The sequence below is a fragment of the Schistocerca nitens genome, chromosome 9 (genome assembly GCF_023898315.1).
Source record: "Schistocerca nitens isolate TAMUIC-IGC-003100 chromosome 9, iqSchNite1.1, whole genome shotgun sequence".
Taxonomy (NCBI): domain Eukaryota; kingdom Metazoa; phylum Arthropoda; class Insecta; order Orthoptera; family Acrididae; genus Schistocerca; species Schistocerca nitens.
In genome coordinates this window covers 150,250,050-150,322,138 of record NC_064622.1, presented here as the reverse complement: position 1 = coordinate 150,322,138, position 72,089 = coordinate 150,250,050, and positions in this window count along the sequence as shown.

The following is a 72,089-nucleotide window of genomic DNA, read 5'->3' as shown; positions in this document are numbered from 1 at the left end:
AATTAGATACATACATTTGCACATTTTTTTAGGTTAAAAACAGCGGTTTGTTTATGCAGGTGATGTGCAAGTTACTTACGGTGTTTCTTTACATACACTGCTCCTTCCCTCCTTAACAGCAGCTGTTGACGTAGAAAGACTTCGATTCACATTTGAATTTGGCAGTTTTTGCAGTTCTTCACTATTTCTCGCCCTGAGTTATTTACATTCCAGTTTTGTAAACTATTTCTCATTACACTCAGTAACAGTGTTTATGTCTGTTCGTTATTTTCCGTTCACATTGTGTTGCCAATCTGTGAACCTAAGTTGTGTGTGTGTGTGGATTAGTTAAAATTTGTTAAATTGTCTTGTATGTTAGGTAGATACGTGAGAGGAATGCAGGTGGGTTGACAGTTTTGTTTTGTGAGGAGCGGGGAGGAGGGGAGTGGGGATGGGCCTAGGCAGTGATTATAGGACAGAATCTGAGAGGAGATAGTAGTGGTAAATGGAGCCTATAACTATACAAGTGTAATTAATGGTGTATTAGGTAATCAATGAGTTTAAAGATTATGTGGTTTGCCAAGTTGGTCTGATCATTTATGAGTTGTTTCTTTTCTGTTATGATTTTTTGGATGTGGTAATTTCCTTGTAACGTGAGGAGGTGTCTTTTGTTGCTGTTTATTCTTACGATTTACTTGTCTGTGTCTGTCTGTAATTTTATGTTGATGCTGGGGTAAGTGATCTGCAAAAGTTGAATGATTTGCCCTATACTTACATGCTCTTACATGGTCTTTGTATCTGGTATCAAATGTCCCCCTGGTCTACATGAAGTTTAGAATAATGCATCTCAACCTTCATAAAACTGTCCAACAAGATTTGCAGATCAAACATCTATGTGTATTAATGTACAGCTTAACTATAGTTCTCCAATGCTCAAAAAAAGGACAAATAGCTTAAAAAATTGGGCTAAACAACGAAATCAAGTCTCTTTAAGCCAAAAATCAAACCATAAATTGGGAGCTATATAAATCACATCTCAATCTTCGGACAATCCTGAATAATACCTCTATTTCCTCCCATATTGTTAGCAAGATTGAAAATCGTACATATGCAGTATGGAAAAAATAAGAAATCTCACAAAAGAAAGACGGCAAATTTAAAAGCTAAACAAACACCCAACTCAGCCACAAATCACACCAAATCTATCGAAAAATATCTCTCCTGTCCAAGACCGGTGAACATAATTGACACTGTTTTGCATACAGAAGAAAGAAAACTGCTCGTAAAACATCTGAAACACAAGGCAAGCAGACAAATAGACGAAAAATACATAGAATACATAGAAAACCTCATAGTTGACTCAGAAAGCATTCTCACACAGGGAAACGGAAGCAAAACAAGAGAGGTAAACGCTGGTCTGATGAGAGAGCTAGTCAGTAATGAAATCAAAAACATAGTAACACAGATGAAAGTAAAGCATATCAATGCAGATTCCATAACACTGACAAAACTTAGAAACTACAGGACCATCATCACAAGGACATGTTAAGGGATCACAGTGCTTCTCATTGCTAAAGAGCAATACATAAGTTATATATGAGAATTAAACAAAAAAAAAATAAAATTATAAGACTGATATCGAATCCAACTAACGGATTCTAAATGAAGTTGAGAAAAGCTCTGAAAGACATTGAACACACAATAGAAAACAATGAAAAAAGAAAACTGCTACAAACAAATCCCAGTGCAAGTTCCCTCCGATGTCAACCAAAGCTTCACAAAATAGATCTCCCCATTAGACCTATTGTGAAATATAGAGACACTTCCATTTACGCACTGCAAGGTATATGCTGCATATCTTAGCAGAAAACTGGAAATTACAAGAAGACAGAAATGTAAGAAAGACCACAAAATTGATTCAGCACATAAAAGATATAAAAGTTCCAACACAGCCACCCTCCTGTCATTTTATGCAGAGAATATGTAATCAATATACCAATAACTGAAATGATAAACATTATAGAACAAAATCTTAAGACACACAGCACACTACCACACGAATACATCAAAGAAACAGTCAGGATTCTAGAGATAATATCATAACAGAACTATTTTTGGTTCAATAATGAATTCTGTTTGCAAAGTGAAGGATTACCAATGGGTTCCCCAGTGGTTGGAACCATAGCAAACGTATTTATGAGCCATGTAGAACAGATTATTTTTAACAAAATAATGCCAAATAGGCACAACATCCAATACTGGATTAGATATATCGATGACATCTTGTGCCTGAGAGATGAACCAAGCAATAAAATTCACCAGTTACACGCAGACATAAATTCTGTTCATAATGAGATACATTTTATAACAGAAAAAGAGCAAAATAGACAGTTAAATTTCTTAGACAGTACCATAACGATTCAAAACAACCAGCACTCAGTTTACGTATTCCGAAAACCGACAACAACAGACACAGATAACATGAGACATCACAGCAAACCAGTGCTCAAAAGCGGGCAGCACTTAGATACATGCTCCACAGACCAAACACACTACCATCAGATACAGGCAATTACAAAAAAGAAATGAATACCATAACACAAATAGTCGCAAGTAATGAATACAAAGTGAACTTAGTAGCAAAGCTGAATGAGAAAATCAAGAAACAGCTGTCATCAACTCAAGGACAAAAACACACAAACAAATACACAAAATATAAGAATAGGAACAACACAAAGTGTAAAAGAAACAGAAAATAAAAATGGTACATACTGACATAGAATAAGAAATAAACACACATAATATCCAATATTTACAAAAATAACAAGACATAAAAATAATCCATCAAAACAACAACTCAATTCAGAAATACTTCCCAAGAACAATAGGAAATATTGATCTATATCAGAAATCAGGAATATACCAACTGAAATGCTATACACGTGATGGAAGAAACATAGGTCAAACCAAGAGGGTGTTTGACACCAGATACAAAGAACAAGTAAGGGCTGGAAGTATAGGACAAACCATTCAACTTTTGCAGAACACTTACACCAGCACCAACATAAAATTACAGCTGGAGACACAGACATTGAAATCATACGGATAAACAACAAAAAACACTTCTTCACCTTACAAGTAAACTACCACATCCAAAAAAACCATAACAAAAATGATGATATCAACTTGACAACCACAAACTCTTTAAAGTGATTGACGATTTAACCAAATATACACATATAACCACAGGCTCCATTTACCACTACCATCTCCCCGCAGATTGTCCTTTAACCCTCACTCTCCTCCCACCCCCCATGCCCCCACAAAAAATTATCAATGCACTCTCATCCCTCTCACGTCTCTACCTAACATAGAAGACATTTTCATAGAGTTTTACTACCTCACACACAAACAAAAAGTAGGTCCATAGGTTGGCAACACTCACAACATGAACAAAAACAAACGAACAGACATAAACACTGTTACATTGTGGAGTGAGAAACAGTTTACAAAAGTTATATCTAAATAATGCAGCGCAATAAATACTGCAATATGGTAAAAACTGCCAAGTGAAAACGTGAATCGAAGTCTTTCGACGTTAACTGCTGCTGGTGAGGAGGGAAGTAGCAGAGTATCCAAAGAAACACCAGAAGTAACTTGCACACCAATTCTATAAACAAAATGCTTTTTTTAACCTAAGACAATCAAAAATGTACAAATGAATGTGTCTGATTTACGGAATAACCAAAAAAGATGCTTTATAAATAAATGCAAAATGCGTCTGGTGTAATTACTTTTAAGTAAATTGCAGCCACCTCAAGAAGGATAACCAATAGTAGCAGATTTACAACATTCTTCATTTTAAGTTAAAATTCAAACTCTTGGAACTTCATTATTTTCATTACACTATAAACAAATAAATGTACAAATAATTAGGGCTATATCACCTCAAGTGAATAAATTAAGTTAAACATACTTGTATAACTATCGCTAAATAAGTTTTAACTAAAGATAAGTTTCTTTTCAGTCCTTTGACTGGTTAATGAGCAATTATCCATGTCACCCTCAGCATTAAGTAACATAGTCTCCACTTAGATCTGAGCAACAAATGACTATTATTTCAATCTTTCCATAAAATATTCACCTCCTTGTAGTAAATAATATATATATACGTAATGTTGCACCCTGACACAACCCAGGGTCTGTCGCCAATAAACGTGCTTCTCTGAAGTCACCAAAATTGATACAACACTTCATGTAAAACCCATCATAGTTTAATGCTCAATTCAAATATAGATTTATGTCCATATACTTATTAAAATACGAGCACTAAACACATTAATGCTCTATTAGTAGCCATACGTCACTGACACACACTACATTCAAAGTTTCAACTGAATATTCATTGTAGTTAAAATAACTTTCAATGTTTACAATCATTATATTATCCAGTATACTCTCTAGAACACAGAAATTCTCTGTTCAATGTTGGTTGAAACTTACTCAATATTTTAAATATGTCTTGGTATTTAAAACCACACCCAGCAGCTTCTCTTCTTAACTGACCAACAATAATTCTAATTCTCTTAATATTTATCGAACATTTAAGAAATATTCCCTCAAATAATTTAAAAGATACCACTGATTACATATCGCATACTGCATCACATGTAACCAACTTAAGTAATTCTAATTCAACATATTTCACCATCACTTTTTTTAGAAATGTGTTTGACAGGTACAAGTACATTAGATTCTGATTTAACATATCAGATGCATTTTCCAAAATAGTGAATTGAATTTTGCACTTCGACTTATTTAGTGTCTCCTGATATCACTTAATCGAAATTGTTAGATAAGGTTTCTATTTCTGCTAACTGATTCTTACATACTAGTTCACATGGACTCTTTAATTCACAAACTTCACTTCTAGCCAAAGAGGAAACTTGATCTTAATCTTGTTGCTTTTCATGGAAGACTTAAATTTATGATTTTTGCCATTTAACTTGAGTGTTTCAATTCATAGTCTATGCTGATAATTTTAACGTAATGTGACCTTATTCCTTTTGAAATGGGTAACCCTAGTGGATCTTAAATCTGGCCAAGTCTTATTGCAGTTAACTTTATCTAACCGACTGTATGTACGCATCATTTATTGAAAGTTGCCGCTGCTTAAAATTGTGAGTTTTTAAACAATGTCGCTTTCAGCAAATTTCAGCAATATATTGTGTCCAGTGACTTTTCTATAACCACTGCATCCTATACCCGTCTTCTTCCATCGGTATCCACAGTTGTGGCGCTGTTTGTTACAATGCAGCTGATGTTCCAAAAAAATCCCGCTTTTTGCTATCTTGAATAGGCAACTTTAACAAATATCACGTGGCTTTGTTGCGGAGTACTCGTCGAGCCATGTTCGGAGCGCATTTTCATCCGGAAAGGAAGTTCCTTGATGGTTGTTCGACAGAGAGCGGAAAACGTAAAAACCTGAGTGCGCTACATCAGGTGAATAAGGTCGGTGTGTAATTACTTGTCAACCCAATTGCCCTATAGTTTTTTTTTTCAGTATATCAGAATGCGGACAGGCGTTATCGTGCGTAACATCACTTCAAGTAGTCTTCCTGGTCGTTATTCTTGCGCTGCGTCTGTAACATGTCTCAGTTATTGTGAGTGAATGTCAGGAGCGATGATTACATGTGTATCAGATGCGTAACAAATATCTTTTGTGGATTCGCGCAGTCCTTCGAACGAGGAATTGCTGCTTTGTTTGGGTTCAACCACTTTTCTCTTTCGCATATGTTATAAATACACCATTTCTCGTCACCATTAGCGATACAGAATAGGAATGGTCGGTGTCTTTCACGAGCCAATTGATGACGAACAAGCATAAATGCGCATGTGGCCACCTGCTGATTTTTGTAATTTTGGCTTAGAGCTTGCGGTACCCATAAACTCGATTTTTGAACCTTCCACTGGATGCAAATGTCGCTCGATGGCGGAAAGATCACAGTTCATCACGCCTGCCAGTTCCCGAGCACAATGACGTGTATCATTGTGAATTAATGCGTTTAAACAATCTTTGTCAAACCTTGAATGTCTTCCTGCATGTGGATAGCTACTAATGTCAAAGCGACCCTCCTTAAAATTAAAAGACCATTTTTTTGCCGTGCTCTGTCCAATTAAATTATCCCGATACGCGGCGCAAATATTTTAGGCTGCTTCTGCTGCTGTCACCCTTCTATTGAACTCAAGCAGAAGGATATGTCGGTATTGTTCCGGTTTCTCCATTTGTCACTCCATTTTCTAGTATCCACAGCTCCACTCACTATCTCCAAACAACAAAATGAGAACAAGTAAACTGAGATAGCAACAGTGAACTAAAATAAAAAAAATGACAGTCAGTAAATAAACCCACAGCAGCCAGAATACCAACATGGAAAAGAAAACACTACTAATTTACGCAACAACGTAACACATCGCCGTTATCACTAGGATAGGAATGTAAACGGAGATAACTACTGCTCCATTAAGTTTCGGGAATGCAGCCGCATGTATTCTGCTTCTTCTTCTAATATTTCGGCTGTATACCTTTCAGCCATCTTCAGAGAGAGCCGTACGACTGACGCTCCAGCGCTCGCTCCATCCTTTTAAACTCGCGGACCGCGCCACTGCGCATGCGGCCACAGATAAACAAGGCGCCAGTGATGTTGATTGGCGGCAAAGACGTACAATATGCATGAGTTACGTCTGTGACTGCGCATTCGATCCATGCTTAGAGGTCGATATATTACTGGGAGCTGAACCGTAGCGACGTCTTTGTAAGTTCAATATTGAAAGTGCCGGATTCCATGATCTATCTAATGTGAAACCGCTGTCTCTATTAATTAAATTCTTCGTCAAGCGGATTTCAATGGCCTCTTTTACTACGGAGTCCCAGAAAGATGAAACAGAAGTCAGAATTTCGACATTTTCATATACCATAGAGTGACCAGAATCAATACAATGCTCTGCCACAGCCGATTTACTGGGTTGTAAGAGCCGAGTGTACCTGCGATGTTCCGTACACCTCTCTTGGACTGTACGATTCGTTTGTCCGATATATGAAAGGCCACATTCACATGGTATCTTGTAAACTCCAGGCTTGCGGAGTAGTAAGTCATCTTTAACGGAACCCAGGAGTGCAGCCGTCTTCGCCGGTGGACGAAAAATCACTTTTACTTTATGTTTAGTGAGGATCCGTCCTATTTTGGATGAAAGGCTTCCCACATACGGCAGGAAAGCCATGGATTTAAATGTTTCCTCGTCATCTTCCGCATTCCTTACGGACACCTTAGGTTTTATTTGTAGTGCCTTACGTATCTGTTGTGGAGAATACCCGTTGTCCTCAAAAACTCTCTTCAGATGTAAAAGTTCTTCTTTTAAACTACTTTCATCAGATATGACGTGTGCTCGGTGTACCAAAGTTCTTAGAACACTACTCGTCTGCGAAGGATGGTGACAGCTATTTGCATGTAAATATAAGTCCGTATGGGTCGGTTACCGATATACTGCATGACCCAAAGTGCCATCTTCTTTGCGCCGAACCAAGACATCCAAAAATGGAAGACATCCCTCCTTTTCCACTTCCACTGTGAACTGAATTTGTCCATGGATGGAATTCAGATGGTTTAAGAAGTCCTGCAATTTGTCCTCGCCATGGGGCCACACTACAAAGGTATCATAAACGTACCTCCAAAAAACTGTAGGCTTCAAACTAGCAGACTCCAGGGCCTTCTCCTCGAAGTCCTCCATAAATAAATTGGCCACCAAGGGTGACAAAGGACTACCAATGGCAACACCGTCAGTCTGTTCAAAAAAGTCGTTATTAAATAAAAAGTATGTGGAGGTCATCACATGGTGAAACAAAGCTAAAATCTCCTTATCAAAACTTTTTCCAATGAGATCTAGAGATTCAGAGAGAGGTACCTTAGTAAATAGCTACACTACATCAAAGCTGACTAATAGATCAGAGGTGTTCGGTTTCAAAGATTTTAATTTGCCAATGAAATCTGCAGAGTTCCTTATATGATGATCACATTTTCCCACAAGCGGCCTCAATAGTGACGCCAGGTGCTTGGCACAATCATAGTTGGGAGAACCAATATTGCTCACGATAGGACGTAGAGGAACGTCTTTCTTATGGATCTTTGGGAGTCCATAAAGCCTTGGAGGCACTGCACCACTTGGTTTCAGTCTTCGTATGACTTCCGGTGGAAATGGGGAGGCATTCAAAAGCGACGCCGTCTTCCTTACCACCGTGTTGGTGGGGTCCTTACTGATCTTCCGGTACATACTATCATTCAATAAGCTGTATATCTTATCATGATAGTCGTCACGTGACATTAAAACGGTGGCATTACCTTTATCAGCAGGGAGAACCACCGTTTCGGTATCTTGGCGGAGCATACGTAGTGCAGTCCTCTCTGCCACAGATATATTGCTTCTTTGTGGCCTTCATAACAGCTCGACACGTTTCGCGTCTTATTTCATCTGCAGAATCCGTAGAAAGTGGTCGAACAGCTTCTTCAACGGCACTTATGAATGCAGGTATAGGCAAAACCTTTGGCGTGGGTGCAAAATTCAGTCCTTTGCTTAAGACCATCATCGTAGCATCGTCCAAATCTCTATCCGTCATATTAATGACGGAGCGTCGAATGATACTTTCTTGCTGTGGAGATGGCTCAAGTCGGCTGAACTTTGCAGTCTGTCTTGATGTCGCTACCTCACGAACCCAGTCTGATTTGGCCCATGTTGTACCATCTATCCAGTTCCAAGAGTTGCTGGGTAACTCCACAGACATCTTCAGGTGCAGACGATAAAGTTCTTGAGAAACAAGATCCAGCTTCCTTCGTGTAAATCGGATCCTCTCCTTAACGACAGCAGAACCAGCTTTAATTAAAATCTTATTCATGGAAGTCGATTTTATAAAATGTACTAACCTGGCAAACTTCGGAATAATGCCATGGTCACGGCACCTCAGTAAAAAACTTAAAGAGCTCAATAATCTCGCTCTACTGTTTAACGAGTCATTTACACTATGATTTCTGTGCGGGTGGGATGGGCACAAAGTTTTTGTTACTGACCGCTGTCATCACCGGCCAGTGCCCCTCACATTTGTGTACTTGATGACAGAGTGAGCGGACGAAACACTCTTCATCGAAGGTTTACACCGAACAGGGCGGTTGGAGCATATAGTCGTTTGCCCCTGATCAAAGGCCAGCGGCAAGATAAGACTTCCCTTTGCGCTGCTTCTCCCAAGGGTCGTCATGAGCGCCAAACCAATGCGGCAGAAGGCAACAGTCACGTGCCACTGTCTCCCGACTCACTGTATGTGAAGTTGTTTGTGACATCATTTTGCTCGAGCCTGTACGACTTTGTCGGTACCAAACACTCTCAACACATTCATATGTACGGATATGAGTGAGCGAGTCAAATACACGTGTCCAGTTCTCAGTCTTTTGGGCACATCAAATCAGCCAAACATTAACTGGAAGATGGGAGGACACACAGTTCATAATTACACAACAGATTTTGGAACGGACTGCTTCGTTTCACTTATGCAGCACATCTGATATGTGATTTCGAATCCACCATGTTCATTAAACCTTACATTCAGGTGACTGGTCCACTGTAGACAATGCAGATATTTGAACTACCCACGACACAGAATACAAATAAAAAGCTATTGTAATTTTAATTATTTAATTAACGTCTCCGCTATGAATCTTTAAGTAGCTTAAACTAATATCTCAGGAAAAATTTAGTGAAAAAAAACAACCATTATAAACAGAAATAAAGTCAATGCATTAGTAATTTGTTTTCATAATTTTATGTGTTATTAGAAAAATGTAAGTTTGAATTTTTAATGTCTTCCACAATGCCACCTTCCTACGTATCGGCTGATGAAGACTATTGAATCAAACTGAGGAGAACAGTAGTTTACTTCGCAACTTGGCTAAAAGAAAGGTTCGATTAATAGGAAGCATCCTGAAACATTAAGGCATTAAGGCAGTGAAGGGAAGTGTAGTTGCAGTTGGGGGCTGGGAGATGAGAGAGCTATTATGAGCAGATACAAGTGCACATTGGTTGCAGTACTTGAAAATCCTGCTCAATTCTATTTTTAATGTGATCCAAAACTAATAACATTGGGAATGTGTGAGGGGCTCCTTTATTAGTTGTACTATATTGAACTATGTTTGAACAATATTTTCAGCCAAACAGAATATTGGTCAGAATGACTTTTAACTCCTGATTGATTTCGGCAGACACTGCTAACTTGAACAGAAACGTTTAAGATTGTAGTGGGAATTGTTGTCGAATTCTTGCAACAACCAGTTGCGTGGTTGTATATCTTTGTTTTTTTTAGGTCGGGAATGCTGGCTTGCACTGATGGGTGACTTTTTTGGTTACGAAATTATAAACGTCTGAAACCAACAATATTTTTAACACTAGCGACACAACATCCAATAAATTTCTAATTCAAAAATCCTGAACTTAAGAGCGTTCAGCGGTCGATCACCCTACTGAGCGAAACATATACACTACTGGCCATTAAAATTGCTACAATACGAAGATGACGTGCTACAGAAGCGAAATTTAACCGACAGGAAGAAGATGTTGTGATATACAAATGATTAGCTTTTCAGAGCATTCACACAAAGTTGGCGCCGGTGGCGACACCTACAACTTACCGACATGAGGAAAGTTTAGAACCGATTTTTCATACACAAACAGCAGTTGACCGGCGTTGCCTGGTGAAACGTTGTTGTGCCTCGTGTAAGGAGGAGAAATGCGTACATCACGTTTCCGACTTTGATAAAGGTCGATTGCGGTTTATCGTGTCGCGACATTGCTGCTCGCGTTGGTCGAGATCCAATGACTGTTAGCAGAATATGGAATCGGTGGGCTCAGGAGGGTAATACGGAACGCCGTGCTGGATCACAACGACCTCCTATCACTAACAGGCGAGATGACAGGCATCTTATCCGCATTGCTGTAACAGATAGTGCAGCCACGTCTCGATCCCTGAGTCAACAGATGGGGACGTTTGCAAGACAACAACCATCTGCACGATCAGTTCGACGACGTTTGCAGCAGCATGGACTATCAGCTCGGAGACCATGGCTGCGGTTATCCTTGACGCTGCATCAGAGACAGGAGCGCCTGCGATGGTGTACTCAACGACGAACCTGGTGCACGAATGGAAGAACGTAATTTTTCGGATGAATCCAGGTTCTGTTTACAGCATCATGATGGTCGCATCCGTGTTTGGCGACATCGCCGTGAACGCACATTGGAAACGTGTATTCGTCATCGCCATACTGGCATATCACTCGGCGTGATGGTGTGGGGTGCCATTGGTTACACGTCTCGGTCACCTCTTGTTGGCATTGACGGCACTTTGAACAGTGGACGTAACATTTCAGATGTGTTATGACCCGTGGCTCCACCCTTCATTCGATACCTGCGAAAGCCTACATTTCAGCAGGATACTGCAACGACTGCATGTTGCAGGTCCTGTACGGGCCTTTCTGTATCCAGAAAATGTTCGACTGCTGCCCTGGCCAGCACATTCTCCAGATCTCTGACCAATTGAATACGTCTGGTCAATGGTGGCCGAGCAACTGGCTCGTCACAATACGCCAGTCACTACTCTTGATGAACTTTGGTATCATGTTGAAGCTGCATGGGCAGTTGTACCTGTACACGCCATCCAAACTCTGTTTGACTCAATGCCCAGGCGAATCAAGGCCGTTATTACGGCCAGAGGTGGTTGTTCTGGGTACTGATTGCTCAGGATCTATGCATCCAATTTGCGTGAAAATGTAATCACATGTCCGTTCTAGTATAATATATTTGTCCAATGAATACCCGTTTATCATATGCATTTCTTCTTGGTGTAGCAATTTTAATGGGGAGTAGTTTACCTCTTTTATTAATGTGCAGATGGCCATTACTGAACGGCCGTCGTTTGCCAGTTGTATTTCGCCATGTCAGAAACGATCAATAGTTTAATACTTTTCAGTATGAACATATACACAATACAAACTTTTACTTTGGGAAAGAATACAAGAGGTACTGACCGACAGAAACAGAATTCATTTTGTTCTGTATTTCAGTACCTGCAACAAAAAGAAGTAAGTCACTACACTTACTGGCTTCGGCCATTCCCCAGCCGCTGAGCAGAGCTGGTCGTCCCACGAAGGAGTCATTGACGTCGAGGAGGGAAGGTAACGCCACAGGTTTGATGTACCCTTGAGGACAAAATATTACATATCACACTTACAATATGACTTAGATGAGTTCTCCAAATGTAGAACGAAGTATTTAAGTCATGACGATGACTGAAATACTACTTCATTCTAAAATGCTTGTTACCTTGGCAAGATGTACTAAACAGCGATACTATGAGGTGGCAATACAGTTCGTTAACACAATAATACTAACACCTTATCTTATGGTATTTGTGTTATATTGTGACTTGTTTCTAGAGGATGACGCTTTGACAACAATTGTGACATTACCTTTGACCCAGAGGCAGGCATTAGGAAATGCTGAAAAATCTGAACCGACAGACGCTTGAAGGTAGAAACCAATTTATCAAACGAAACCCTACTTACACTGTTTCTAAACCATTATTTTTGTGTTAAGAATTGAGAACCATTCTTCAAGTCCCCACGTACGACAACTGCGAACGTATAATTAGACTTCTTACTGCTGGATGAATCATTTAAATATTCGTTTTAACCAGTCATTCTTCCCACGCTCCATAAGTGAATGGATCACGAAGAAGCCAAAGTACGTGGCACAATGAGAAGTAGCCTCTGTTATGAATTTCGCGTGGTTTGCCGAGGACAGATGTAGATACCGCTGCTCTCCTTCTCCTACATTGTCATCAACGTCAGCATCATCAACAATTTCATTCTCATCATCAGCATTTTCATCCTCGTAGTCATTGCCGTCTTCGTCATCGTCGTAGGCATCTTCGTCGTCATCGCAGTCGTCATTGTCACCGTGGACATTGAAAGGTGGCTACACTGAGCCACAGCGCCAGAGATCGCGCCAGAGAGTATTATTCAGCCGCCTCCACTGGCAGTTCCTGTCGAGAAGTCGTAGTGGAGAGTGCTTGTTGAGATGTAGTAGTAGCGAGTCGGTGTTGAGATGTTGTAGTAGGGAGTGCTTGTTCCATGTTTTATGCAGTTGTTTGATGGGCTAGACAGCAGATGTTGTTCGAATGGAGATATTGTAATGATCAGAGTGCTTTTCGTCAATATATATGAAGGTAAAAAAATTCCCTTTTCTTTTTATTATTTCAATGTCTTAAATAATGCGTCATTACAGGTTCAGTCAACAAAGCATCTGGCTTGTGTTCTTGTATTAGAGTGTAATTCTGGTTTTCTTGCGCAATTATAGTATTTCTATTTTTTTAATTACTTCAGTATAAATGATATTTAAAATTTCTTGTCTTATTGAAGAAGAACCGTGCCAGATGTGTACGTTGAATCACACTTCCACACACAGAACAGTTACACTTGTGTTTTGGTTTCGTAGGTTTTATAGTTGCTGGGGACTTAATTAATTAATTTTGTTAACGGAAATTTTCTTTCATTCTTTGTTGTTATTCTATGCAGTTAGATTGCGTACTAAAACTAGTCAGGGCCAACCGTTTACGAGACTTCGTAATCGGACAGACAGCTACTAAAAATTAAAAAAATATTTGCATTCATTAATATTTAATTAAGCCCCCATGCAACATCAACATCGACGTCGTCATCGTTATCATTGTCGTCATCATCATCATCGCTTAAAAATTAGGCTAAATACACTGTAATTCACGTGGTCTTTGTGCGTCTCTAGTAGTGGTATGCTGCTTCTTCGGTCTTTCACTTTGGCTTGCCAACTGATATAGGGGTTCAGTGGTCACTCCGTTTACTGTACTCACCTACTTCATGTACGACGCTGTATATGTCTAATTCTTATCGTATGTCATCTTTGATTCCATGAAACGTCCATTAACAAGGATGCCTCTCGTTTCAGCGGCTCTGAAGCTGGAATGGTCATTCAGAGGAATATTTTACTTGTTCTTGCGGAATTTGTGCATTTTTCACGTCTGTGGCTGAAGAAGGAGGAAGGATGGTTTTTCACAAATAAGAGCAGATGCAGTTTTACTCTGGTAAGAATTTCAGTTTAACTAGTGAACAGGGCCTAAGATCGACATTTCGGTCTATTAGCATTTCCATTGTCACTGAGATTTCATTATCACTGAATTGATTTTCATTTTTTTTGTGTGCAAGTTACATTTGGGTCAGATTGCTATTTCAGATTTTTATCGTTGTCATTAAATTTAATTGTGGGGAGTTTATACTTGGGTCAGATAGCTAATTTTTATTTAATTGTCTTTGTGTTTCAAATTTCTCTGGGAGGTTTCACTTAGCTCTAGGTGTATTACCATTTCAGTAATATCGATGAATAACATAGTTTGCGGGGAGGTTACACTTGGCGACACCCGGTCCAGGATCGTATTTCGTTGAGAATCTTTTGAAAAACAGTCAGATATCTGCTCTTATTTGCTTAAATATAATTAGAATTTGGCGCAACGCTTTTACTAATTTGTGACTTTCTTTCCTCAGATCATCGGCAATTCGTTGCTCTGTTGTATTTTTGTGTTGCTTTTGCATTGTGCTTATTTCTCTTTTGAATAATTGTGACTATAGCAAAAATGCCGCGAAAGACTGTGAATAGTGTATCGCGAGGTATTATGAATGAATTTACTGACTTAAACAACGTGACTGATAGTAATTGTGACACGCAGTGTAATGATGGCAATCGCGCGTTCACCGACAATCAGTGCGTTCCAACCATTAATAATGATGTAGACCTTAATGATGAACAAACGAACTCGATTGTGTCTTCTGTTGATTTGACGACAATCGATGACGCGGGGCGCCCTATTGTAATGAGCGCTTCCCAGCTTAACTCACCCGGTTTGGAAAATTCAAATAATGTACAGACAAATTTGTCTAATTAAAATGGACAGTGTACTGAAAGTGCGACGGATCCATTTAATTCAGAAATAGTGACTGACAGTGTACATCCGACTGATAAACGTTTTTGTAAATTACAGAATGACCAAATGGTCACACAAAGCGAAACAATTCCAGATCCACCATTAAACAGCACAGAGAATAGAAATGCGAATTTTGATTTGGAACAAGTTATGGCAAGATTGCTACAACAACAATTTAGTGAACAGAACAAAAAATTAGATAAAATTGATAAAATTAGTGAAAAATTAGACAACAATGACGAAAATCTCAAACAACTTAGTGAACAGGTCAAACAACAGAACGAAAAACAAGATAAACTTAGTGAAGATTTCAGACAACTTAGTGAGCAGAACAAACAGTTTAATGAAAAATTAGACAACAATTCCAGACAGCTTAGTGAACAAATTAGAGCCGTTGCCGCGCAGTGTCATGACACTAAGGAACAGTTGCGCGAGGAAATTGAGGCTTCTTCAAGAAAAAATAGCGAAGAAATTAGATCTGTTGCTCAAGAATTAAGGGAAATGCAAACAGCTACAACAGAAACACTTAGAGTGGAAATTAGTACAGTCGCTAAACAATGCTCTGAAAAGGCTACACAATTACGCGACGAGTTTAAAACAATGACGGTAGAACTTTCGCGCACAATGGACGCAAAGATAGACGCGAAATTCGAACAACAGAACACTCAAATTAACGAACGTCTTAGTCTTCATATAGAAAACAGTGATACGCGTTTCCGCAAATTTATTGATGATCAAAATAAAGTAAAACGTCAAGTAATGGAAACAATCACTGCTCAGAGACAGGAAGACAAACGTAAAATGTTTGCGAAGGCAAAAACATATGTAGACAATAATATTGCCACAGTGTCCGACGAAATTAATACATTCAAACAGTCGAACACAGAATTACGTGACGAAATTTCGGATCTTAAATCAAAAACAGATACACACACAATAGATATTCAAACAGTGACCGACAGACTCGAACAATTAGAACTAACACAGGATTCCGATGTCGTGAAAGCTGACGTTAGAAAACTGAACGAAACTACACGTAAATTGCAAAAACAGATTAATGCCACTGACACTAAAACCGATGATCAGGTAAAAATACTGACTGAAAAATGTGATGAATTGGCCAGTCGTATTGATGTCATCGAAAGTACTAATGACAATAAATCAGACGATATTTCACCGGTTTCATTTAATCAAACACCGGAATTTCAAAATCTACAGCAGACTATTAATGAGATAGATTCATCTAATAACACATTGCGTCGAAAACTGTCAAGTTTACAGCAAGAAGTAACAGAGATGAAAAGTATTTCAGTTAATAACACATCACAGCAGATGCCACTTTTCGAACATTTGCCAGAGTCGCGCAACGCGTATAATTTGGGTAATCTACAGAGAGTACGGGACTTAGATTCCGAACAACCACAGTTCAATAGATTCTCTTACAATCCTGAACCTGTTCCATCACACAGAGACGATAATTTCGATTACAAACATTTTCTGTCAGTAAGAAAATTTAAAGTGTTTAAGAATGACAGAACACAGATTCACCCGCTAGATTGGATACAACAATTTAGCTTTGCCTTTCCACCGACTTGGCCCGTAACACACAAACTTGAATTTATTTGCAGCTTTTTGGAAGGCGAACCGGCAACTCGTATGAGGCCGATCGCGAGACAATGTTATTCAGTAGAAGAGTTTCAGAATGCCTTTCTATCTGCGTATTGGTCGAAGACGACACAGCGCGGAATTAAAGATCAGTTAATTAGCTTACCAAATTATGAGAACACAAATTTTTCCAGTGTCACGCAATTTTTTGAGCACATGGTCCAGCAGTACCAGTACCTAAGTGAACCGTACAGTGAATCTGCACTTATTCAATTATGTATCTCTAAGTTACCACGATCATTAAGAGTGTCACTTTTAACCGGTCAGCAAAAGGAAAATATTTCAGCATTCAGAGATCTGTTACAGCTCTTGGAAGTACAACAATCTGATTATTCTTTCGTAAACAAAAATTTTTCATATAACAACCAAGGCCAGCAAACCTACAGTAATTACGGTCAAGCACGTAGTTTCAATAGTAAAGGTAACAGACGCTTTAGGAATGACAACCACCAAAATTTTAATAACAGACCAAATTCTAATTATCGGTATCGTCAAAATTATGAGCAACAGGAAGCATATTTTGGTAACAATAGACGTTTTCCGCCACAACAGCATGAAAGTCACCCGGTTAGCATACATAACCAACAATGTAATGCACAAGGTCAGCCTAACTTTAATGTTTCACCGCGTGGACGTATAGTCCCTGATACAACAAATAGTAACGCACGGCAGCAAAGAAACAACTACGTACGGAAAACTCAATACTTCAATTCCTATCGCAATGCACCGTATAGGAATGACTATTACGACAGACGTAAAAATAAATGAGGACAATTCTCAGCGTACGTTTAATAACAGTCGATCTTACCAACAGCAAAATCATCCGCAAGAACATATTCTCATGAATGAACCCGACAGTAGGTATCATCCAGAGCGTAATACGTCTGGAAGAAGTAATAGAACTGTTCAAATAGTAGAAATGCCACATCATCCTCCTGATAATAGTAACACGTCGGATAGAATCTGACTAGATACTCTACAGGACGCATCTTCCAATAACACAAGCACTACTTTAGACATGCAGAATGTTGTTCACGAAAATGTAATTACTTTTGACGATATCAGAGACACTCTTTTACAGGAAAGACCAGTTGTTCAGAAAACTATTTCACATCCTGTCATCGAAATTAAAATTGGTTCATCGAAATTTTCAGCAGTAATCGATTCCGGATCACCTATGTCAGTTATAAATGAGGAGACTTTTAACGAGTGCAACAAAGAGAATACCTATCCCACATTACCATTAGGCAAAACGAAAGTAAAAGGAGCAGTATCGAGTAAAGGAGTAGACGTTAAATTACAGACGCATTTATCATTTTGTATTGGAGGTCATACTTTTCACTCAAATTTTTGGATTGTTCCTTTATTGACAACAGACGTTATTTTAGGCACGAACTTTCTGGTACAACACGATGCAGTGGTTGATTTTAAGAATTCTTATTTAATGTTAAAGGATGAAAATGTACAACTTGCTTTAGAATTTCAGCACGTACTATCTGCGGAAGAACAAACAATTAATCGCACAGAGGTCATTTCCGTATCGCGTAACATAGACTGTAATCCCACATTGTTCACGGACACGTATGTACATAACTATAATACCCCAGACGAAGCTGACTACGACGTAATGCAGATGATTTCTGACAAAGTTAACCAAACAGTGCAAATACAGACGATGAACGAACGCAATTACACAAAATTCTTTTACAGCAAGCTCCAGTTTTCGACAACATTCCTGGTACTATGTCCGGTTTTATGTATGAATTTCAAGTCAAACAGCACGACACATTTAAAGCTAAACATTATCCCATTCCATATATCCACAGAGAACAAGTTAAAAAAGAATTGCAGGATATGCTTGACCAAGGAATTATTGAACCAGCAGTTAGTCCGTACATAAACCCGCTGCATATTGTTAAGAAAAAAGACGGCTCACTTCGCCTCGTACTTGATTCACGTCACATCAATGACATAATTATTAATGAAACTGATCGACCACAGACATTAGAAGAACTACTACAGAAATTTCACGGTACAGCTATTTATTCTACACTAGATTTAAAATCGGGATTTTGGCAAATTCAACTTCATCCAAATTGCAGAAAATATACAGCTTTTCTCTGTTTCGGCGACTGTTATCAATTTTGCAAACTACCATTCGGGTTAACCATTTCTTCTGCTGCTTTTATTCGCGGTTTGAACACAATACTTCCGACAGAACTTAAAGACAGAATTACGACGTACGTAGACGACATTCTTATCGCAGAAGCTAACTGGTCTGAACACAATCTGATTCTTGAACAACTGTTGCAGACTTTTCGTGCACAAGGACTTACAGTTAACCTCAGTAAATCGCATTTTGGCAAAACTTCTATAAAATTTCTTGGACACGTAATTTCAGCAGAAGGCATTGCGCCTGATCCGGAAAAACTTCAAGCTTTACGTGACATTACTGTTCCTACGACAAAGAAACAACTACGCAGTTTTTTGGGCTTAATTAACTTTTTTCGCAAATTTATTCATCACTCTGCTTTAGACACGCCTAGATTATGCCAATTAACAGGTAAAAACACTATTTGGTCATGGGATAAGCAAGCACATTCTGAATTTGTGAACCTGAAACATGCTTTGTTGAATGCTCCACTTTTATCGCACCCAGATCTTACTAGAAATTTTTCCATTGCCACCGACAGTTCTAACACCGCTTTAGGCGTACATATTTTCCAGGAAATTGAAGAAGATGGCTCGACAGTAATTAAAAACATCGCATTTGCAAGCCGCATTTTGTCACCTGCTGAACGAAATTATTCCGTTACAGAACTAGAAACATTATGTGTTGTATGGGCTTTTACGAGATTTAGGTACTTTCTTTATGGCAGACATACGACTGTTTACACAGACCACAGAGCTATACAATTTTTACTTTCGGCTAAATTTACTCATGACAGATTAAGTAGATGGAAACTTTATTTACAGGAATTTAATTTTACGATTGTTCACATTCCCGGCACACAAAATGTTATAGCAGACGCATTATCACGTTCTCTCAGCAACAATCAGCAAGACGTCGCAACCAACTTCTGCAAAGCAAATTTCAGCGTTATGTACATTCAGCAAGTTGCATTTGAAAATTTCATTTCATCGTCATTACAGGACATAGCACGAGAGCAAAACAAAGACAATGTGTGGAAAGAAATTAAACACCTTTGGCAAGATAAGAATAATGTTACGATTAGAAACCACTACACTGTACGCAATGACATTCTGTTTCGCCGCTCTCATCCAGACAGCAACAATTGGTTATTATGCATTCCTGACGAACTTGTTAACAAATTAATCTGGTACACTCATTTAAGTTATGCACATTACGGAGCCAGAAAATGTTTTCTTATACTGAGATAGAACTGTTATTTTACAAACATGGAAAAACGTATACGACGAGTTTTAGCGTCATGTAAAATTTGCCAGAAAGCTAAGTCAGACACCACTTCACATATTCCTCCATTATATCCCATTATACCTGTTAAATTAAGACATATGGCCGCAGTAGACATTTTTGGTCCAATTCCGAGAACTAACAGAGGTTTTTGCTACATCTTTGTCGCTGTTGAACTCACTTCAAAATTTGTTACTTTCACTCCGTTACGCAAAGCTACTGCTAAAACTGTCTCGAAAGCATTTGTAAAACATTTTCTATTTCATGTAGGGCATGTGATGAGAGTAATTTCCGATAATGGATCACAATTTCGTTCTGCATTATGGACACGCATGTTACGAGCTAGAAACATTTCTCCGATCTATATATCCAAGTACCATGCTTCTTCGAACCCCTGTGAACGATTAATGAAAGAAATTGGTAAACTGTGTAGAATATACTGCCACAAAAGACATATTGATTGGGACACACACATATTCTCATTCCAAGATGTAATTAATTCCATTCCAAATGAATCCACTATGCTATCTCCGTCTGTTATACTGAAAAACGTTGAACCACCAAATAAAATTAAAGAATTAGTAACATTTCCTACATCTCGTCGATTACGACACCACGAAATAATTGACATTGCGCTGAACAACATCAAACGTGCCGCAGAGCGCCGGAGAAGACAGCAAAAACAGGTTTGTACGCGCCGAGACTTTCACATTGGACAGAAGATATTAGTACGTACACACTACTTATCCAGCAAATTAAAAGGTAAGTGCAGTAAATTTGAACTTCTATACGCAGGTCCATATCGGATTCGCAGCATTCCTCACCCCAATGTTGTACACGTCGAAACTTTGAGAACCAGAAAATCGAAAGGAAACCACCACTTATCCAATATAAAACCCTTTATTGAGTGAACATACTTTACGATTTATCACACTGTAATGCTATTTACTAATTTTTATGAACATTTCTGCAATTATATTCACGTGACTAATTATTGATGACTAACGTATTTTTCTTGGCAAGTGCCCGGCAAGGTAAGGTTGGCAGGTCGCTCTTCTTGTCGTTACACATCAGACCGTGCACATTTTCCATTTTTTGTATGTATGATTGTTTTTCTGTTTTGTTTGTATGCACTGTGAAATAGTTAAGGTATAACACACCAGTTGACTTTGACATTTTTTGCCCTGTGATATCTCAACATCGTGACTATTTTACATTTTTCTTTTTTTTCTGCTGCATTGTGATATTCTCTGTACATTTTTGCCTTTGAACACTGTCTATGCGTTTGACATATTACGTTTTCTGTCATGTTATGCTGTATGCTTAATTGTGTCACCATTAACCAGTCATTATTTAATGGGTATATGATTTAAATGCAAGACATTAATCTTTGTTCATCAATTTCAGAAAGAAATGATGCGTAAAGGAAATAAATTAAACAGAAATGGGAATTTCACTTACGGAATAAACGAAAGAAGATGCAATAACTTTATGAGGAAGAGTAAATGGATTAGGATTAACAAGCATTAACAAGAATATACTATACTCATCGTAAAATAGCAGTCTTAACTAATTTTTCTTTCAGAATACAAGGCGATTGATGCAAGCTGTCAGACAGAACTACACATCTTAGTTTTAAGTGATGAAATATGCTAGAGATAAGGAATAGTAGTGTAATGAATAATGAAGTGATTTTTGCAGATGATAATTAATGCTGATGCAGAGTAATGATGAAGAATATGCTACTATGAATAATGAAGTTTTTTCTTTACAGGTGATGATAATAATGAAGTTATGATAATATGGATAATGAAGTTTTTTTCTTTACAGATGAGGATAATGTTGAAGTTATGTATTTATGCTATGTAGTTATTTAAGTATTTGTTGCAGTTTGCTTGACAGCAGGTGTTATATTGCATAGTAGGATGACTGAAGATTTTGGAAAGGACAGCTATGGAACACATTTTTTATACACATTTCACTACGTGTTAATTCGAAGTTCACTACTTTTCAGCATAGTCTGCGTTTCTTCTTTCAGCTCAATAATCCATTTTGTATTTTTCTCAGGAGAAGCTTTTCATGATACTAAACTTGTTACTTATTATACCTATTCTAGTACTTGCATTTTTATTTTTACCCATTTGTGTCTATAATCTATAAATGTGATCACATATACTGCCTTGTGTCACAACCTTGTTACAGCTGACTCATGATGAATGACGTTACACATTTTTCATTTACAGGAACAACCTAGAAGCAATTTTTTCTTTTTTTTTCTTCTTGCTTTCCCTTATAATTACCCAAAGCAATGCATTGCTAGCACAAAAATAAAATGTATTAACAGTCCCACATAATGTCACTAGTTTATGATAATTCTGAATAATACTGATCAGCTCTGAATAGTATGTCACTTGGATAATGACTTCTTAATAATACAAAAAAATATATATATACATATATAAAATAATGCTTTGTAACTGGCTAATAATTGCCACTGTTTATTGCAATGAGACTACTTATAATGCCCATGATTATTAATGCTATGATTGTAATTAGCTCATTTTTAATAATAACTTGTTAATGATCTGAATAATACTGAATGAGGAACAATGTTTTATACTATTCTATACTTGATGGCCACTGAGTGCCAATAGTTAGTGTCACTTAATAAATTATGTATTAATTATGTCATTAATTAACTCCTGTTTTCAATTATGACTTTTCATGTTATAATAACTGGCCACTGAGTGCCAATAATTAGTGCACTTAATGAACTACGTTATTAATTATGACTTTTCATGTTTTTAATAACTGGCCACTGAGGGCCGATAATTAATGTAACTAAACGAATTAGCTCTTGTTTTCAATTATGACATTTCATGTTTTGGTCACTGGGCAATGAGTGCCAATAATTTGTATAACTCAATGTATTATGCTAGGCCAATAATTGACTCTCCTTTTCAATGAAGAGTTCTGATGAACATTATTCTGTCATACTAAATATGCTTTGTAACTGGCTAAAGACTGCCGCTGTTTATTGTAATATGATTACCCATGAGGCCAATAATTTAATTTTATGAACATTATTCTGTAATACTAAAATACATGGTACAGAAATGTTCAATAACTAGGCTATGGATGCCGCAACTACTTATGTAATCACTAATCAAGTCTTGTCTGTTAGATAATGTCCTTCACTTTCTGACCTAACTACCTGAAATTACTGTAATATCCATTTGTCTTGTCCATCCTCATTATCATGGAGCACTATATTTGGTTTTTGAACTAATTCTACGTTGGTGTGCCTTTTAAGAGCGTGGCGTTGACACGACATGCTGTCCACCACCATAAGCGATGAAGACGTTATTATGGTCCCACTGTTTGGTGTACCTGATGTACTGCCTAAATGATCACAGGAAATATTACTACGACATTTCAGTGTCTTGGATACGCTGATAAATACTAATGGGAAAAGAACTGCAAATTGTGTCACTTGGTGTTGTACTTTTGTGGAAAGATATGGACTTTCAGAGCAGCTATGTGCAATCTAAAGTGCTACAACCATGATGCAATCCTTCCCTTTCCTATCCTAACAGTGAAAATTATTTTTTGCTAAAATCATTTATGTTCATGGCCTATGAATTTTTTTTCGATTTGCTGAATTCTAATGCAAGAACACTTATGTCTCTTGTCGACATGATTTTTTGCCATTATGTTTATTTGTTGTGTAAATGCTAAAGACATTTTTTTCGATTTGTTCTGAAGTGCAGTATATGTGCACTCTTGTCATCTATATTGTATATACCTTTTGCGATTTAATGATTTTTTTGTTGTAAAAACGTGAAGAATTTTCCAGTGCATATGCACTTATGTCATGTGTTAATATGTTCTATGCTGAACGTCAGTAACTGTGCACTTTTGTCATTTTTCAATATGATCTGTATATACATTTTTCTGATTTGCTGATACGCTCTGTACTCATTGTATACATTTTTTTGTCTTTGTCTGAAATGTTTTGTACTCGGTGCATGTGCACCACATTTAATTCATGTACTATATCTGTATATATGCTGTAACTGTAAAGTTAATTAGTTTAAAAAAAATTTCTTGCGATGGCAAGTCCAAATGACTCACCATCGCTGCCAAATTTTTTGCCCCCCAGTGGAGGGTTATGAAACACGTATGTTGTGTGGCAGCGATGGTGAGGTCTCTGACCAGAGAGCATGTGGGCAGTCCAGTTGCGATACTGTTGCGAGCTAGTGGTTGCGAGTAGCGCGTCGGAGATGACACAGTCGCGGTCTAGATGCGAGAGAGTTTAGTTGTGTGTGAGCAGTCGGCGGGCGTCGACATCGCACTCTGGTCATGATTCAGGACGAGGTATATTATTAAGCAGCATTGCGCTCAGCTAACGATGTAAATTAACTGTAACTAATTTGTGCAATAATCGCCCCAATAATAATTTGATTTCAAAGCAATTTTTAACAAAAAAAATCATTTGATTCCCTTGCATTTCCTTAAAGAAAATTTTCAGTTAAATTAAAAAAAAATTATTATTGCGATGCATTTCCTCCAAGCTATGGTCACAAATAAGAGCAGATGCAGTTTTACTAAGGTAAGAATTTCAGTTTAATTAGTGAACAGGGCATAAGATCGACATTTCGGTCTATTTGCATTTTCATTGTCACTGAGATTTCATTATCACTGAATTGATTTTCATTTTTTTTGTGTGCAAGTTACATTTGGGTCAGATTGCTATTTCAGATTTTTATCGTTGTCATTAAATTTAATTGTGGGGAGTTTATACTTGGGTCAGATAGCTAATTTTTATTTAATTGTCTTTGTGTTTCAAATTTCTCTGGGAGGTTTCACTTAGGTCAAGGTGTATTACCATTTCAGTAATATCGATGAATAACATAGTTTGCGGGGAGGTTACAACCTTCCTCGGTAAATAATAACTTCACAGGGATGTGTCATAGTGATGGAATGACTTTCCTGCCCCTTTTGGAATGTTCACGGTTTTTAGTATTACTTTTAAAAATATGCAATATGTATTTCAAAATAATCTGTGCTTTGGCTAAATCTACTTATATTTGCCTGATTTCTCCCTAAAACGATAAAGCCTACATAATGAAGCTTACAAATATCGCATCAATATACTTGTAGGAACGGACATTCCGATAACAAAGGATAGCTTACGGTACATCTTGTTCTTCGGAGATGGTCAGGTAGTGGTAGCCATTGAAGAGGATTTCTGCCCTAAGCTAAGTAAATTGTTAGAGCAATATTATGAGTGGGGACTGAGAGTAAATTTTCAAAAGGCAAAATATCCATGCAGTAACGAAAATTAGTAGAAGGCCAGCACATCACGTATAAAATTTAAATATTTACCTAGTGTCCTGTCGGAAGACGGAACAACTGATTCGGAAAGCCTTCGGATAGCAGCGGTACAGAAGCTGAACTCTCTGTAACGGTCTTCTAAGACGAGTTGCAAAGTAAAAAAGATGCTCTGTAGGAGTACCGTAGAGACTATAACGATCTATGGATGCGAGTGCTGGGAGCTTACTGGATAAAATTTAAACAAAATAAAAGTTGTAGAAATGGACTATCTCCAAAGATCGTTTAGAATATCTCGGCAAGATTACGTACGAAATACGACGGTTACGGAAATCACCAAGAGAAATGAAAGTATCACAAATGGAATAGAAGCACATCTGCTCGCATGGTATGGCCAAAGAATGGGAATGACGGGTGACAGAGGACAAAAGAAAATTTTGATGTACCATCCTTAGGAAAGCAGAAGAAGAGGTAGACCGGCGGTTGCTGGTTGGAAGGGAAAAAAGAGGCCATGAGGAAAAGAGAAATAGCAGAAGGCGACGACGGATAGGAAGGTACACTGTCCACTCGCACTAATGTGACCACCTGTCCAAAGCCTGAATAAGCAAATTTCGGTGTGCAGACCACTGCGAAGTTTGCGGGAGAGAGTCAACGAGTTACTGAAAGGTACCGTCAGGGATGTAGCGACGGCGGACTATACAGCCGTAGGCAGCTGTCTACCTCTCTCGTTTGAGGACCCACGGTGTCTATAACCCGATCGACGTGATACCACAAGTTCTCGATTTGGTTTAAATTCGGGGAGTTTGGTCGCCAGGTGAGTACGGTAAACTCATCAGTGTGCTCTTAGAACCGCGCACATACACTGCGAGCTGTGTGACACAAGGCGTTGTCCTGCTGGTAGATGCTATCGTGTATACGAAAAATAAACCGAATGTAGGGGTGGACATGGTTCTCAAGGGAGATGCGTACTTCTGTTGACCCGTTGTGCCTCCCCAATATGACGTGATTACACCCACAATGCGATGAAAATATGCCCCAGCCCATGATGCGCCCTCTTGGTTGCAGAATGTGTGCTTTCAGATGTTTTACGCTGTACACGCCAACGGTCATCCGTCCGATGGAGCATAAAACGTGATTCATCTGAAACAGCCACCTGTCGCCACTCATTGGACGTACAGTTGCGGTTCTGGCGTGCAGATTCCAGACTTCATCGCTGGTGAACAGCAGTCAACATGGGTGCATGAACCAGGCGCCTAAGGCGATTCCACATACTTAGCAGCGCTTGCTGAGCTGCCGTTGAGAATACACTGTTGGTAGCTCCTTGGTTCTTCTGGGCAGTGAGTTGCTCAACAGTTACACGTCAGATAAATCGCTCCACTTCCACATTACGACAACGACTGCACAGTTACACGCGTCCCCTTTACACCCTTCCAACCGTCTCCCCCCCCCCCCCTACCGTTCCCCGCCACTTCACCACACGCTTTATATACTCTCCACTGCTAGTGCTCAAACCTGCCGTCTTTGCGTGTTTGTTGCATGTCGGCATCGAATAATGTCGGTGGTCACAGGTCACACTGATGTGGACAAGTCAAAATATGAACAGTAGCGTAGGCAGTGACTTAATTCGTGTTGTAGAGTATAACTGGATTGCGATAATTCCTAGAGAAACTTCCTTCCAGATTAGAACAGTGTTCCGGACCCAGACTCGCGCTCGTGACCTATACCGTTCACGGACAAGTACTCTACCGACTGAGTTACCAAAGCACGACTTACAACCCCCCCCCCCCCGCCCCCGCCCCCCCTCCCTCATAGCTTCCAAACTTCACAGAAGCTCTCCTGCGAAACTTGCAGAACTGCGATATTGTGGAGACATGACTTACCCACATTCTGGGGGATATTGCCAGATTGAAATTTTCACTCTGCAGTCTGAAGAGCACTTCCCCGCGAAAGGCAAAGATTCCGAGTTCGATTCTCTGTCCGGTACACCCTTTTAATCTGCCAGGAAGTTTCATATCAGCGCATACTCCGCTTATAGATCGTGGTAACCGTCCATAAATAATTAAAGCTCATGACTTGTTCGATTAACACGCCATATAGTTCTTTCCGTCAATGATTTTAGAAACTCAGATCGAATATTATCTATTCCTTCTTCTTAATTTGATATCATGTCTTCCAGAGCTGTTTTAAATTCTAATACTGGGTCGCCTATGCCCGCGTTATCGTCTCCAGTGTCCTCTTCTTTCATGTCATCAGGTGAGTTCTGCGTCTCATAGAGGCCTTCAGTATGCTCTTTCCACGTACCAGCTTTTTTCTCTGCGCCGGCCGAAGTGGCCGTGCGGTTAAAGGCGCTGCAGTCTGGAACCGCAAGACCGCTACGGTCGCAGGTTCGAATCCTGCCTCGGGAATGGATGTTTGTGATGTCCTTAGGTTAGTTAGGTTTATCTAGTTCTAAGTTCTAGGGGACTAATGACCTCAGCAGTTGAGTCCCATAGTGCTCAGAGCCATTTGAACCATTTTTTCTTTCTCTGCGTTTAACAGTGCAATTACCATAGCACTCGTAATATGGCGATCATTGCTTTTAATTTCATCGAAGGCTGAATTCACTTTCCTGCATGCTGAGTCGTTCCTTCCGACGATCTTTTCATTTTCGATTCCTTCACATTTCCCCTGAAGAAAGAGTTTCTACATGAGCCGCCTCATAATTTTGTTTAACATTGAAGTTAATGCAACCAACTCTGCCACCTCAAGTCTGGTCGCAATCTGTAAATTACATAAGAAAGCTGAGCAGTTGAGTGTGTCCATAGCGGCCACAAGGTGTATTACCTTTATTTCACTTTATATTTTACTAAGATTTTTGGTACTTATCGGAGCCCTAAACGCATATTCAATACATTTATGCTAAGTATGTTAGTATATACATCCTTTCCTCCTCTCACCTGATGAATGAAAAGCATGAATGAGAGTGTACAAGACAAATTTCAGTATCTAGATCTGTGTGGAGTGAAAGTAGTCTGTTACTGTGGCAGAACAGCCAACCCTATAAAGCACGCACCAGGTAGCAAAGAGGTTTATGTTCGTCTTGGAGGTAGCTTTTGTACAGATTGGTACCACACAACTGGGAGCTCTCTGGGCACTTCGGGAGAAACGGGACGCGTGGGTTCCAAAAGAGTTCGCTCGGCAGTGTTTCGGGAGACGCGAGGCGTGCGACCCCGACTAATTGTAAGCGTCCTTATTCACAGTTACTTCACTGTCTTATTTTTGTAGATTTCAGTTCCAGTCAAAACTAACGTCTTGATCTTAACGTTCCTTGCTCGTTGAACAACGTATAGAATTTTTCTTGTTAATTTGGGAACATTATAACTGTTGCACTCAAACCACACATGCAAGACAATGACCTAATCTGCCTCTGTTCAGACATGTGGACTCGTGATGAATCTGCTCAGTTCAGCAGTTCAGTCCTATTTAGTTCATTGCTGATCTCACGAGTATAGTATAATTGAAGAGATTTCTGAAACTTCGCTAATTTCGATTTCGGTTCGCAATCTAGTTTCGACATGTCATTGTTGTCTCGGCATTTGTTAGTACGGATCTGAGAGCCTTAAGTTTATAGTTCGTGACTCACAGTAATGTATCCTGTCCAATTACCACTCATTTTATGCATTTTTTCGTGACGACCACGTGTTTGCGGATTGTGAGAATCGTTACTTGTCACAGTCGCGGATTTTCGGGACAAAACTTCCAAACTAGTTTCAGAATTCTTCTGTGGTGCAACTACTAATAGCTTTTACTTATCGATGAATTCTTATTCACTTGCTTCGTGCACTCAATCCAAGGGAACGACCGTTTGCCAATCATGCGCATACTGGTTAAGTATTTTTTTCATCCTGAATATCTATTATATGTCCGGCCCTGGTAGCTGAGTGGTCAGCATGACGGAATGTCAATCCTAAGGTCCCGGGTTCGATTCCCGGCTGGATCGGAGATTCTCTCCGCTCAGGGCCTGGGTGTTGTGTTGTCCTAATCATCATCATTTCATCCCCATCGACGCGCAGGTCGCCGAAGTGGCGTCAACTCGAAAGACCTGCACCAGGCACACGGTCTACTCGATGGGAGGCCCTAGCCACACGACATTTCTTTTCATCTATTATATGTGTATATGTGTATGAATGCCGCCATTGAAAGATTCCTCTGACCCTTCTGTAATTAATAATTAATGATAAAACGTGCTGTTGTAAATGCAATTCTGTAACTCAGCAGAGAGTGTTACGAAGAACAGCAACCATTGCGCATTTGTTCAGCTGTTCTTGAATAAAAGTGATATTTTTACCATACCACATGCTTGATTATTCCACTTCCATTTTACCTCCTACTGCTTTCCGTTATGCAACAGATAAATATGGTCAAGTTACTTATATAACATTTATTCAACTATCATAAAAGTGCAGATCCGGCAATTCAGTTCATCTAAAGATCAAAGGTGTTTCTTTCATGTAGATCCAGATACCGTCTTCCCACCTTCCATATAAATAGATACCACATTTTTATGGATACCTTCATCACAAGCACCAGATATTTCATAGACAGATACCCTTCAAATTTAACCTTGTCTCTCCTGCACGTCCTGTTTCTTTCATTCTTGAGTGATTAATGTTGCCGGGTTACTATTTTTCGTTGAACGTTTTTGTACTACATCCTTTCTACATCTACATGGATACTCTGCAAATCACATTCAAGTACCTGGCAGAGGGTTCATAGAACCACCTTCACGATTCTCTATTATTCCAATCTTGTAAAGCACGCGGAAAGAACGAACACCTATATCTTTCCGTATGAGCTCTGACTCCCCTTATTTTATCGTGGTGTTCGTTTCTCCCTGTGTAGGTCGGTATCAATAAAATATTTTCGCATTCGGTGGACAAGTGGAATTTCGTGAGAAGATTCCGTCGCAACTAAAAACTCCTTTCTTTTAAAGATGTCCAGGCCAAATCCTGTATCATTTCAGTGGCACTCTCTCCCATATTTCGCGATAATACAAAACATGCTGCTTTCTTTGAACTTTTTTGATGTACTCCGTCAGTCCTATCTGGCAAGGATCCCACATCGAACATAAGTACTCTAAAAAAGGATGGACAAGCGTAGTGTAGGCAGTCTCCTTGGTAGATCTGTCACATTTTCTAAGTGTCCTGTCAATAAAACTCAGTAGCGGATTAGCCTTCCCCACTACGTTTTCTATGTGTTGTTTCCAGTTTAAGTTGTGCGTAATTGTAATTGCTAGGTTCTTAGTTGAATTTGCAGCCTTTAGATTTGACTGATCTATCGTATAACCGAAGTTTAACGAATCCCTTTAGCACTCATGTGGATGACCTCACACTTTTCGTTATTTTGGGTCAACTGCCAATTTTCGCACCATTCAGGTATCTTTTCTAAATCGTTTGCAATTTGTCTTTATCTTCAGATGACTTTATTAGTCGATAGGTAACCGCTTCATCTGCAAACAACAGAAGACGATTGCTCAGATTGTCTCCCAAATCGGTTTTATAGATAAGGAACAGCATAGGGCCTATAACATCACCCTGGGGAACGCCAGAAATCACTTACTCGATGACTTGCCGTCAATTACTACGAACTATGACATCTCTGACAGTAAATCACAAATCCATTCACAAAATTGAGACGATATTCCATAAGCACGCAATTTCACTACAAGCCGCTTGTGTGGTACAGCGTCAAAAGCCTTCGGGAAATCCAGTAATACGGAATCGATCTGAAATCCCTTGTCAATAGCACTCAACACTTCATACGAATAAAGAGCTAGTTGTGTTTCACAGGAACGATGTTTTCCAAACGCCTGTTGACTTTGCGTCAATAGACCGTTTTCTTCGAGGTAATTCATAATTTTTCAACACAATATATGTTCCAGAATACTGCTGCATATCGACGTTAATGACATGTGCCTGTAATTAAGTGGATTACTCCTACTACTTTTCTTGAATACTGGTGTGACCTGTGCGACTTTCCAATCTTTGGGTACAGATCTTTCGTCGAGCGTACGGTTTATATATTTGTGAAATATGGAGCTAATGCATCAGCGTAGTCTGAAAGGAACCTAATTGAACAGTCTGGACCAGAAGACTTACTTTTATTAAGTCATTTAAGTTGCTTCACTACTACGGGGACATTTACTTCTGTGTTACTCATGTTGGCAGCTGTTCTTGATTCGAATTCTGGAATATTTACTTCGTCTTCTTTTGTGAAGGCATTTCGGAAGGCTGTGTTTAGTAAATCTGCTTTGGCAGCACTGTCTTCGATAGTGAATGAATGAGTGTTGTGCGACTGGAGCCTCCCGTCGGGCTGACCGTTCGTCGAGTACAAGTCTTTCGATTTGACGCCACTTCGGCGGCTTTCGCGTTGTTGGGGATGAAATAATGATGATTAGGACAACACAACACCCAGTCCCTCAGCGGAGAAAATCTCCGAACCAGGCGGGAATAGAACCCGGGCTACCGGTGGCGGACGTCTTCTATAGTAGCTCCATTGCTATCGCGCAGAGAAGGCATTGATTGTTTATTGCCGCTAACATACTTGACATACGACCGGAATTTCTGTAGATTTTCTGCCAGGTTTCGAGGCAAAGTTTGGTTGTGGAAACTGTTACAAGTATCTTGTATTGAAGTCCACTCTAAATTTCGTCCTTGTATAAAAGATCGCCAATCCTGGGGATTTTGCGTCTGTTTCAATTTGGCATGTTTGCTTCGTTGTTTCTGAAACAGTGTACTGACCCGTTTTGTGTGCTAAGGCGGATCAGCTCCGTCGTTTGTTAGTGTATTTGGTATAAATCTTTCCTTTGCTGCCGATGCTATATCTTTGAATTCAAGTCACATCTGGTCTACACTTATATTATTAATTTGTAAGGAATGGCGATTGTCTCTCAGGAAGGCGTCAAGTGAATTTTTATCTGCTTTTTTGAAAGGTATATTTTTCGTTTATTTTTGGAGGATTTGAGGGTTACAATATTCAATCTCACTACGACAACCCTGTGTTGACTAATCCCTGTATCCGTTTTGATGCTTGTTATTAACTCAGGATTATTTGTTGCTAAGGGGTCTAGTGTGTTTTCACAACCGTTTACTATTCGCATGGGCTCATGAACTAACTGTTCGAAATAATTTTCAAAGAATGCATTTAGCACAATATTGGATGATGATTTATGCGTACCTCCGGAATTAAACATGTTTTTCCGTCAACATATCAAGGTAAATTAAAGTTACCACCAACTACAATCGTGTAGGTCGGGTACGTGTTGGAAATCAAACTCAAGTTTTCTTTGAACCTTTCAGCAACTGTATCATCTGAATTGGGAAGTCGGTAAAAGAATCCAATTATTATTTTATTCCGGTTGCTAACAATGTCCTCTGCCCATACTACTTCAATATCATGACAAGATAAACTACTTCTAACAGCAACAAACACGCCACCGCCAGCAGCGTTTAGCCTCCTATACTTTCGGAACATCCTTAGGTTCTTCGCAAAAATGTCGGCTAAGCTTATCTCCGGCTTTAGCCAGCTTCCAGTGCGTATACCGATTTGAGCATCAGTGCTTTCTATTAGCGCTTGGAGCTCTGGTACTTTCCCAACACAGCTACGACAATTTACAACTGTTATACCGATGGTTCCTGTATCTACGTTCATCCTGTGTTCGACCTGCACTCTTTGTGACGGAAGCCCTTCTTGTGTTTAGCCGGCCAGAGTGGCCGATCGGTTCTAGGCGCTACAGTCTGGAACAGCGCGACCGCTACGGTCGCAGGTTCGAATCCTGCCACGGGCATGGATGTGTGTGATGTCCTTAGGTTAGTGAGGTTTCAGTAGTTCTGAGTTCTCGGGGACTTATGACCACAGCAGTTGAGTCCCATAGTGCTCAGAGCCATTTGAACCATTTGAACCTTCTTGTGTTTTCCCGAGACCCTCTAACCTAAAAAACCACCCAGTCCATGCCACTCATTTCCTGCTACCCGTGTAGCCGCTTCTTTCGTATAGAGGACACATTACCTATTCAGCGGAACCCGAAACCCAACCACCCTTTGGCGCAAGTCGAGGAATCTGCAGCCTACACGGTCGCAGAACCGTCTGAGCATCTGATTCAGACCCTCCACTCGGCTCTATTCCTGAGGTCCGCAATAGGTCCTGCTATCTCTGTTTTCATCTCGCAAGCAAGACTGGCAGCCCTTACCACTTCCGTCAGCCGCTCGATACCAGAGGGAATCTCTTCTGATCCAAAGTGACCCACATCATTGGTAACGACGTGAGCAACCACCTGCAGTTGGCTGCACCCTGTGCTCTTCATGTCATCCGGGAGGACCCGTTCCACATCTGGAATGACTCCATCCAGTATGCACACGGAGTGCTCATTGGTTTCCTTTCCCTTTTTCGCAGCCATGACCCATAACGCGCCTCACGTTGGAGCTCTCAGCTATCAATAATCCCACTCTCTGTGATTGTCCAGATCATGCGGGCTGAGAGGTTTCCTCTGAAGCAGGACATCGGGTTAAGCGACAGTGTCAGACACGGACAGCACATGGAACCTATTTGACAGAAAAACCGTGGAGGCACTACGTGCGGCCGCCACCTGCTACGCCCCTGGGCGATCTCCCATTCAACCACAGGTAGGGGTGAACCTCAGTGCGAGCAGTAACTGGGCTGTCCACCGCTGAGGACCGATCGGAGGACTCGGACGTGCTGGACGTCCGTTGGATCCCCACGGCTGGCCCACAGCATTGGTGCCCATCCACTGCAGCCTCAAGCTGTGCAGCCGAAGCCATCACAGCCTGAAGCTGAGAGTGAAGTGTCACCAACTCGGCTAGCATCCGCACACAACAATCGCAGTCCCTGTCCATACTAAAGACCGTGAAAAACTAAATTATGCTGATAAACGGACTATCGGCACGTGCTGCGCAACTATACTGTAGACCCTGATGAAAACGCAGGAACTGTGTCTAATAAATTACATTAATACGTAGAGATTCAAAGACGTAAGTACCGAAGCACTCAGGTGAAACTAAGTAATCGTCCATGGTTAGGAACTCGTAAAAGTCACAAAATCGGTTACTTCCATGTTGCTGCTTGTGTCTCGGCCGGCTGCTACTGCATGACTGACTTTGGTAAATCGATTGGATTATTTTTCCTTCCTTGTACCTATGTCTGACTGCTCGACGTCTGTGATTGCTCTTTTTAGTACGTCCAGTCCGCTTCAAACGAACTGCCTGCTGTGATATTCCTAATCGCAGTATCCACATCCTTAGTTAACTTCAAATGCGTCCCATCATTCCTCAGTACTGAAGTACTTGAACATACTTCCTTCCACACTGATTCTTCCGCACGATTCTCTTAAATGTGTTTTCGCTTCATCATTACTAAATTATGATCTGGGTCTATATATGCTCCTGGATACGGCTTAGAGTCCGATATTGGATTTTGGAGTCTCTGTTTCCAGGTTCTTCTTCAACAGAGGCTTCGTAGTTACCAAATGGTTCGAATGGCTTTGAGGACTATGGGACTTAACTTCTGAGGTCATCAGTCCCCTAGAACTTAGAACTACTTAAACCTAACTAACCTAAGCACATCACACACATCCATGCCCGAGGCAGGATTCGAACCTGCGACCGTAGTTACCATCTAAGATTTATTGCTGAACTCAATTAGTCTTTTTTCTCTCTCACTGCAACTGTCTAGCCCGTATTCTCCCGAAATTCTTTCTTTTATACCTTCTCCTACAATCGCTTTCCCATCTTAACGATTATTAGATTATCATATCCCTTCATTTATTGAGCTAGCTCATATACTTTCTTTGTCTCTTTATCTTCTGCTTGTGACGTCGGCATGTATATCCAAACTAGCGTTTTGGGCATTGATTTGCTGTTGAATCTTAGACAAATATCCTCACCGAACTGTTCCCAGTAGCTCTCTCCCTGCCTACTTTCCAACTGATAACAAATCCTGTTTCCGTTCTACAATTTTCTGCTGCAGTTGAATTTACCTGTCTGAAGCCCCTTTTTTCCATTTCACTTCACTGACTCCCACTGTATTTAGATTGAGCCTTAGTAATTTTCCTTTTCAGATTTTCTGGTTTTCCTACTACGTTAAAACTTCCTCCATTCCGTGAGCCTCCGGTGGAATGTTACACCTTTGTTCGTTATTTCCCTTATTTATCTTTTCCTTATGCTCACCTCCCCCTTGGAAATCCCCTACGGAATATTTTGCCATTTTATAGATCATGAAGACAGTTTTTTAGTTCCAGGCGGCATGCCTTTTGGATACACATCACGTCTCTTAATCCAGTTGTTGCCGTTGCCTCCTGTATCCTCTTGTCGTTGATCATCTCTGATTCTTCCGCCTGTTTAGGGCTAGTTTCCCAAACCAAGGACAGGAGGGTGCCCTGAAACACTGTCCACTCCTGCGCCCGCTTTGACAGGACCTTTGGCAGAGTGAGAGTGGTTTCTTGTACGAGAAGCTTTCGGTCGATGTTACTGATGATTTTTATGCAGAATGTAAGCAGTGGATGGGTTCTAACCCGGACCCATGGCATTTTGATTACGAATCAATGACGCTAACCCTCGACCACCGGTTCCACCAATATTATAGTGATACATACCCGTAGCCACTAGTAAAGCTATGCTAAAGGTGGATCTTGTTAATCGGAATTAGCGACTACCGTCGAGGCTCCTGGAATTTTGTTGTGTAGCGGTAGTGTGCCTGGGTATTTATTGTAATACCAAACTAATTGGAATTAAAAGAACCTGAAAAATATAATGTTAGTTTACCAGAGTAGCTTGTTATTTATTTTATGGAGTACGAACCTCCTCCTTGGTTGTGTTGATGTTATGCAAAATTTAATTAAGCCAGTGTAAGGCGACTGCAGGACAAGTAAGGTCACGTAAGTTTACCAGGTGTGCGGTTGAACTACAAGTACGCAGATCCAAAAGGGTAAGTTTCTGTTTGAACTTGATCACGCCCACTGCTCCTCCTCCTCTTACCACCACTGACAGTTCATTCTGAAAGACGTTATACCCTGTAGACGTCTTTTTCCAACATTTCCCTCAGTGTATAATGATATGATTCACAGCTACCTTGTGGCGACTGACCCAGCGTATAGGAAAGTCAAAAAACTTTCGGTGAAATTAAAAACAAGGATGTTGACATTTAGAGCGGAATGGGAGTTCCGTTGTTAAACGGAGATGAGAAAGCGGATAGGTGGAAAAAGTACGTTGAAGGCTTCAATGAGGGGGAGGATTTGTCTGATGGCGTGATGGAGGAAGTTGTAGTCGATCTGGAGGAGACGGGGATCCAGTATTTGAGGCAAGATTTAAAACGCTAGAGGAAATGAGGTAAAATAAGGCACAAGGGATGGGTGACATTTCACTGGAATTTTTTAAGTCATTGCAGGAAGTGGCAACCAAACGAAATCAAGGCAAGCTCATAGGTTTTGTGGATCTAGAAAAAGGGTTCGATCATTAAAATGGTGCAAGATGTTCCAAATTCTAAGAAAAACAGAAGTCAGCTGTAGGGCAAGACGGATGATATACAATATGTACAAGAACCAAGAGGGAACAACAAGATTAGAGGGTCAAAAATCAAGTGCGAGGATTAAAAATGGCGTATCACAGGGATGCAGTGTGTCGTCCCTACTGTTGTTTCTACACATCGCAGAAGGAATGACGGAAATAAAGAAGTTCAAGAGCTGGATTAAAATTCAGGTTTACAGGATACCAACGGTAAAATTCGCTGGTGCTGCTGCTATCCTCACTGAAAGTGAAGGAAAATTATACGATGTTTTGGATGGAATAAACAGTCCAATGATTAAAGCGTGCGAATTGAGAGTAAACAAGAAAAAGGCAGAAGTAATGATAAGCAGCAGAATGAGAGTAGCGAAAAGTTTAAAATCAAAATTGGTGTTCACGAAGTGGACGAAGTTAATGAATTTTATCCTGGAATCAAAATAACCTATGACCAGAGAAGCAAGGAGGACATAAAAAGCGGAATAGCACAAGAAAAGACGGTATTCCTGACTAACGGTATCAATTATAGGCCTTAATTTGAGGAAAAAATTCTGGGAATGTACTTTTGGAACACAGTATTGTATGGTAGTGAATCATGGAGCAGAAGAGAATCGAAGTACTTGAGATTCGCTGCTACAGAAAACTGCTGAAAATTAGGAATGAGGTGATATTTTGTAGTTCCCTCCTTTTACCCTTCTTCTATATAGGAGCCATCTGCGTTTTTACCCGCTCGTTTAGGACATCGCGCTGGGCGATAGATTCGCAATAAATTCAAGCTATGTAAGAGGTAAAGGTAGAAGAGTACTCTCTGTAAAATCGAACTGTGAATTCATCTGGACATGGCAAATTATTTGTTTTCAACTCTTTCACCTGCTTCTCTACGCCCGACGGCCAAACGACGTTATGAGTGTACGATCTTCTTCCGTCAGTGATTTGTTAAAGACTAAATTAAAACATCAGCTTTTATTTTGTTGTCTGCTGTTGCCACACCAGACTGGTTGACGAGTGACTCTATAGAAAGCTTCGACCCACTTACTGATTTTATGTAGAACCAGAATTTTCTCGAGTTGTCGGCAAATTATCTTGCTGAGCTACTACGGTAAAATCTATACGCTTCGCACATCGAGATTTCTACTAACGTCTGCCTGTCGACATTTTCACGTCGTTTTTTTGACCAGAAAGTGCAACAATCCCTGCGTCCACAACAATTCACATATTTTGTCTTTAATCCACGGTGAGTCATTTCCGTCATTAATCGACTTACACGACATATGCTTCTCCTGATCGCGATTTACAGTGAGGTTAACTTTGCTTGTAATTCGTCTACGAGCATCCCACTAGAATGAAATGATGCACGTTTATTGTCTAAGTAGAATGCTAACAACCACTTACCTGTTCTTTACAGCCCTACTACTCTCCTTGCCTTCTCGATGATTTTAATAACTGTAGTAGTCAACATCGTTATGGTGACATCATGAACACTGATCCCTGTTGCTAAAGTTGTTCCATTTCGTGTACGTTAGTGAACTAACTGCTCAAGACTATGTTCGGAAAATGTTTTCAGGAGCACTTCACAACACTATCTGTCTGTACTAGTTGCGATGAAACTTTAGATGACCCAATCGATACCGGCTAGATTTAAGTCGCCTCCTACTAATACTATGATCGGCGTAGGGAAAAGCAGAGTAAAACGGAGAGCGGGTCAAACCGGATAGCTTCAGATTTCTATTACTATAGCGGCCATTGGTCTGATAACACTCACAACTACTAACAATCGTCTGTCTGGTAGTCTCAAATAGCCGTCATTAGCGATCGCCTGTTAACTTTTGCTTCATTTTTAAAGTTTTGCTGAAAGTTTCTTCAATATTGATGCTTCTTGGAGCAGTTTCTTGAGGACAAATATTGGTAATTATTTCAGTTCAGCATGTTTCGTAGGATGTTTCAATGTTTGAGTGATGCACATGATGTGAATGCTAGCTTTCCAACGCCACGTTTTGTTGAATCTTGCACTGTGGAGCAAAATCGGTAATACTGGGTGGGGAAAAATCGTCTTGGAAAAAAGCTTGTAAGTCCTACCCTGAAAGCTGATCTGGTAAAAAGTCAAAAAAAATCACCGATAGAAGAAATGTCATAGAAAAAATATTGACCTTCTCCCCATGTAAAAATGATTGAAAGGAAAAGCCAGGAAAGATAATGAAGAAAAGAGAAACGCAAAACAAAAACTTTATATTTAAAATAAACAAAAGGGTCAAGCTGTAATGAAGATGAAGTAGCAAAATACAACAGTCTGAAACACTATACGAGTTCAAAAGACAAATAAAAAAATAAAAAATAAATAAAAAAACAGATTCTTCGATCTCATTTATGGATTCGTCCGTTATTTCTTGGCAGAGCAGTTCCATATTTAAGGTTGAATAACAAGTACACTTTCTTTGTTCTACCGATCAGTAGAACAAAAATAATACACTTGTTATTCAAACTTAAAGATCCTTCTACTTTACCAGGCGAAGAAGACCTAGACAAAGCAAGCATTTTTTGTAATGGTCTGTATCCAGACTCGTTATCGAAGGAGGGATGGAACCAGTCTCTATCTCATGAAAAGTTTCTAGTGCTGAGAAAGAACACAACTACTTCTTGTGTGATTTACGTTCTTAGTAAAGTCTGCCCCCCCCATGAACCATGGACCTTGCCGTTGTTGGGGAGGCTTGCGTGCCTCAACGATACAGATAGCCGTACCGTAGGTGCAACCACAACGGAGGGGTATCTGTTGAGAGGCCAGACAAACGTGTGGTTCCTGAAGAGGGGCAGCAGCCTTTTCAGTAGTTGCAGGGGCAACAGTCTGGATGATTGACTGATGTGGCCTTGTAACATTAAACAAAATGGCCTTGCTGTTCTGGTACTGCGAACGGCTGAAAGCAAGGGGAAACTACAGCCGTAATTTTTCCCGAGGACATGCAGCTTTACTGTATGATTAAATGATGATGGCGTCCTCTTGGGTAAAATATTACGGAGGTAAAATAGTCCCCCATTCGTATCTCCGGGCGGGGACTACTCAGGAGGACGTCGTTATCAGGAGAAAGAAAACTGGCGTTCTACGGATCGGAGCGTGGAATGGCAGATCCCTTAATCGGGCAGGTAGGTTAGAAAATTTAAAAAGGGAAATGGATAGGTTAAAGTAAGATATAGTGGTAATTAGTGAAGTTCGGTGGCAGGAGGAACAAGACTTCTGGTCAGGTGAATACAGGGTTATAAATACAAAATCAAATAGGGGTAATGCAGGAGTGGGTTTAATAATGAATAAAAAAATAGGTGTACGGGTAAGCTACTACAAACAGCATAGTGAACGCATTATTGTGGCCATGATAGACACGAAGCCCACACCTGCTACAGTAGTACAAGTTTATATGCCAACTAGCTCTGCAGATGACGCAGAAATTGATGAAATGTATGATGAGATAAATAAATTATTCATGTAGTGAAGGGAGACGAAAAGTTAATAGTCATGGGTGACTGTAATTCATCAGTAGGAAAGGGAGAGAAGGGAACATAGTAGGTTAAATGATTTGGGGCTAAGAAATGAAAGAGGAAGCCGCCTGGTAGAATTCTGCGCAGAGCATAACTTAATAATAGCTAATACTTGGTTTAAGAATCATAACAAAAGGTTGTATGCATGGAAGAACCCTGGAGATACTAAACGTTTATCAGATAGATTATACACTTCTGGAAATTGAAATAAGAACACCGTGAATTCATTGTCCCAGGAAGGGGAAACTTTATTGACACATTCCTGGGGTCAGATACATCACATGATCACACTGACAGAACCACAGGCACATAGACACAGGCAACAGAGCATGCACAATGTCGGCACCAGTACAGTGTATATCCACCTTTCGCAGCAATGCAGGCTGCTATTCTCCCATGGAGACGATCGTAGAGATGCTGGATGTAGTCCTGTGGAACGGCTTGCCATGCCATTTCCACCTGGCGCCTCAGTTGGACCAGCGTTCGTGCTGGACGTGCAGACCGCGTGAGACGACGCTTCATCCAGTCCCAAACATGCTCAATGGGGGACAGATCCCGAGATCTTGCTGGCCAGGGTAGTTGACTTACACCTTCTAGAGTACGTTGGGTGGCACGGGATACATGCGGACGTGCATTGTCCTGTTGGAACAGCAAGTTCCCTTGCCGGTCTAGGAATGGTAGAACGATGGGTTCGATGACGGTTTGGATGTACCGTGCACTATTCAGTGTCCCCTCGACGATCACCAGTGGTGTACGGCCAGTGTAGGAGATCGCTCCCCACACCATGATGCCGGGTGTTGGCCCTGTGTGCCTCGGTCGTATGCAGTCCTGATTGTGGCGCTCACCTGCACGGCGCCAAACACGCATACGACCATCATTGGCACCAAGGCAGAAGCGACTCTCATCGCTGAATACGACACGTCTCTATTCGTCCCTCCATTCACGCCTGTAGCGACACCACTGGAGGCGGGCTGCACGATGTTGGGGCGTGAGCGGAAGACGGCCTAACGGTGTGCGGGACCGTAGCCCAGCTTCATGGAGACGGTTGCGAATGGTCCTCGCCGATACCCCAGGAGCAACAGTGTCCCTAATTTGCTGGGAAGTGGCGGTGCGGTCCCCTACGGCACTGCGTAGGATCCTACAGTCTTGGCGTGCATCCGTGCGTCGCTGCGGTCCGGTCCCAGGTCGACGGGCACGTGCACCTTCCGCCGACCACTGGCGACAACATCGATGTACTGTGGAGACCTCACGCCCCACGTGTTGAGCAATTCGGCGGTACGTCCACCCGGCCTCCCGCATGCCCACTATACGCCCTCGCTCAAAGTCCGTCAACTGCACATACGGTTCACGTCCACGCTGTCGCGGCATGCTACCAGTGTTAAAGACTGCGATGGAGCTCCGTATGCCACGGCAAACTGGCTGACACTGACGGCGGCGGTGCACAAATGCTGCGCAGCTAGCGCCATTCGACGGCCAACACCGCGGTTCCTGGTGTGTCCGCTGTGCCGTGCGTGTGATCATTGCTTGTACAGCCCTCTCGCAGTGTCCGGAGCAAGTATGGTGAGTCTGACACACCGGTGTCAATGTGTTCTTTTTTCCATTTCCAGGAGTGTATAATGGTAAGACAGTGATTTAAGAACCAGGCTTTAAATTGTAAGACGTTTCCAGGGGCAGATGTGGACTCTGACCACAATCTATTGAATATGAACTGTAGATTAAAACTGAAGAAACTGCAAAAAGGTGGAAATTTAAGGAGATGGGACCTGGATAAACTGACTAAACCAGAGGTTGTACAGAGTTTCAGGGAGAGCATAAGGGAACAATTGACAGGAATGGGGGAAAGAAATACAGCAGAAGAAGAATGGGTAGCTTTGAGGGATGAAGTAGTGAAGGTAGCAGAGGATCAAATAGGTAAAAAGACGAGGGCTAGTAGAAACCCTTGGGTAACAGAAGAAATATTGAATTTAACTGATGAAAGGATAAAATATAAAAATGCAGTAAATGAAGCAGGCAAAAATGAATACAAAAGTCTCAAAAATGATATTGACAGGAAGTGCAAAATGGCTGAGCAGGGATGGCTAGAAGACAAATGTAAGGATGTAGAGGCTTATCTGACTAGGGTAAGATAGATACGGCTTACAGGAAAATTAAAGAGACCTTTGGAGAAAGGAGAACCACTTGCATGAATATCAAGAGCTCTGATGGAAACCCAGTTCTAAGCAAAGAAGGAAAAGCAGAAATGTGAAAGGAGTATATAGAGGACCTATACAAGGGCGACGTACTTGAGGACAATATTATGGAAATGGAAGAGGATGTAGATGAAGATGAAATGGGAGATATGATACTGCGTGAAGAGTTTGACAGAGCACTGAAAGACCTGAGTCGAAACAAGGCTCCCGGAGTAGACAACATTCCATTAGAACTACTGACGGCCTCGGGAGAGCCAGTCCTGACAAAACTCTACCATCTGGTGAGCAAGATGTCTGAGACAGGGGAAATACTCTCAGACTTCAAGAAGAATATAATAATCCCAATCCCAAAGAAAGCAGGTGTTGACAGATGTGAAAATTACCGAACTATCAGTTTAATAAGCCACAGCTGCAAAATACTAACGCGAATTCCATGCAGACGAATGGAAAAACTGATAGAAGTCGACCTCGGGGAAGATCAGTTTGGATTCCGTAGAAATGTTGGAACACGTGAGGCAATACTAACCCTACGACTTATCTTAGAAGAAAGATTAAGAAAAGGCAAACCTACGTTTCTAGCATTTGTAGACTTAGAGAAAGCTTTGGCAATGTTGGCTGGAATATTCTCTTTCAAATTCTAAAGGTGGCAGGGGTAAAATACAGAGAGTGAAAGGCTGTTTACAATTTGTACAGAAACCAGATGGCAGTCATAAGAGTCGAGGGGTATGAAAGGGAAGCAGTGGTTGGGAAAGGAGTGAGACAGGGTTGTAGCCTATCCCCGATGTTATTCAACCTGTATATTGAGCAAGCAATAAAGGAAACAAAAGAAAAGTTCGGAGGAGGTATTAAAATCCATGGAGAAGAAATTAAAACTCTGAGGTTCGCCGATGACATTGTAATTCTGTCAGAGACAGCAAAGGACATGGAAGAGCAGTTGAACGGAATGGACAGTGTCTTGAAAGGAGGGTATAAGATGAACATCAACAAAAGCAAAACGAGGATAATGGAATGTAGTCGAATTAAGTCGGATGATGCTGAGGGAATTAGATTAGGAAATGAGACACTTAAAGTAGTAAAGGAGTTTTGCTATTTGGGGAGCAAAATAACTGATGATGGTCGAAGTAGAGAGGATATAAAATGTAGACTGGCAATGGCAAGGAAAGCGTTTCTTAAGAAGAGAAATTTGTTAACATCGAGTATTGATTTAAGTGTCAGGAAGTCGTTTCTGAAAGTATTTGTATGGAGTGTAGCCATGTATGGAAGTGAAACGTGGACGATAAATAGCTTAGACAAGAAGAGAATAGAAGCTTTCGAGATGTGGTGCTACAGAAGAATGCTGAAGATTAGATGGGTTGATCACATAACTAATGAGGCGGTATTGAATAGAATTGGGGAGAAGAGGAGCTTGTGGCACAACTTGACTAAAAGAAGGGATCGGTTGGTAGGACATGTTCTGAGACATCGAGGGATCACCAATTTAGTATTGGAGGGCAGCGTGGAGGGTGAAAATCGTAGAGGGAGACCAAGAGATGAATACACTAAACAGATACAGAAGGATGTAGGTTGCAGTAGGTACTGGGAGATGGAGAAGCTTGCACAGGATAGAGTAGCATGGAGAGCTGCACCAAACCAGTCTCAGGACTGAAGACCACAACAACAACTGTAAAGTGTGTTTTCTGTTTTTTTATTAGGACCAATTATTGAGAACGTTGACTACTCAAATATCATGTTATTAAATAAGCTACAGGCTCCATTGACTCTCGAACTACATTTTTTCCGTGTTTCACAGAAGTGCGAGGACTCTGGGAAGTGGCAACTTGCGTGGACAAATCGTCGCACTAAAAATTGCCCCTTACTTGACTGGACAGATCGTTGCGCCCAACATCCTACACACTCATTTGGAGCTCATCATGTATCCTTACAGCCATATCACCGAACAATGTAAGAAGTGAACTGCTGATCCTTAGCTGTAAACTTCCCGAATAGACCAGTGCGTAGTGCCTGTCTAATATAGAGCTCTAGGATTCGAGATATTGGCTACTGAGTCAGGTGGTCGCCATGGTAGATGATCTGATAAAAGTCTGTCACATTAGTTAACTAATAGATTGCAGGACCCGTTGTCTACAGGCAGTGTCTGATTCATAATCAAAACGTCTTCGGTTCCCGGTTCGTCCCGCCACCGCATAACTTTTGATTAATAAGCAGAATTAGAGGCCGAAGACTTCCGGCCAACGACCTTGTCAAAGAGGGCGAAGGAGTAGACAGGTTCAGAGCATCTCATGTCCTTGGGGGTGGGAAACTGCCCATAAAGGGGGAAGAATCAGCAACGACCAGCGGCATGAGGATGCAGAAGGCAATTGAAACCACTGCATGAAAGACACGTAACGTGCATCCACAGCATATGTGGCCTGTAATTGAAAAGTGTAATGATGATTTCTCCATTGGCGAAAGATTCCCCATCCGGATCTCCGGGAGGGGACTGCCAAGGGGGAGGTGACTCGAGAAAAAGATTGAACAACCAAAGAAAAGACAACGCTCTACGAGTCGGGGCGTGGACTGTCAGAAGCTTGAATGTGGTAGGGAAGCTAGAAAATCTAAAAAGATAGATATAGTAGGTGTCAGTGAAATGAAATGGAGAGAAGATAAGTATATCTGGTCAGATGAGTGTAGGCTAATATCAACAGCAGCAGAAAATGGTATAACGAGAGTAGGATTCGTTATGAATAGGAAGTTGGGGCAGTGATTGTGTTACTGTGAACAGTTCAGTGATAGGGTTGTTCTTGTTAGAGTCGACAGATAACCAACACCGACAACGATAGTTCAGGTATACACGCCGACGTTGCAAGCTGAAGGTGAAAGATAGAGAAACTGTATGAGGATATTAAAAGGGTAGTACAGTACGTAAAGGAAGATGAAAATCTAATAGTCATGGGCGACTGGAATGCAGTTTTAGGGGAAGGAGTAGAAGGAAAGGTTACAGAGGAATATGCTATTGTGGCAAGGAATGAGAGAGGAGAACGACTAATTGAGTTCTGTAATAAATTTCGGCTAGTAATAGCGAATACTCTGTCCAAGAATCACAAGATGAGGAGGTATACTTGGGAAAGGCTGGGCGATACTGGAAAATTTCAGTTAGATTACATCATGGTCAGACAGAGATTCCGTAATCAGATTCTGGATTGTAAGGCTTATCCAGGAGCAGATATAGACCCAGATCACAATGTAGTGGTGATGAAGAGTAGACTGAAGTTGACGAGGTAAGCCAGAATGAATCGATACGGAAAGAAGTGGGATATGGAAGTACTAAGGAATGACAAGATACATTTGAAGTTCTTTAAGTTTATAGATGATACAGCAATAAGGACTAGCTCAGTAGGCAGTACAGTTGAAGGGAAATGGAGATCTCGAAAAAGGGCAATCGCAGAAGCTGAAAGAAACACATAGGTAAAAAGAAGGTAACTGCAAAGAAACCATGTATAACAGAATAACTACCTCAATTAATCGATGAAAGAAGTAAGTACAAAAAAATGTTCAGGGAAATTGAGAGATACAGAAATACAAGTCGCTGATGAATGAAATAAACAGGAAATGCAAGGAAGCTAAGACGAAATGGCTGCAAGAAAAAAGTGAAGAAATCGAAAAAGAAATGATAGTCGGGAGGACTGTCTCAGCATACAGAAAAGTCAAAACAGCCTTCGGTGAAATTGAAAGCAAGGGTGATAACATTAAGAATGCGACCGGAATTCCATTTTTAAATGAAGAGGAGAGAGCGGACGGGTGCAAAGAATACGTTGAAGGCCTGTATGAAGCGGAAGAATTGTCTGATGTGATAGAACAAGAAAGGGAAGTCGATTTTGAAGAGATATGGGATCCAATATTAGAGTCAGAATTAAGAAAGCTTTGGAGGACGTGAGATCAAATAAGGTCGCAGGGATCGATACCATTACATCAAAATTTCTAAAATCGTTAGGGGAAGTAGCAACAAAACGATTATTCACGTTGGTGTGTAGAATGTATGAGTCTGGCAATATACCGTCTGACTTTCGGAAAAATATCGACCACACAGTTCCGAAGACTGCACGGGTCTGACAAGTGAGAGAATTATCGCACAATCAGCTTAACAACTGATGCATCCAAGTTGCTAGCAAGAATAATATACAGAAGAATGGAAAAGAAAACTGAGGATGTGTTAGACGACGATCAGTTTGGCTTTAGGAAAGGTGAAGGCACCAGAGAGGCAATTCTGAGATTGTGATTGATAATGGAAGCAAGGGTAAAGAAAAATCAAAAGACATTCATAGGATTTGTTGACCTAGAAAAAGCGTTAGACGGTGTAAAAATGGTGCAAGATATTCGAAATTCTGGGAAAAATATGGGAAAGCTATAGGGAGAGACGGGTATTATACAATATGTACAAGAGCCAAGAGGGAATAATAAGAGTGGGCGACCAAGAACGGATTGCTCGGATTAAAAAGGGATGTAGTCTTTCGTCCCTCCTGTTCAATCTGAAAGGGATGTAGTCTTTCGTTCCTACTGTTCAATCTGCACATTGAAGAAGCAATTGTGGAAATAAAAGAAAGGTTCAGGTGTGGAATTAAAATTCAAGAAGAAAGGGCATCAGTGATACGATTCGCTGATGACATTGCTATCCTTAGTGAAAGTGAAGAATAATTACATGATTTGCTGAATGGAATGATCAGTCTAATGAGTACGGAATGTAGATTGAGAGTAAATCGAAGAAACACGAAATAACAACTATTTTATTCGCGATCACACATTGTCAGCTTGGCAAGCCGAAGGTGAGTAACCAGTATTTGGCATGTGCCCATCATTACGCCTGAAGGTACGCTCGTCATTATTTTAATACTGCCCACATCAAGAGAAGGAGTAAAATCCTTTGGTAAGTTTCCAATATAGTCGCTCAGTGTTAAAATACGATGGGTTACGGGGATTCCACCAAAATTCCAACAGAATTGGCAGTCTATTTTTGTGTGAGTTGTTAACCTTTTCTCATTCAAAGAAGCATCACCGTTTGTGAGTAACGGCCACATTTCTCTTGGCGACTGGTTTAATTATACCTCCTTTGTCACAGTGTAGTTTGCCAAGGTCATCTCACAGCAGCTATTGCGACAAAATTCCGAAACGGAGTGCCTCATTAATCAAGTAATTGGCAATCACAGAGCTCAATAGCTTACGAAAAACCTGATAGTGTCGGTTTGCAATAACATAAAAGAAGAAATTTCATGTTTAATTTTATACTGGGAAGCTCTTGTTTCGCTAGATGTCGATAACTCAAAAAATTACAGTCACTGGAGTGAAATAAATAAAAAGGGAAGTATAAGTACTGATATATCGCCATAGATAAGGAAGTTCCGTGTGTTTAAAAATTGGCAAAACACTCTCTTCCTTGCGTGCTAGCATTCGTCAAACTTTCATTTCGATGTCTCGAGGAGTTTAGGAGATACGAGAGATGTTGCGAGTATTTCATTCTCGCGGGCGTGAGATCGGAAGTGAGCGCGCTACATAGGATCCATTTTACCGAGATCGAAGGCAGATAGAGACCTCCTCCCAAGTTTAAACAAAAATTCTACATGTTAGCTAAATTTCATACGCAGCAACATATGGTGTAATACGCACCAAACGCAGAATCATAGCGCCCCCTAATTTTCGTTGCAAACTTCTTGAGTTTTGCGTAGTGTCTTCCTAAACTGTGTACATAACAATAAGAATGGTCATTAGCGAGATGATGGGCACTTCGCCACGAAGCTGAAACATAACGCTACAAGTAGGGCAAAAATCAAATATTTTCAGTGAATAGTTTGTGTAAAACCATTTGAGAAAGATAACAGGTGGCGCGCTCTTCGGTTCCGCCAGCGCAGAGCGTCGCCAGTCGGCGCGTGCGAAGTATGGTGTTCGCGTCGCAATATGCGCTGGACTCGCGCGACTCGCGCGGCACGTGCGTGTCGCGCTGTAGTGTCGGGTCACGTCACACGTGCTATACGCGTCTCAATTCGCGCCTAGCCTAATGATGCTCATACATGTTGCCAAGCTACCACATTTATTAATACTGGTGCATACTCAAAGACTGTAGCGATTTCAGAAATAAGAATAAAACCCATTGGCCTAATCTTCTGGTAATATCGCCCCCGGAGAGGTCTATAGCAACCAGCACTATTTCTTTGTACTACAAATAGTGCTGCTTGAGCGTCATATATTTTAAGGAACAAGTGGCTGCGGAAACATGTTATTCCCGACTTTGGTGTGACTGAGACTGGTTACTATTAGAGAACACGCATGGAAACTAAGTGATCGATGACTTACTTCACAGAGAATCATTCTGCTTAATTCACTGGTATGTCATTGTCAATTCTACACTACTCTCCATTAAAATTGCTACACCAAGAATAAATGCAGATGATAAACGGATATTCATTGGACAAATATATTATACTAGAACTGACATGTGATTACATTTTCAAGCAATTTGGGTGCATAGATCCTGAGAAATCCGTACCCAGAATAACCACCTCTGGCCGTAATAACGGCCTTGATACGCCTGGGCATTGAGTCATACAGAGCTTAGATGGAGTGTACAGGTACAGCTGCCCATGCAGCTTCAACACGATACCACAGTTCATCAAGAGTAGTGACTGGCGTATTGTGGCTCGTCACAATACGCCAGTTGCTCGGCCACCATTGACCAGACGTTTTCAGTTGGTGAGCGATCTGGAAAATGTGCTGCCCAGGGCAGCAGTCGAACATTTTCTGTATCCAGAAAGGCTCGTACAGGACCTGCACATTATCCTGCTGAAATGTAGGGTTTCGCAGGGATCGAATGAAGAGACAAGGGTCGCAACACATCTGAAATGTAACGTTCACTGTTCAAAGTGCCGTCAATGCGAACAAGAGGTGACCGAGACGTGTAACCAATGGCACCCCATACCATCACGCCGCTTGATATGCCAATATGGCGATGCGGAATACACGCTTCCAATGTGAATTCACTGCGATGTCACCAAACTCGGATGCGACCATCATGATGCTGTAAACAGAACCTGGATTCATCCGAAAAGACGACGTTTTGCCATTCGCGCAACCAGGTTCGTCGTTGAGTACACCATCGCAGGCGCTCCTGTCTGTGATGCATTGTCAAGGGAAACCGCAGCCGTGGTCTCCGAGCTGATAGTCCAAGCTGCTGCAAACGTCGTCGAACTGTTCGTCGAGATGGTTGTTGTCTTGCAAAAGTCCCCATCTGTTGACTCAGGGATCGAGACGTGGCTGCACGACCCGTTACAGCCATGCGGATAAGATTCCTGTCATATCGACTGCTAGTGATGCGAGGCCGTTGGGATCCAGCACGTCGTTCCGTATTACCCTCCAGAACTCACCGATTCCATATTCTGCTAACAGTCATTGGATCTCGGCCAACGCGAGCAGCAATGTCGCGATGCGATAAACCGCAATCGCGATAGGCTACAATCCGACCTTTATCAAAGTCAGAAACGTAATGGTACTCATTTCTCCTCCTTACACGAGGCATCACAACAACGTTTCACCAGGCAACGCCGGTCAACTGCTGTTTGTGTATGAGAAGTCGGATGGAAACTTTCCTCATGTCAGCACGTTGTAGGTGTCGCCACTGTCGCCAACCTCGTGTGAATGCTCTGAAAAACTAATCAGTTGCATATCACAGCATCTTCTTCCTGTCGGTTAAATTTCGCGTCTTTAGCACGTCATCATCGTGGTGTAGGAATTTTAATGGCTAGTAGTGTATTAAGTACGACGGGCGTTCAGTAAGTTATGAAATACGGTTTTTCTACGCCAATATCGGTTGAAGAAACTTGGCACCTGTTGCGGGACATCGTGGAATATCCGTGCTTCAGCCCCTGTTGTTTCATGATATCCGATACGTGGCGGCGTTGTACGGTGCTCTCAATATTGCATCTCTAATGGGGGTGCGTTCCAAACAAAGAGCTGTCACTCAGTTTCATTTGGCGGAGAACCAGAACATCACAGGTATTCACAGGCGCTTGCAGAATGTCTACGGAGATCCGGCAGTGAACAAAAGCACTGTGAGTCGTTGGGAGAGGGCGTCTGTCACCACCGAAACAAAGTACCACATTCCCGTCCGATCAGCCGCGTGCTGGCCAACCGCACGCGTCTGGGACTCCTTCAGTGTTGTTCTTCAGCGTGCTCGTAGCCACATAAATGCAAACGAACCTCTCCTTTCCCATGACAACGCAAGGCCTCATACAAGTCTGCACACCCACGAGGAGCTCACAAAGCTTCATTGGACAGTTCTTCCTCATCCATCCCACAGCGCACTTCTCGCACATCCCTACTTCCATCTCGTTGGTCCAATGATGGATGCAATATGCGTGAAGCAGTTCGTGGATGATAGAGAAGTTACTAACGTAGCAAGGCGTTGGCACTGACATCGACCAGTAGAGTTGTGATATACAGGCAAAACAGGCCCACCCAGTAAAGTAGAGTACGGCCTTCCAACTGAACGGAGATTGTATTGAAAAATAGTGCTTTGTAGCCAAAAGAGTGGGGAATAATATGGTGTATTGGAATTTTGAACAAATCCAACCATCTTTCAGAAAAAAAGAGTTGCTTTAGTTACTGAACGTCCCTCGTACATTATGACTGTACTTGAGGCGTAACATCAGGTTGCAAAAAGTATGTTTTAGAATTCACGGAGGACGTTACACAGATATACTGCAGTCAATGTCGTCTGTTACATTGATAAATATCTGCGTTAAGCATCATTATGAGAAAGAAAAGGAGACAGGACACAAATCCGCTTCTTTGAAAAGTCACAGCTGCCTAAGCTCTCCACTCACGAGAGACCTAAATACTTCAGTAGTTTTGTACCTCTTTTCTGACCAAGATTCAAGCAGCTAGATCGAAAAACATAAATAGAATTCTTAGATAACTTCATCGTTGTCTTGCAACCTCGTTTCGTTATCCCACAGCTCTGAAGGTTATAGCTTTTCAGTCTGAATAATTGCAGACTGGGATAACTTGTTGCTGGATGCTTGCTTTTTTTCTGTCAATACACAATTCGATTGCTTAATGTGTGACCCCACAAAACATTTTAACTAAGTTTCTTTATACATCTGCTGTAACAGCCAGATTTTAATACTTACTTTACTGTGACACAGGACTTTATGTAGACCATATCAATATCAAAAGTTCGTAGGTCCTACTGATACGTGTAATTTTGTACAGGCTCATGTTGAGGACAAGGGAGAGTGATGTACCTGGGTGATAGTGTACATAGGGACACATGATGCTTCACGGTTGGTGTTTCACTCCAATGAGCGATTGTAGACTCACATGAAGGAGTGTGCACTACAGACCACCAAAAACGTATTCCACCATTTTCCATTGTTTTTAATGTTGTGACGCATCAGGTTGCTTTTTGTGCACCGTTTGTAAATAATACGAATGATATACATTAAAGCAATGTATAAAATATTAAAGCTACTTTAAGGATTACAGAATTTTATGGCGCTTAATGTTAATTATATTTTTAAAACCCATTAGGCAACGTACGGACATTGACGTTTAAGCCATACTTCGTCAGTCGTGCGACATCTTGTACCCCGAAACGGAAGTTCTTCCATCATGGAACATGTAATATTTTCAAATGAACTGAGCTTTTTAATGTCTTGACTATTTTCCGTGTCTTGAAAATGGAAATTTTATTGATTGCCAACAGATTGAATTTCAAAATGTATTTAGCTTGGAACCGGTTTCTGATAATACTTCTGCTTCATTTGATTTTTCTGACTGACTATTGGTGTGCAGCAGAGTTATAACGTAACACAAATATCACTAAATACGGTTCTCAGAAGTTTTTCTTGATTTCAGCACTTCTAAGTTAGAATATTTGTTCCCAAATGTATGACGATGCAAAACCTTGCAACAGTGTTTCACATTTAAGAAAACCTCACTTTTTCTAAGTAATTTTCGTAAATTCAGAAAAAGGCTGCAGCACGCATAATGTGAATGCTGCTGTATCATTACAAAATGAAGTAAGAAAAAATGTTAAACCTGTATCACAGAACTGGCTGCTGCCGAAAGACTGAAAGCGTATTCCAAGATACAACTCTCTTCTCTTTCAGCAGAACTGACTTTCTTTATAAAATTATGAATATTTAATAGCATTTAACGGTAGTTTACAGGACTATAGTGTCGTGGAATAGTAAAGAGTTGGAAACGTGGAATATTGTCAAAGTTTCGTTGGCTATGCCGAGAGCCAGAGGCAGTAGGTTAGCCAAGAGCTAAGAGGATTGCACATATATCGGAATGTATCGTCATGCAGGGGCAATGGCCTGGCTACACACAACAGGCGAGAGAGAATTGCTTAGCACGCGGGTTTGAGTTAGACGGAGACTTTCGTAGAGTGCAAGACAGAGGTATAGCGTCAGTTGTATTGCATTTCACAACTTCGCGTAAGTCTGCCGTAACAACACGTAACTCTGTCGCAAGAACACCTAAGGGGCGAGTATGACAGATGAATCAGCAGTATAAGTGGAACGAATGCGTTCATTACAAAAAAGCATGACGTCAGGACGTCGCTCGTGCTTCCTTTAAATACGCCAGCTTTGATAGCAACAAGGCACTCGCACTCGCAGTTAGACTTGCAGTTAGATGTGTACTGGGTCGCTGCGTAGCGCTCAGCTCGGTGATCGACATGTTAATCTTTATTAAGGAAATGTCGCAGCAAGGGCGGCCCATCCAGCAGCAGACGTGAGGGGACAGTACCAGCTCTGGTCCTCTCTGCTGCCACTGCCAATCATCAACCGAGGATTAGCAGACATCGCGACAGACTCGCTCGCCGCCAATGATGACCACATCAGTGAGCTGACGTCGAGATCGTGCGGGGCCTAGGCCCTGTGCATCCGCCGTCACAACCGGGTGAGCCGACAATGCTGGGGGACTGCAGCCCGTTCCGCCCGTTCACCGCGGACGAGCCACCAGGAGGAGCAGGGAAGAAGACGCGGTGGGATACACTCTGCACTACGAGAACGCCTCTCGTGCCGACAGCGTCGGGACTCCAACCCAGAGCCTCCACGCGCAGCAGCCTGCTGTCCGCAGCCGAGCCGGCCGCCCAGCCGGGCGCCGCCAGCTAGGCGCAGCCGAAGTAACGACATTCCTCCGCTACATCACAGCACGCGGCGCTGCGCTAGCAAGACTGTGCGGCCCGGATCTGGTGTCATCGCTACGAGTCAGCGAGGACTCGGGGAGGGTCGTTGATATCACTAAGCCACATTGTACTCCGCTGGAATAAAGGTGTTAAGAATTAATAATGTTTCCTTGGCGTTTCTGACGCTTCTACAGCCATTTCCTAGCATCCTGACAACTGGAGAGGTCACCGATCGGCCATCCAGTCCACCGCAGGCGACTGGGAGCACCGCGGCGCCTACAGATTTGGTGTCAGAAGTGGTCGCCCCCACCACCTACAGATTTGGTGTCGGAAGTCCTCGTCCCCACCGCCTACAGATTTGGTGTAGTGGTAAGTGCACGAGGCGATTTTTGTTAATAACTATGGATGCACGTTCTTTGTTGGGAGTGCACTTTGTGAGACCTGCGGAAACAGCAGATTTATCTGAGTTTAAGGGAAACAGTTGGAAAACGTACTTGGTACCAGTCAGATGTACTGTGTGTAATTTAACGGGGCATGCGGAGCCATGCACGAAGTTTGTACCGTTAGAATATTCAATTTGTAGACAGTTTGGTCACGAAGCACACAATTGTAGAGAGTGCCGCTGGGCAATAACAAGGCGGAAGGATTAATTTTGTTTAGTTGTGCATTGTGAGTCTTGTTTGTCTTCTTGTGTGTAGTGCTCAACTGTGACAAAGGAGTTGAGTAGCTAGTGTGGTTATTGTTCCGAGGAGTAAATTCATTATGGAGTGAGTTGTTGGTAATTTGCACAAATCATGCCGGAAACAACATCTGGTAGTACTGGAGTGAGTATAGCTGCTCTGACGGAGCAAGTCTCAAAATTGTTAGAGGAGAATGCGCAGCATAAGTTACGTCATGTAGAATTAATGACGCAAATGGAGACCTTGCGTTCGGCGAAAGAGTCGCAAACGGGTTCAAGTGACTGCAAGTCAGTAGTAATGTCCAACCTTGCAATATATCCTTCAGTAGCTAACCTGATCACGCCTTTCTCCGGTAAAACAACAGAGGATGTCACAACGTTCATTAACGATGTTTGGCAACAGCTGCAATGAGCAATTGGTCGGACGTAACTACGTTACATATGGCAAATTTGCGACTTGCAGGGGAAGTCAAGACGTTCGTGATGAACCATGAGACGCTTAGTAAGGCGAGCACGTTTGAAGAATTGGCAGATGGGTTTCGACAAAGATATCGTAAGCAGAATAGTGCAAGATTTTTTAGGGAGTTGTTAGCTAATTTGACACAGAAGGTCAATGAGACAGTGGAGTCTTTTTCAGGTAGGAAACGGAAAATTAATTCGCAGACCTTGTAAGTAGGCTGTTAAGGTTTTTTTATTGGTAACACCACCTCTGTACGAAAATCACTGGCTGTGCTGTGTGCAGTCTGTGGCTGCTTTGCATTGTTGTAATACTCGCCATTGTAGTGTTAGGTAGCTGGCTGTGAATAGTGCGTAGCGTTGCGCAGTTGGAGGTGAGCCGCCAGCAGTGGTGGATGTGGGGAAAGAGATGGCGGAGTTTTGAAAGTTGTCATGAACTGCTGTATCTATTATGACCTTTGAACACTAGTAAGGTAAATACATTGTTTGTTCTCTGCCTAAATCTTTCATTTGCTAACTATGCATATCAGTAGTTAGTACCTTCCGTAGTTTGAATCTTTTATTTTGCTGGCAGTAGTGGCGCTCGCTGTACTGCAGTAGCTCGAGTAACCAAGATTTTTGTGAGGTAAGTGATTTGTGAAACGTATAGGTTAATGTTAGTCAGGGCCATTCTTTTGTAGGGATTTTTGAAAGTCAGATTGCGTTGCGCTAACAAAATATTGTGTGTTAGTTTAAGGACAGTCGTGTATAATTGTTCTAAGGGGACGTTTCATATGTCGACCCTTAGCCGAGGATACCTCACTGGAATCTTCTGATTTTTTCTTGTAGTTTGTGTAATTAGTGTAGCTTTTGTTTATTGCTAGCGCGTAATTATAGAGAGAAGTTCCTTTGTAGTTGTAGTTTTTCATTGTTGTACAGTAAAACAGTTGTGGCATGCATGTAGATTTGCAGCAAGTATTTCGCAGCTGCGCATGCAATTAACTAGATATTATTTTCAGTGCTATGTGAATGTGTTCTCTTATTTTTGCTCTTCAAATTGTGCTTTTCTGTGTTGTCGTGTGAAATATTGTGACAATAATGGCGTGTGAAAAACGTAATACTAGGCTCCAAAGTAAACTGAGAAATGACAGTGAAGACGAAAGCAGTGTGTTAGCGCCACCATGTAATGAATTAACTAATATTCAAAGTAGTAATTTGGTAACTGTGCATAGGGAAATGGAGCGGGCGTCAAATAATGGTGTAGACAGTGAAGCAGGTAGTGAACAGGGAAGCATTATCGATCGATCGGTCGGCAACAGCTCGCCTCAGGAATCGGGAATGACAGAGCACAATATTGCAAATACTGTAGACTCAGGTTTTGGGTTCTCACCGTTTTCTCAAATGAGTCAAGACACATTTTCTGCTTGTCAAAATGTGAATGTTGCCGGTGCAACTTCACTGCCTAAAAGCACTGAGGAACATGTTTCAGACACCAGTGCATTGTTATTACAATTAATGCAACAAATGGGACAAAGGCTACAAAAGTTAGACACAATGGAACAAAATCTTCAAAAGTTAGACACAACGCTTGAACAAAATCAGAAACAAATGGGACAAAATCTTCAAAAGTTAGACACAATGGAACAAAATCTTCAAAATTTAGACACAATGGAACAAAATCAGAGACAAACACAGCAAAAGCTTCAAAAGTTAGACACCACACTTAAAAAAACACGTGAAGATTTAACTACTGAGTTACATAACATTGAATCGAAATGTCAAAAAGTCTGTAATGACGTAAAAACACAAATTTGTGAGCATTTTCAACCCATTTTTTCGCGGCATGAAAATGCATTACAGAATCACGAAGCAGCCATAAAAGAACTGCAAACCATTGTTCATGAAAATCATGAGACCTTGTCGGCTAAAATTGACTCAGTTGCATCTACCGATTCGGTTATGCAACTTGCAAAAACTCAGGAAAACTTAAAGGACACAGTAGATTCGATTTCAACACAAATGGACACTCTGAAACTTGGTTCAGAAAAACACACTGAGGAAATGCGTTCACTATCGGAGAAAGTAGCCGAACTTTCGGATCAGTTCACTAACTTCTCTACGAAGGTAGATGATAATCTGAACGACACAAAACCGGTAGTCGTTAACGACACAGAAGAGTGCGAACAAATTAGGAAATTCAAACAAAATCAGAATCAAATTAATACGCAACACCAAAGAGAAATCCGGGAAGTACAAGATCAGCTGACTCAGGTAATACAAGAATTACGTATTTCAGAGGCCACTCGCGCTCCAATACGGGAAGAGGGACTTAGAAATACGGAACAACCACAAAATAATAATACAGGACACTTCGGAAATTATGAAAGAAATTGGCAAGGCACACCGAATTTTGAGATGGAACCGCCGAAACGACGTAATAATGACCGACATGCGACTCGCCGACATGATGATTTTGACTATAAGCTGTTCATTACTACACGTAAATTCAAAACATTTAAGAATTCCGGCAACGACATTCATCCACAAGCGTGGCTTCATCAATTCTCTCATTGTTTTCCTCCCAACTGATCATTAGAGCATAGATTAGAATTTATGTGTGGCTACTTAGAGAATGAACCAGCTGTAAGAATGTGGTCGGTCATTCACGATTGCCACAGTGAAGGAGAGTTTTACCATGCCTTCCTCTCAGCATATTGGTCTCAAGCCACACAAGACCGAGTAAAACATAGCATCATAATGATGAAACGTTTCGAACAATCTGAATTTTCCAGTCTTATGAAATATTTTGAAGACATGTTGCATAAGAATCAGTATCTGTCAAACCCATACAGCCCCTCAGAACTCATCCGCATTTGCTTAATCAAATTGCCTGAACATTTACGACACATTATTTTGGCAGGACGTTGCAAAGACGACATTGAAGCTTTTCAGGGACTGTTACAAGAATTGGAAATTGACACTGCCGGCCGAAGTGGCCGTGCGGTTAAAGGCGCTGCAGTCTGGAACCGCCAGACCGCTACGGTCGCAGGTTCGAATCCTGCCTCGGGCATGGATGTTTGTGATGTCCTTAGGTTAGTTAGGTTTAACTAGTTCTAAGTTCTAGGGGACTAATGACCTCAGCAGTTGAGTCCCATAGTGCTCAGAGCCAATTGACACTGACAATCGCGGAATGCGGAAACAGGAACACAACAATTACAGGTCACATCCGTCACAATTCCGCGATAATAACTGGACGCGACAAGGCTATCCTCACAACACAAATCGTGACCAAAACAGACACCACCCATATGACAACCGTTGGCAGAGTAATAATAGTTACAGAGAAAGATCGCATTTCCGTAGTAATGACTATCACAGAGACAATAAGAGAAACAGACAATATGGGAACCAAAACAATTATTATCAAGGGAGGCAGAATAACTTCAGACGCAACAGTTCGGCGCACAGTTACGATTCAGGGAGAAATTCTCCACCACGTGACGGACAAGGAAGAAACTACGGAATCTACCGACATGACGACAGACGATATATTCGTAACGACAGACCTGAATTGCATCAGAACTGGCGGGATTCAAACAGGGCAGGGCCTTCTCGTCAGAGTGAATTTGTAGAAGTTAGGTCTCCTAATCCCAATAACGGCACGCGCCAACAAAGAGACAGACAATGACTCGCACAGCAGGCAGCCGCGTGCGCCCGCTGGCTCCGAGAAAAATAACATAAGACGCTAGCCTTGAGAAAAATTTTAGCATTCTTTACCGATGTATAAAACATGACAATTGCTTTTCAGTTGAAAGTCGAAGAGTAAAGGTTTACACCACATTTCACATGTAAAACCATTTATTGAGAGATAATCTGCTTTTTAACTTTGTCTTTGCCATAAAACTTTTCACTTCACATTTCTAGTATGCTTTGTCAGACTTAAGAAACTGTTAACATGCAACAATGTTTGAAGTTAAATATCCAGTCTAGAACCTAGGGAACATTTTTAAACAGAAATTACGAATGCATTGTTATCGTGAACAGACGACACAGTGTTGTATTTGTACATTCTTGCTTGTTAGTTACACGATTACGTAACGACTATCAGGCTTACATACTTCGAACATGTACTGGTACTGCTAATGAGATTTTAATGCAACATTTTGGTTTACTTGAAAATACATTCTGGATTTAAAGTACTTTCTGTGAGATACCAGATGACACAGTGGTTAGTTTATGTGACAGATACACGATTTTTATCATGACGCTACTAATGAGAGACAATTTACAATGTTGCTTTTGCGGTGTATCTGTTTTATATCTGGACAGCTTTCTGAATTCTTCTGGAAAGAAAAACATGTTTTAGTAGTAACTTTTGTGGTATAGCAACAATGAGACAGCCTTTTTCGTGGCACAACAATATGTTACAGTACAGTACTTTCTTCATCACAACAATAAGCGTAATAACTACGATATCTATACACAAAGCATTTCACTTTTGTTTATCATGAGGTAAGTACATTGACTTCTGCAGAACTTAGCTTTCGGAGGACGATAACTACGAGACTTCCACAGAGGTTATCTTACAACATGACGCACAGTTTAGCGCTACAGTACACGTATTTGAGTGATTAATTTCGCACTTAAAACATTTATTTTTTTTAAGATATTTGAAGTGCAATGATACAAGGGTTTTCCGTGATACATTTCATTCCATTGCTGTAATCTGTAACACCTGAGGGTATAATTACATTAATCCTCAGGGGGGTACACGCTTATTTTGTGTACCATGTGTTTGGCAAGCACAAGGAGCCCTAGCTAATATGGTATTTGCTTATACAACTTTACACATCGGTACCATATTTCTGTAACACATAAATTACACAGCTACCTGATCATTTAACAGAGAAAGAAACATTTTTTTTTACTACGTCAGTGACAGATGTTTACGTAATTACACAGTTGGATAACTTCACACTTACGAAATTGTATGTTGTTTGTACTTTGTGAACTGTTCATATTTTTTTGGAACCATTGTGATACTATGAGAGCTTTGAATGATATATTTGGTATGGGATCACGATTTTTAAAGTACGTTTGAGGCAGATGACACTTTTGACATGAGCAGAGAATTTTTTTTTAGGTTTTGAAATTATTGGAGGAAGCTACGACGATTTTGAGAGTTGACTGAGGTGTTATGATATTATTACGATGACTATGTGTATTATGCTGTTGCGGTATGTTTATGATCAATAAGCTGATGCTATATGAGTTATTTGAGTATGCTACGTATCTGTTATCATAAAATATTGAAGAAGTGTCGACGAATAAGGTAAGGAATAATGAGTAGTGGTTAGGGACTCACTTTGGTTTGTGAAATAGGTTGTTGGAAACCAAGAATCGTACTTTAAGAGTTATGAAATGTATGTAAATGCGTGAATGTATTACAATGCCAACGAAAACTTTTTGGACACTGTTATATCAATAGGATTTTGTTTCTACAGATTTGTAACGCAAATTCTTGACCTGTGAAATATTTTTATACGAGACTGCCACTGTAGCGGAAACTGTTGTAAATATTTCGGTAAGAAAGGTAAGTGACCTTGACGTAATGCGTATTGAGTGGCCACCTGTGCCAGCCACCTGGAGAAACAGCCATTAGGTGAAAAAAAAGAGGCCATTAACCTCGCTATTGACATTCCTTTGTAGAAAGCATCGCAAATACGACACGCTCAAACTTGAAAACATGATTACACTGTAGAGTTCTTAATTTATGATATTTACTAAAATGCCTAATGAAACGATGAGAAACATTTCACAGATATTGTCTTGCTAGTTGAGAGAAATGCCATATGGCTTGCTTTATGTATTTATTTACTCGTTTTGTTTAATATCTAGTTTCTAGCTGCACTGCAGCATTGGTTAAAATAAAATTTAATAGATGTACTAATATAAATATTTTATGCCTACAGATCCAGTAAATAATTTTATGATCTATTAAAAAAAAACAAAGGAGCATAAAAAGACATTTCCCTTCACAGGAATTGCATACGGAATTTTCTTTTCAACTACTTGGTAATTTTTTGGTAGAATAACTTCTTGTGGTGCACCACTTTAATTACATAGACATTAAGATGTGAATAGACATTTCCCTTGTCTGCATTGTTGTCTTGAGTGTAATATTTTTTCTGCTTGATCTTTGCCATGCTTAGGTATTAGTTACAGCATTTGCTGCTGCTGTTTGCCATGCATAGTGCTACTAAATTTCACTTTGTATTACTCTGTTAAGCTAGTTTTACTACTGATTTATTTTTCTTGTTTGCTGCACAGTGCCTTATATTAGTTGTAATATTGCAATTGCTTTGCCTATTTAAATTTTTTGTCATTGATGTTTGTGTTAATTGTTTTGTACTGCTGCATTGCCTCGTCCCTTAGTTTAGCATCTGAGCTCAGTAGATTTAAGTTAGCTTAAGAGGGGGTAGCCTATAAGAGAATGAGTTGCGATGAATTTGAAGAAATGCACTGAGAGGCTATACGAGAAAAGTACAGAAAACAGGTATAGATAGGACTTTTGGAAATAATGAAGAACGAAGGGAGATCTCCGAGAAGTAAAGAAAGTTTTGTTTGCAAAATATTGCAGTAAAACAAACCCTGTCCTTTCCTTGTACTATTCCGCTATATGTTTGTGTACCCTTGGGTATTAATGTTTTTCCTGTATTTATGTGTTTATCTGATAAGACTTATGTTGTAGAATTTTTCTAATACTAAGCTACATTCACTATGATGAGGAATACTGTTATCCTCAAATATAATTGGCATTAATAATATGTTATTTACCTTGTAAATATTCTTAGACATTATTTATTCTGTTTTGTTTTAATGCTCATGTGTGAAGTTGATGTTTCAAAATTTATTCTGATCTTTTATGTATCTACTTATCTCATAATTCCTGTAACATTGATGTATATGTTTATTTATATTCTGTTGTAAAGCCTGTTTTACTACAAATGTTATCTGTATTGTTATGTTCTTTAATGATGTATTTTGTACCTTTGTTATTGTATTCTTATGTTATAAAATTGTAATTGACACCAGTTCATCATATTATTAACTTGTAAGTTACATTTCACTGCACACGTTTCTGTTGGTCATAATATATGGACAATATGTGAGAAGTAGGGACTGTTAGTGTTTGCACATGTGTTAATAATTCAGCAAGGGACTGGATAACAGCATTGCTTTGTGAGTGCACAAGTGGTGGTTATGGACTTGCTCTATTATTCGCAAGACTCTTCAATGGTGATTGTGCACCTGCACAGTCACAACAGATGGCTGTTGGCCATCTCTACAAGGACTACAGTGGGTCTGCATCTTTGATGACCCAACAGTACCATTATTTCTACAAGGACTTCAGCACCTCTGGTGGCCCACCAATACCGTAATCTCTACCAGGACTACAGTGGGTCTGCTCTGTGATGACCTACGTACCAATATTCTTCAACTTCGACTGACTCTGCTGTGGGTTTGCTCTGTTGTGGCCCATTACCTATCTGCATGTCAAGAGTCAGCACCGTCTTTCCGTTGGAAGGACAACACTACTTCTTCAAGACTGCATGGAAATCCACTACTTCCGTGTGCATTTTCTTTTACTGCTCAGACTTTGAGAAAAACACTGCAATTCAACGATCAGGACTGTCTTTATGGACTGTGAGAAAATTTTAGCTTTTGACCAACATTGTATCAAATAGTGTGTGCATTTGATTTCTTTGTTATTGTAATTATGAAAAATTTTATCAAATAGTTATTGGCCACTGCCCAAAACAATTTGTAAAATTTTTTGTGGGGAGCATGGGGGCTATGTAAGTAGGCTGTTTAGGTTTTTTTATTGGTAACGCCACCTCTGTACGAAAATCACTGGCTGTGCTGTGTGCAGTCTGTGGCTGCTTTGCATTGTTGTAATACTCGCCATTGTAGTGTTAGGTAGCTGGCTGTGAATAGTGCGTAGCGTTGCGCAGTTGGAGGTGAGCCGCCAGCAGTGGTGGATGTGGGGAAAGAGATGGCGGAGTTTTGAAAGTTGTCATGAACTGCTGTATATATTATGACCTTTGAACACTAGTAAGGTAAATACATTGTTTGTTCTCTGCCTAAATCTTTCATTTGCTAACTATGCATATCAGTAGTTAGTACCTTCCGTAGTTTGAATCTTTTATTTTGCTGGCAGTAGTGGCGCTCGCTGTACTGCAGTAGCTCGAGTAACCAAGATTTTTGTGAGGTAAGTGATTTGTGAAACGTATAGGTTAATGTTAGTCAGGGCCATTCTTTTGTAGGGATTTTTGAAAGTCAGATTGCGTTGCGCTAAAAATATTGTGTGTCAGTTTAAGCACAGTCGTGCATAATTGTTCTAAGGGGACGTTTCAACCTATGAATTATCGGGTAACCGTGATGCGGATCGTGTGTTACTACGAGAGGCACAAAACAGACTCCTCGATGTATTCCTTATGGGAATTCCTGCAGAATTTTCTCGTAGGGTTAGGATGGAGAATCCTAGGGATTTAGCTGCAGCACTGCGTATTGCAACGCACCTGCAGGAGATAGACATTGCAACAAGGGTTCGCAATGATGAACGCATCTTTGCGTCGGAGAGGAATTGTTTGCGTTGTGGGAGGAAAGGTCACGTGAAGGCTCAATGCAGACAGCCGCAGTGCTATGCTAGTAAACGCTACGGTTACAAGGCGAATGAGTGTTGTAGTAAGCAGAATGGTAATGGAAATAAACAGGAAAAAGCGATAAACGGGAACGGGTGTGTTTCGTCCTTCGGAAGACATTCCCGGTAAGCAGAAGTACGGTGAAAACTAGTACAGAGACGGATTGTTGCTTGATGGGTGTTGTAAGGAAAACAGATGTAAGTTTTTGATTGATACAGGGGCACATGTATCTGTTGATAGTCTAGACCTCGTGGGTAGGAGAAGACTAGGTATTCCTAGGTATAGATTACGTGGAGTAGGGAATAATGAGTTGCAATCATCGGGTACAACACAGCTACTTTTTAAGATTGGAATTGTAGAGTTCGGAGAGCAGATGGAGGTGTTGCCAACTGTGGGACAAGGGTATTCTGTGATTCTCGGACTGGACTTCCGTGATAAACACCATGCCAAAATTAATCTTTCACAGCGTTCAGTTGAACTTAGTGGAAACTTGTTTTCAATGGGTACAACAGCTGTAAATGTTTCTACGTCGCGAGGTGCATCCGTTGCTAAGACGTCGCCAATTGAACCGCGTACAAGGGCATTAAAGATGATTACGCATGTCAAAGTGCCTTCGGGTACAGGGAAGTTAGTTTGGTTGTCAGTAGGTACCGATGTACCACAGCAGAGACTATGTGTGGTAGAGCCACTGCAGAGCAATGAAGCAATGGATGAAATGCATTGTTTTATTAGGAGGAGCGTTGCGCGCGTAACGGATATAAATGGGGAACTGATGATTCCGGTCAGTGTAGATAATGTTGGGGCAGATGAAGTGGATGTCCCAAGGGTTTAATGGTAGCGAGTTTGGAAATACTCGACGATGAGGATATAGGTGAATCCCAAGATGATTATAACGTCAAGCAAACCGTCAAGGCATCTGTACTACGTGAGAAGATTCGTCATTTGGAGAATGGTGATCGGAAAGCTATGGAAGATTTGCTATTAGAGTATTTAGATTTGTTTAATTCAGAAGGTCCGTTGCCAGCAACTCCTATTACACAGCACCGTATACCGACTGGAGATAGTCCGCCGGTCTATAGAAAACCATACAGGATAGCGAAACACCTACAACAACTAGTGGAAGAATTTATTAATCAACAGCTAAGGGACGGTATTATAGAGAACAGTGAAAGCCCGTGGTCTGCCAACATAGTGGTAGTTCCTAAGAAGTCATTGGACGGTACTAAAAAGTATAGGTTTTGTTGTGACCTTCGTTTTTTGAACGCACGAACTGTAACAGATGCGTATCCGATACCGAACATCACGGAAACATTGGAGAACCTAGGTCGGTGTGAATATTTTTCGACACTAGATCTAGAGAGTGGGTACCATCATATAGAAGTAAGTCCCGAGGATAGACCGAAGACGGCCTTTACAACAAGCTTTACTTTCAGTATCGCAGAATGCCATTTGGGTTGAAAAACGCTCCTGCTACTTTCCAGCGTCTGTTAGATGGTGTGCTCCGGGGATTGAAACCGAAGATTGCTATGGTATACCTCAATGATATTGTTACTTTTCCGCGTAATATAGAAGAGTGTGTGGAACGACTGAACGAAGTATTTAGTAGGCTAAGAGCGGCAAATCTTACGCTTAATGTCGAGAAATGTCAGTTTGCTCAGACGCAAGTGACTTATCTTGGGCATGTTATCAGTCAGGATGGGGTAAGAATGGATCCTCGTCTATCATCGGCTGTGCGTGATTTTCCAGTACCACAGTACTACAGACGATATGTAAAGGGATTCGCAGAAATTGCACATCCATTAACGAGATTGTTAAAGAAAGGTTTTAAGTTTGAATGGACAGCACAGTGTCAGGAGGCCTTCAAGAAGCTCAGATACTAACATCAGACCCAGTGTTGATACTTCCTGATTTCGAACAAGAGTTCATACTATCTTGTGATGCTAGTAATATTGCTGTAGGTTGTATTCTTTCTCAGAGGTTTAATGGACAGGAACATCCAGTGGCTCATGCTTCCAGGCAACTGAATAAGGCAGAGAAGAATTATTCAACTACAGAGAAAGAAATGTTAGCAGTGATTTATGGTATCTCGTATTTTCGCTGTTATTTATATGGGCGTAAGTTCAAGGTGATTACAGATCACGCAGCATTGAAGTGGTTGTTGGGGTTGAAAGATCCTTCGAGTCGTTTAACGAGATGGGCACTGAAACTAAGTGAATTTGACCACGAGGTTATTCACAAACCAAGGGTAAAACATACGAATGCAGATGCGCTTAGTAGAAAAATAGCAGCTGTACAAGTTGTGGGCATAAGTGAGAAGGAGTGGACAAAGGCGCAAGCCACTGACAGAGAGTGTCAATTGTTCCGAACGCAACCGTAGTTTGAAATGCAGGATGGGTCGCTTTGCAGGAAGACGAAGTGCGGACTACGCGTCGTAGTATGGGAGTCGCTAAGGGAAGAAGTGTTGAAATAAGCGCACGACCATGTATTGTCGGGTCATGGTGGTAAGAGAACGACTGATCGACCGGTAGCTGAAAGGTTTTGGTGCAAGACACGTTGCAATGATGTAGAGCAGTATGTGCAAAGCTGTATACCGTGTGCACAGAGAGCAGATTTAAGTCATCAGAAAATTCCGTTACAGAGACTACCTGAAGCGGATCGTACGTTCGCATTCATCGGATTAGACGTAATCGGAGCATTTAACAAGACCCAAGCGGGTAATCGATACGTATTAACAATATTAGATCATTTTTCCCGATACCTGGTAATGGTAGCTATTCCAGATCAGAAGGCAAGCACTGTTGCGCAAGCCTTAGTAAATAACTGGTTGCTGAAGTATGGTGTGCCTGATACTATAATTACAGATCAGGGTAGTAACTTTATGTCCAAGCTGATGAAGCAGTTACACCGTTTATTGAAAGTTAAGAAATTGCGGACAAGCCCATTTCATTCTCAGTCGAATGAACGAACAGGACGGGTTCATAGGACGTTAGTTGAGATGATTAGTCATTACGTAAATTCAGAACACACGGATTGGAACGTGTATTTAAATCTGTTGACAAGCGCATATAACGCGAAAGTTCATACAGGAACGGGGCTCTATCCGTATGAGGTAATTTATGGTCGGAAAATGCCATCACCATTTGATGTGCTCAAACCTCAGGTAGGTTCACAGGATGGGTCAGTGAAGAATTTCACCAAGAAATTGAGAAAGATTTGGCAAAGGGTACGGCGTGCTAATACTAAAGCTTTGGAGAAACAAGAGAGTATTGGGAAAAGAACACGTAAACTGCCGCAATACAGAATTGGTCAATGGGTATTGTTGGCTAATCCTTATGTTCCGAAGAGTAAAACGAAGAAGTTTTTGACGAAATATTCTGGACCGTATCAGGTAAATGAAATAGTGTCTCCAGTGAACGTAAAGTTGCAGTTACCAACCAAGTCGTCAGTAGTTCATGTGAGTAGGATTAAGCCGTTTAAGGGCGCAGTGGATGCGTTACCGCAGATTCCTCCAGCAGTAACAAAGGGTGTGAGGGTACCAAAGCTAAAAGAACAGCAGAGGAACGTTCCTTACGCACTTATGTCTAGGGATAAATAGATTAAGTGTTCTCGGGGAGGAACAAGTATTTATTGTTATTAGGTAGCAGGGTACGTGTAGTTTTTACTTGTCATTTGTGTGTTTTAGACGTGGTAAGGAAAGGAGCGATTGACATGGCTTCCTTTCCCTTCAGGTGCCGTGCCAGGATGTGCCCCGGGAAACTTTTTGTCAGTCTGGTACTGCCACACTGTTGCAGAGGAGTTGGGAAGTGGGTGCAAGTGCAAACTCGGGAAGTGTTGTTACTGTCAAGACGGAGGAGTGCTCATGTGGTAATGTCTACGGAAGATTTGACAGACTGTTTCAGGGGAAGTGTTTTTATTTGTCCAGCAAAGGAGGTGGTAACCCACAATCATTCGTGTGAGAAGCAGTTGTTCTTGGGGAATATGGAAACCTTAGAATGCGAAAAGAGGGTGTTACTTCCGAGACCGAAATTTCAGAAAGTTGGGGAACATTGTATTTACTCTGTGTTCGAACTAGAGACCGTAGTTGCCACTTGTTACAGAAATGGTAGATTGACAGATATATCAACGCTTGAATTGCAGGGCAGTGGGTTATTGATTAATGGCACTGGATGTGAAATAGTGAGGAAGCATTTTCACCTACCAGCTACTTTCACAGGTACAACAATGATTAACGTGACACAGCCTATCTTGTATTGTCCAGAGGAACCATCACATATTGCCTCGCCAGAACCTAACGTTTATTAACGAGTCCTTGGATCCCACATTGCTACAATCTTTAGATAGCCTGATTATCTCAGAAAAAGAGCAGATCTCAGTTAATCAACTAATGCAGCACGTGCAGCAATATCGGGAGAAAAGTAAGCAAAACACAATTATATTTGGTGTGTCAACGACTAGCATAATCTTAGTTCTAGTGTTTATTTTTGCAACTTACTTTGGTATACGGAAAAAGATCTCTGGTTCTGAAATAACAACCGTACATCAAATACCTATGGGATGGATCGGGAATAGTGGAATGTAATATAAATAGATAACCAACGATAAGATTGGAATCAGTATTAAGTGTAAATAGATTATTAGCGGGTACGAAAAGTTTGACAGTGTCGAAGGAGTATAAGGACGTATGACGTGCACAACCAGTATGTCCAGAATTGTAACATTCGGGACGAATTTTCTTAAAGGAGGGGGATGTGTAGTGTCGTGGAATAGTAAAGAGATGGAAACGTGGAATATTGTCAAAGTTTCGTTGCCTATGCCGAGAGCCAGAGGCAGTAGGTTAGCCAAGAGCTAAGAGGATTGCACATATATCGGAATGTATCGTCATGCAGGGGCAATGGCCTGGCTACACACAACAGGCGAGAGAGAATTGCTTAGCACGCGGGTTTGAGTTAGACGGAGACTTTCGTAGAGTGCAAGACAGATGTATAGCGTCAGCTGTATTGCATTTCACAACTTCGCGTAAGTCTGCCGTAACAACACGTAACTCTGTCGCAAGAACACCTAAGGGGCGAGTACGACAGATGAATCAGCAGTATAAGTGGAACGAATGCTTTCATTACAAACGAGCATGACGTCAGGACGTCGCTCGTGCTTCCTTTAAATACGCCAGCTTTGATAGCAACAAGGCACTCGCACTCGCAGTTAGACTTGCAGTTAGATGTGTACTGGGTCGCTGTGTAGCGCTCAGCTCGGTGATCGACATATTAATCTTTATTAAGGAGATGTTGCAGTAAGGGCGGCCCATCCAGCAGCAGACGTGAGGGGACAGTACCACCTCTGGTCCTCTCTGCTGCCGCTGCCAATCATCAACCAAGGATTAGCAGACATCGCGGCAGACTCGCTCGTCGCCAATGCTGACCACATCAGTGAGCCGTCGTCGAGATCGTGCGGGGCCTAGGCCCTGTGCATCCGCCGTCACAACCGGGTGAGCCGACAATGCTGGGGGACTGCAGCCCGTTCCGCCCATCCACCGCGGACGAGCCACCAGGAGGAGCAGGGAAGAAGACGGGGTGGGATAGAGTACACTCCGCACTATGAGAACGCCTCTCGTGCCGACAGCGTCGGGACTCCAACCTAGAGCCTCCACGCGCAGCAGCCTGCTTTCTTTGAACGAAAATGCATCATTTTAATGTCAAGCTTTGCGTCTAAGTAAATTATTTCCTTGGAAGCATAGTGACTAGCCTTCACAGGAAATGAATTAATATGATTGTGAAATATGTCTATAAAATCCTTGGGAAACGTCTTGCGATTGTTTTGCTGTCCCCTGGGATCCCTGCGACCATACCCATCAGTAATGACTCCTTTAGCTTTGACATTCTCCATTCACTTGTACCATATAGACTTAAAAACGTTTCTTTACATACCTTAATTCTTGATTATTCAGCCATTAAAAAATTTGAATGAACTTGCTTGATGCGCGGAGTGACTGGGCCTAGGTTTCATTTCAGTTTCCCCATTATCTGCTATAGACCGAAGCCTAGAGCGCATGGTGTTCACGGGAAATGCTTCTACTAAGGAGTGGAAAAACAAATCTTGTTCATTTTTGCTGTTAAAATCTCCACTTTTGTGTAGGATATAAGTTCGGTCATGTTCAGTTAGTTTAATGAAAAATTTCAGTGCGAACCTGAAAAAAACCTAAAACTATCCGCAGTAAGAGTAGGGTCCCGTACTTAAGTGCAAGGCATTTCTATTTTCTGTGCTTCTAAAATGTTTCCTTCGTAATTAAAATGCTCACACCCACGAATTCTTGCTTTCTTTATTCGACTGACTTTGTAGCTGACAGGCCTACGAAGACCTTTCATGCGCTTTTATATACGTCTAAATAATCTTCATTAGCACTTTCCCTCTCAGTATCTGACGTTGTTCACGTCACTAAGACAACAAACACTTTACAAACAATATTTCACAATAAACTAAAATGGAACTTGCTTTGCACAGTCACAGTGTAAATGAGAAGAGAATGAACAGGAAACTGTGACAGAGAACAAATGTGACCAACACAAAAGAACTAAACTAACAAAAAGAGCTGGTTCCCAGGGCGGCCACAACACTTTATATTATGAAAAGACCCCTTCTCCATGACAAGACGCCTTCCTTAAATAAACACGTTTCATATGGTCTAATGACAGTATTGAATCCGTGGGACAAACCACCTTTCGTATATAAACAATGTAATCAAGCATTGAGATTCCGTTTTCAGACAAAATTAATTTTATTAAAAAAATGTGACAAGAGGTCTTTCATAAATAGGCGTTTCAAATACAAATGGGAACCAACACAAAAACGATTAAATCTCACAACTTAAACATCACAAAGAATTGTCTACACTATGCTGGAATACAGACCAGATAGACATACCTAGCAAAAACCAACAGTAGGCTAACTGATTAGATATCAGGAAATCGCCTATTTGAACACTACTTAACGATAATGTAAGACAATACTGAAGATAGCTGTTACAATTTGCAGTAAATTCCAAATTAATGAACTACACAGTCAATCAGTTGCGATTTTTATTTATTTTTTGTCTTATCGCAGGTTCCAAACCCGCTAAGGATATCTTCCTCATAACAAGTTGGTCTTACTTGGATTACATTATGTAAAACTTGATACATTCAGCATGTACTGAGGCTCCCAAGTCACATGCAGATAATATTATTAAAATTAATCACAAACGTAAAATTAAAAACCAGGTGTAGCTATTGAACAGACAAATGTTAAATTTGGAGTTTGTGAGACAACACAGTTAATGCCTTCATGGAAACATGTTTTCTGTTGAATACGCAACCATGATTGTATCCAGGTGTGCACTTCTTCTTCCGAGGCAAATCGGCGGCCATGAAGCCCTTCCTTCAGATCTCCAAAACTACGGAAATCGCACGGGGAGAGATCGGGACAGTGTGGAGGACGAGTAAGGACTTCCCAGGGTGGGCCCACACGTTGCCAAGGTTGCTTCGAACGCGCTGCACAAATTTCGCTGGGAAGCCCTTTCTCCACAGTCTTCCCATTTCTCCCCATGCGATTTCCATATTTTGGAGCCATGAACAAAGAGATTCATGGCGGAAGACCTGTATCGAACAATTGCACGCCTAGGTACAAGCTCAGTTTCGTAGGAAATCGCAAACATTTTACCGTGTGGGAACTGACTGTCGTGTCTCGCAGTGGGATAAATGTATTAAGAGTTGAAGCGATTACTTTTGAACTAATAAACAGTTTGCTTAAATTTCTTCCATCTGTTCCTTTTTCTTTTTTATTTGCTATAAAAACAGTCTTGATCACGATTTATTTATTAAGGTGATCGGTTTCGACCACTGCTGTGGTCATCTTCAGACCTACAAGTCGTATATAAAGCTTTAATTAGATGGCTACATATAGTAAAGAAAATACATAAAGTTATAAAGCTATAAAACGATGAATTACCATTGAGTAGGAACCTCTTCCTGCTGGAGAATCACTATTGGAGAAACTAGTGCACGTCTTACTATATATAATGGAGGCTCCGCCCACTTCTGACGGCATGATGTCATTACTAACCAATGAGTTATAAGTCGAATAACAATGTACAATTTCTTAGTTAAAAGAATATTGTCAAGAAATAAAAATAAACACACACGAAACTTAGCTTATTAAAAAGCTATTGTCAACTAAGAGGCGTTAAAAATATTTAAATATGTAGGATAAATGAACTTCGCTTTGGCAGTACATGGGTTGTCCTCTCAGGGCCTGTTAGTGAACCATTTGGAACCACTGGTTGCCATGTTGAAGTTGGATGCCG